At 32.9% G+C, this 72089-nt stretch overlaps 2 protein-coding genes and 1 pseudogene across 2 annotated transcripts; all 3 read left to right on the top strand.

The window, feature by feature from the left end:
• Positions 1-23663: 23663 nt before the first annotated feature.
• On the top strand, positions 23664-23978 carry LOC132718908 (uncharacterized). The gene has a single exon (XM_060702607.1). It carries the CDS (start codon positions 23664-23666, stop codon positions 23976-23978), a length of 315 nt encoding a protein of 104 aa, XP_060558590.1.
• A 3601-nt stretch (positions 23979-27579) lies between these two features.
• LOC132718907 (uncharacterized) lies at positions 27580-44229 on the top strand. Its single transcript, XM_060702606.1, has 5 exons — positions 27580-28007; positions 28438-28509; positions 29400-29871; positions 30274-30330; positions 41369-44229. The coding sequence occupies exons 1-5, from the start codon at positions 27603-27605 to the stop codon at positions 43987-43989; spliced, it is 3627 nt and encodes a 1208-aa protein (XP_060558589.1). The 5' UTR covers positions 27580-27602; the 3' UTR covers positions 43990-44229.
• A 6238-nt stretch (positions 44230-50467) lies between these two features.
• LOC132718906 (sodium/myo-inositol cotransporter-like) lies at positions 50468-62180 on the top strand (annotated as a pseudogene).
• The last annotated feature ends 9909 nt before the right edge of the window (positions 62181-72089 follow it).

Raw genomic sequence — 72089 nt, 5'->3', positions numbered from 1 at the left:
GCAACTTTAATATTATAATGATACATTTATTGCTTTCTGTGAAAATGTTTGATGACATGTTTGTCTATTTTATATTTCATCTTTCATGCAGCAAGCATAAAAACTTCACAGAAGTTAATGTGCAATCGTACCTATATCACATACAAATGTATGTAATATTTTTCTTATTTGATATATTGTCACGATTGTCGTAGATTAGCACTATCAAAGGACTAGTGTTTGATATATTGTCACGATTGTCGTTAATAAGCACTATCAAAGGACTTGAATCTTTATTTACGACAATATTGCTGATATTTCACTTTTGAGGCAAAAATCCATTTTTATCTTGCATTTCAGTCATAAAAATCTGGAAAAGGTGTGCTATTTCGGAGGCATTAATCACAATAAAATTACATGAAATTTGCAGACTAGGTTTGATTGAGTATGTACATGATAATTTATTTACCTGTATGCAAATGTCATCTTTTTTTCACCGAGGAATGTATGAATTGCATTGATTTGACCTAAAATATGTTTAATCTTGTTATTTATGTGAAAAGTCGCACACATGCAAACAACAACTGGATTTTACATACTTTTAAAATGTTTTATCCTCCACGAGTGGCACTAAGTTCTATGTGCCTGTATTTATAATTTATAATTTATAATTTAATATATTGACATTATATTACATAAATAACAAGATTAAACATATTTTAGGTCAAATCAATGAGACTATAGAGGCTTTGCTAAATATATGTTAAAGATATGCACACAAAAATAAATTCTTTTCAAATATCATCACATGATTTTTTTCATTAACATCAGTGCACTTCAGAAAAGGGAATTCGTGTGGATATGTATAGTATAATATAGTAATACTTATTACAGAGCCATTTGTGTTTTCCATTGGTTTCGTCCATGGACCCGATTTTGATCAATTACTATTTCATTTACTAGTATTGGATTCTAGATAACGAAAATATCCTCTAGATTTCCTTTACGTTATGTGACCAGAATGGTTTCCGGGGTTACTGATATTACGTACATATTATTTAGCTGAGAGATCGGAAGGCTAATCAAATGTAAATAAACGATTGGTTTGGTTTAAACATATGTATTTATTAAACTCGATTGCGAAACAAGTTCTTGCAACTTATATTAATCACTTTCGAGTCCGCTTCCTGGAACCAACCAGTACTGGTGTCATATGAAGAAACATGGTCGTGACCTTAACCGCTAGGCCACCACTCCCCTTAATAAACGATTCACCACATAATCATTTCCTTCATCATGTTGATTTTTTTCCCCATTTTGTTAGTAAGTGATGTAAATATTTATAGTTTGATTATCACAGATTTGAAAACAATATATCGGTTTCAGCTAATATTAGGTATAGAAAGAATGAAAGCGAAATTAATAGTCGGAATAATTTATAGAAGCATGAAGTATATAACATACAAGTGCATATAATGAAACGATTTGCACAATTCCTAATGCCAAATAAACTCTGTGCATACAAATATTTTAAGTAAAAAAGAATAATACGTATACATAAACATTTTTATAAGGAAGAGTCCATCTTAAGTTTTTGTAAAAGAATTTAAATACGCGCAATGCAGCTGTTTATTGTGAGTTGCCTTGTTATCCTTTATTTATAACTAGGTAGGTTTTGGCTTAAATTTTTGCAAACAGTCAATTTTATTCTTAAAGAAATGTATAATATATCTTATAACGCCTGTATAAATGGTAAGACAAATTTGCTTTCGGGTGTTAAAGATTTATTGCATTCGTGTGGTTTTATGTACGTATTGCAGAATCAAGAGGATTTATGTAGTAAATTGTTTTTTTAGACGAATATTGCATGTGTCTGCTCATCAACAATTACGTGGGTCCCGAAATGTATTTATTTTGCAAATTTTCTTTAAACAACAATCCCATTTTGACGTTACTTTACATAAAAGTCTTTTAAATACTAAATTTATCTTTCAGACACATGTCCATTTATTGTTATTTTTAAGCTGAACAATTTAGCTTTAATGGTTACGCCGCATTGTGCCCTGAACGGATATAACTTTACGTCATAATCATCTGAATATCTTCCATGATCATTAACATCAATCATCATTATCTCATCATCGTCATTATCATTATCAATGCATCATCAAATTCAGCCTCATCATCACTACAATAATAATCCGTTCATTTTTATCATTTTAGCATTCATCACCATAATCATCAGTTTAAATGCTTAATTTTATAATGTTTGTGTTGTCCTTTATGTACATTAGTATCGGTACATATTACTGATACAAATCATTCATATAGATGACTGTTTTCATTTGTACATTTTGTGCATCAAACAACCTGACTGTAAACTGTTTGCATGCTATGCCTTTACTGTGGAAGATATAAACGTTATAAGTACTGATATCAATTTTAACTCTTTTTAAAAATGACTTGCATTGTACTGTCATTTTAGAAAAGCAACATCATGACCAAGCATGATAAAGCCTTATTATTACGTGTATTATTTTTATTATTGAGATAGTTATTGAATACAAATGGTTTATTCATAATCAAATATGTGCTTTAGCTGAATAAATGATGTTATATATTAGTTGTCAAACTTCGTTTTCGTACATGGCTTTCCTGCCACCCCTGTGTAGTTTTAAAAATAAGATTTCCCATTCTCGATCATATTTGAATCGATACTATATAAAACAAGCCATTACGCGCCTATCATTCATTGGCTAACAGCACGCAGCTTATCAGTACATTGATGGCGATATATAAGACGATTATTTGTACCAGAAGTATGGTAAAATGAAAATGTAAATGGGTTAAATTGAATGACAAAAGACATTAATAATGTGTGTGATGATCATGTCAAAGAAATGTTTTGGTTTTTAATTAATACCCTAAATTTCATACAAACATTTTGGAGAATTTAACCAATGTAACAGGGTAGCTTTCATAACATAGGACATGGATTAAGTAAGAACTGGTTTAGGTAAGATATTTTTCTATTTGTTTATACATTTGTAAATCATAATAAAGTTAAATGCTTAATCCACTTTAAGAAACAACATCACAAACCTTTCCCGTATGGAAGGGAATATCCGCCAGTTTGTCTTCTGTGTTGTTTGATATTCTCAAATGCTATTTCTTATCCTGTAACGATAGTTTCTAGTGTAAGCGCCACTTAGGATAACTAGAAACTTGAACATGTTTGATAAATTGCAATTTTGAATTGTTTAAAATCATTTCTTTAGGCGAACTATTCTACAACATAGAATAAAATTTATGGTATTGTAGAGAAGAGTCATTATCTAAATCCTCCATATCAACACCCCAAACACACTCGAGGAAGGCAGTCAGGTCAAGGTCAAGTCAGCCTAAGAACCAAGGATGATTGGGTGACCTGTCGTGACTAAATGAGCAACGGGAGTGTTGTTTTAGAAAAAATGCATTGAATTAAGTTGTCGTCGCATCGTACTACAAGCAATGTAGGATGATATATTATAAAAAGGCAGTCAGTGAAGTTACCGCTGATGACTGTATAACAATATATATACGATTTATCTCGTTCGCACACAATAGTTACTCGTGCCAACGACTTAATTATCTCGTACGAGCGACTAAGTAATTCATTGCCACGACAAAGTATCTCGTACAACCACTTAATTATCTCATGCGCACGACTTAGTAGCTCGGGCGCAAGGCATTGTATCTCGAGCGCACGAGATAAATAAAAACGCACATATCATCTCTGTACCAGCGTAGGTTTTCTCTCATGCGCCAAATACTAAGGTGGCACAGAGGTGACATGTGTGTGTGTGTTTTATTTATCTCATGCGCACGAAATACTATGTCGTGCGCACGAGTTATTTATTCGTGCGCAGGAGACAATATACTATGTCTAGGCCACGAGTTACTAAGTCGTGCGCATGACATAGTAAAGTGGTGTGCACGAGATACTTTGTCGTGGCCACGATTTTGTAAGTTGTGCACACGAAACAGTTAAGTTGTTAAATCGTGCGCACAAGATACTATGTCGTTGCCACGAGTTACTAAGTCGTGCGCATGAGAAAGTTAATGTGTGCGCACGAGTTAGCCGTGCGCACGAGTTACTAAGTCGTCGCCACGAGCACGAGTTACTAAATCGTGCGCACGATATAATTAAGTCGAGGGCACGAGTTACTTTGTAGTGCAAACGAGGTAATTAAGTCGTGCTCACGAGATAATTTTCGTGAGCGTGCGTGTGTGCTTGTGTGTGCATCAGAAATATAAATATCTAAAGCAAATGAAAAAAGAGTTTATTTTCAGTTTAGTTTATGCATATGTGTAAAACATATTAAAGGAACAACGCGAAGTTCCATGTTTTTTGTTCTTTATAATTTCAATCTTTTTGAAGCAATGTCCAAGGTCATTGTCTAATATATAAAAATGACACGTTTTTTTTTTACAAAAATCTAGCATTGCAGGCAACAGAAGCCCTGTTTGATTTCCCTTATTTGATTTAAACAGCCACCGGAAAATCGGGAAAGTGGCAAACTTCACTACCATTTATACTTGCCCTAAACACTTAAAAAATCATTTCATCTGATAGATTTAAGGTTAATCATAAATAATTGACTTCATGTAATGCTATTTTAAATCTTTTTCTTATCAACAATTGTATTTTGAAGAACTTATTCGCGAAAATTAAAAAAAAATCCCATTTTGAAAGCTGGAAAAATCCAACTGGATTTTTACAGAAAATTTTTAATAAGTATAAAAACGATAATAATTAAAGGCAACTGATAGTTTTCGAAATAAATTAACATAATTATACATGCTAAATTACCAATTAGGTTTTTTGAAAAAAAAAAATGAAAATCCAATTGGATTTATTTCCAATTATTTTTGATGGAAACAAACCCCAACTGGATTTTTTTTCCAATAAAAAGTTATTGGAAAAAAATCCAATTGCATTTTACTCAATTGATTCATTTTCAAATGATTCGACAGTTATCTATTTGGTTTTCTTTTAATAACAGATTACGAATAATTTATAACTATGATGATAAAATATTAATAATTATAACGATAATAATAATAACAAAGTAATAATGATAGTAATAATAATAGTAATTATAATAATCATCGTCATCATCATCATTATCATCCCTGTCACAACACCATTACCACCATCATCAGTAATAATTATAATAATAATAATGATAATAATAATAATAATAATAATAATAATAATAATAATAATAATAATAAAAATAATAAATAAATAATAATGATAATAATTATAAGAAAGAAGAAAATTCCATGATGCGATTATAATTTATATAATCACTACTTGTATATATTATCATTGTTATCTTAATTATTATTATCATCTAGACTAAATCGAGAGGCGAAACTAAAATTTATTATTCTTTCACCTAAATGGAAACTGTTTCCATTTGGACAAAACGCATCACTGTGAGCTTTTGCATTATATTGCCATAAAACATCTGAATTTACTCAATCTATCCATTTGTTTACTTTTAAAAACTAGGAAAGAAGCTAGTTAGACGAAATTTAATTGTATTTATATCTTTCAAAGTTTTGCTTTTTTCTTTTGACGTGATATGGATATTGCTGTGTGCTGGCTACTTAATAACCACATTTTAATTTGGTTACATATGGGAACGGGGTGATATCTATACATAAATAAGAGACATGTTGTCGGATTGCTATTGACTAAGGCATACACGTCGTGTCACAGTATAAAACGAGTATATAAAACGACACACATGTACAATAAAAGCTTCAAAATAAAATGTGAAGCATAAACGTCAGTAGATTAAACCTCAATCAAAATATCGAGATATATTCATGTACCTAGAAGATAAAAATAGTTTGGGACCACATTTTGTACCCATTTGATTATAAAAGTCCATCGGCTACATGTTAAGTAAACCTATAAACATAGTTTAATAATATATGTAAGGCACCCTGTCTTAGAAGACCTTTTGCAGTCTAAAGAGTTAAAATATTCTTAAAACAAAATGCCATTTAAAAGTTTGAAACGGATTTCATTGTTTGATATCTTAAAAGTTTTCGTCTATGTAATTGTCTAAATGAACAGTTTTTGTGATAATATATACACACCATGCCTATACGTATCTATTTTAAAACCTCTTCTCTGAAATGATGCAGACATATGGTGTGCAATATTCGCAAAGTATAAAATAGTTACAAAGAATAGCTTCGTATGAAAAAATATCTGTGTCCTAAAATTCAATACAACATTGTCAATGTATGTATATTATCTCAATAATAATATGTACAAGTAACTTCTTTGTAAGTAACACAGAATAGTCCGTGTTTTTCTTAGAACAAGAAAGAACGTAAATATAAAAGCATCATCTGCCAAATTTACTTTTTTGTAAAAAAGAAGATCTGGAGACAGTGTCACAATTTATCACAATAAAATTACATGTATATTGCTCGGTTTCATTGAATCTATACATGAGTTAGTGTGGGTAATTCCTATTGTAGCCAACCAATAAGAAAACTGTGAATTATAAATAGCTTTTGGTTTACTTTGGTGATACATTTGCTAAGGATCTTGCCAAGTTGTTTATAAGTGGCTATATGTCCAGAGACTCCAGACTCATTGAGAAAAACTGGGCCAGGTACACGCAATTATTGCCCTGACAGCACATGAACCCAATGTTTTGCTGTTCTGTAGCTTTAAAGTTAACAGTAATGAAGATACTGCATGTTTATAATGTTTCAATGTCAATATTTGATCGGGTTTGCCCAGTTTTGATTTGATAACTACGTCAATGTCAGGTATAATGTGGTAAGCAGTCACCGAAGTAATCATTTCGCCCACACGTAAAAGTGATTACAAGGGTAGTGTAAACATAGCGCCGAACAATATGATGATATAAATAGAATCGATCATGGATTTTTGCATATCAGACAGGATTATCTCCTGTGAACATCAGTGCTTGAAAACCTTACACCTACGTTAAGACAAGTCGTCGTCCTAAGGAGGACGCCATCTTACCGTTATGAATGACGTTTGTAAGTTTAAACGCTTCTTTAGGCTAAATAATGAAAATATCAGTTTCCGTAATTTATATTCCAAAAAATCAGTATGCAAGAAAAAAGAATCAAACACCAGCAGTCGATTCATACCGGAACATCAAGCTCTTTGGTAACTGTTTAGCGGAAACTCGACAGAGCCTCGTTACCACCATAAACCGTTACACTCGAGCTAGATATTCAGTTCTGTACCGGCAGCCAGTGTAAGACTCTTATAAGGTTAAACAAAAAAAGATCTATACAACATTTTTTGTAATCAATGGCCTTTTGTCTGATACGCATAAAAATGCTATACGACAAAGGAATTTATTAACAAACTTGAGGGCAGATAGGGGGGGGGGGCTTCTGTAGAGCAGATTCTGGAGTATTTCATGTCCGTAAAAAAAAACGCTACGTATGTTACTTTTGCTGTCAGAAATTTCCTTTTAGACTAAGTCCTATAAAAGCTGACATGAAATGAATAATAATGATAAAAACAGCACAATATGTAAGTCTTGTGCTATTTGCTAGAGAGCCCTATACTAACGAACTATCATACGTCTTATCAATATGCGAGCAAAGTGATCGGCACTTTAGTAGCTGAAGTGTCTGCCTAAGGGGCATTCGGACCTTAATTTTCTATCTGGTACAAGAAAGCATATCTGCTAGATTGTATTGCTTGTCCGGCCCATGTTCAGCAGAAAGAATGGATATTGTGTTTTATACAAGCGAGAACTAATTGCCTCTGTAAGAACATTATTTATTCATCTTTAAAAGACTGCTTGACTTTTTATGCTCCCCGAAGGGTGAGCATATAGTCGCCGCTTTATCCGTCCGTCTGTCCGTCCGTCTGTACGTCAGTCCGCCCGTCCGCTATTCGTGTCCGGGACATAATTTTGAAAACACAAGAGGTATCAACGTAAAACTTTGTATGTAGATATATCTCATTGAGTAGGTGTGCATTGACAAGAACCGTTACTCTGCCTTGCCTAATTTTTGAATTATTGCCCTTTGTTTATTAATACACTATGAACTTTGTCCGGGACATAACTTTAAAACTATAAGAGGTATCAACATGAAACTTTGTAGATAGATAGATCTCTTAGAGAAAGTGTGAAGTGTAAACGACCCGTAACAATGCCTTGCCTAATTTTTGAATTATTGCCCTTTGTTCACTTTTTACACTTTCGACTTTGTCCGGAAAATAACTCTAAAATCATAAGAGGTATCAACATGAACCTTTGTAGGTAGATAGATCTCATTTAACAGCTGTGCAGTGCACAAGAACCGTAACTTTGCCGTGCCTATTTTTTGAATTATTGCCCTTTGTTCATTTTGACACATTGAACTTTGTTCGGAACAATACTCTAAAACTAATAGAGATATCAATATGAAACTTTTTAGGTAGATATATGTCATAGTGTTAAAGTGCTGTGCTAAAGAACCGTAATTTTACCTTGCCTATTTTTGGAGTTATTGCCCTTTGTTCATTTTTACACTTGAACAGTGTCTGGGACATTACTCTAAAACTATAAAAGATATCAACACGAAACTTTGTAGGTAGATAGGTCTCATTAAGTAGAAGTAAAGTGCTGAAAAACCATTACTCCGTTTTGACTTATTTTGGAATTATTGCCCTTTGTTCATTCTTACACTTTGAACTTTTTCGGGACATAACTCTAAAACTATAAAAGGTATCAACAAGAAACTATATAGGTATATAGATCTCATTAGTAAGATGTGAGGTGCTAAAGAACCATAATTCTGCCTTGCCTTATTTTGAAGCTATTGCCCTTTGTTTGCTTTTACTTTTTGACTTTTGTCCAGGACATAACTCTAAATTATAAGAGATATCAACATGAAACTTTGTATGTAGATAGATATCATTGGATAGAACTGCAATGTGTGCTCATTTTTACACTTTGAATTTTACCTGGGACATAACTCTGGAACTATAAGAGATATCATCACGGAGTTATTGCCTTTTATTCATTTGTTTTTTCTTTCCTGTGTCCAAAACCTTCTCGGGGAACATCAACCAGTTCAACCGGTTCTTGTTTAAAATGAACCAAGGCATTATTGTCAGAATGTTAGACGATACATGTGTAAATTGCTAAATGAGCATCCCAAAATTCAAGTGATAGAATGTTTTTGAAGAAAAAAAAAAAATTGTAAGTGATATTTGCATTAGGTATGGAGACCAAGATCCATAAAACCAATTGGTTTCCAAAACAGCTCCATAAACTAATGTACCGGATACATCTGTAAATAAATGAACTGCCTTAATTGTCACCCATTTTTGGTTCTTAAAAAGTTATATAAAGTGGTGCCAAGCTGAATTAACCCTGTAGTAAACTTTGACGATATGTCTCTTCCGATCAATTAATCGCCCGATAGAAATGTTCAACCAAGTAAAACTACTTAACAGCAGGATTTGAAGGGACCTCTGTAGAGATTGCAATTCCCGAAATCTTACTTCATGATTTGAAAAATACCAGTTATTCAATAGCTTCGTAAGGTTGCCTTCTGGGAACCGAGCTTCCATCTGAATTAAATCAATTTCTGCCAGAATCCTGAAAGCTACATTAAATAAATATGTAAAAGTATTTTTGCCGTCGGCCTAAAAACCAAGCATTCTACAGTTTCATTAGCTTTTTTGACAGTATCGTTGTAAATCTCATCAAATATTGTTCATAAATTAGAATTTTAAATGGAAAACCCCACGGTAACACTTAAGTTCGTATACAAATTTTAATATGCAAACGAAAACTATAATCAGCTCGTGTATGCGCTACGTCACGGTGTTATAGTTTATATCCGGAACACAGCAAATATAAGATTTTCTTGCGCATGCACACTTTAACCGTTTAAACTTCACGGTGCACTAGGCCTTGGGTTAAGAAAAATAATCATCTCTTAAAAAAGGTCACATTTGTGTGAAAATATCCGTTACAATGTGGAAATATACCGTTAAATTAGGACTGTTACTCATAGTCATGCTTGTTGATTAAATGTTGATGTACGGGTGATCTGAAGGCGGAGTTTCTTATGCAAAGAAACATTGTACTTCCGAATTTGCCACAATAAGGTTGCACATTTGTATGCTCATTAAACTCATTTTGGTTGTCTGGACACCGAAATAAGATCTGGAGTCGAAATGAAACCCAATTTATTAATGAAATGTCTCTGTTTCTTTTTTTATGAAATTTATTAAATGTAACTTAAAAGTCCATAATTAGGAAATTATGACGGATGTGTAAATTGTGTTTAATGGATAGTTTTCCTAGAAGAATTGTTTAACCATGTCCACCTCTTGGTCAAAAGTTGTTTAATTGACGTGGCTAAAATTGGATCTATAATATCAACAAGATTGATGACTGATAAAGTATCCTCGGAGGTCGCGTTTGAATCTGTTCTTACAGTGTTAACCATGGAAGGCTTTTTCGACTTCTTATGTGTTCATTGTCACAAGAACCAGAAGAAATGTTAATTACAAAGTCAACCACGCAGCCTAAAGCAATTATTTGGAATTTTGTAGATCTAGCTGCTCTCCGTTTTCCACATTAACATGAAAATGGAGTACATCTAAATGAATACATCGAAGTAAAATTGTTATGGCTGTAATCCAAGGTTAATAAAAAAATTTCCATAAAACCTCATATAAATGGGCAAACATAAGTGCGTAATAATTTTCAACGAGTGTTTACATAGTCGGTATTACCATAAATCAAGTAAACTATAAAATTATTTAGCTTTATTAAATTCAATAAATCAGTGATAGGGTTATAAAGGCCCTATTTAAGAACAGAATATTTCGATAGGTGCATAATATTATTTATCTTGGTTATTTTATTTATTGATTTGTTTTTATTTATTGTTTATTTTTTATTTATTTAGTTTTTAGTCCGTATGTCCGCGTGCGAGGTTAACCTAAAGCGGCAAAGTATATTTTTCTACCTGTACCAGTGGCTTCATAATTTACACACTTACTTATCAATATGAAGTACATGTATGGCTTCAATATTTTCAAAATTATTGCCCTTTCAGCACTTTGAAAATTGATATGGTTAATCTAAACCGGAAAGTTGGATATAACATCATCTCTATCTATACTAATGGCTTTATAATTTCCACACTTACCTATCAATTCAATGTTCATGATATTATTATGTTTTATTGATGTTTTTATGACCATGACGCTATTGTTTATGTACAGATGTCTTTTATATTTGGCAGGAATACAGAAAACTCTGCTAATAACGAACTCATTGGGACATTCAAAATCTGTTCCTTATATCCGGAGTTCCTTGTGAGCATATAGCATATAGTTCCTTGTATCAGAAGTTTGTATAGCGAACAGATTTACATATAACGAACTGATTGTTTACCATCGTCCTCTAATGTGTAGAACATTTGTTTAAGAAGAATAAGTCATTTATTTCTTTTTAGCCACAATACCCGAGAGCGTACTTTTTGGAATTTTAAAATCCTTCGCTTTTTCAGTTTTAGTTTTACTCCCTTTCTCGTTTTCTTATAAAATATCATATTTTTGTTTCTAAAGTCAGTGCCTTCAGTTTTCTTTCAATGATTAAGAAAAAACAAGATTTAAAAAAATATCTTCCTCTAATATATTGAATATCTTCTATTATATTTTAAGGGTAACTTTTACTTTTAAAAGATATAGAATTCTTTTCATTTCAATCAAGCGTTATTTGTAGTGTTCAATGGATTAACAAGGAATAGCATGCGTGATTATGTTGAAAACCGATTTTAAATGATTATAATTATTTTACTCGTGCAAAACTATTAAAGAAAAAAAATAAGAAAAGAAACTGTTATAACTATTTTATCTTGGTGACTACAACTCGTGCTAAAAAGATCTTAAATAGAAATCTACTACACACTGCTACACGAATTCATTTTCTCATTTGTATTTAAATACATACAACAATAAACAATATATTCTGCAGATTTTTAATCCGTGCCAATGAAAACAAAAGTTGAAAAAGCGGGATCTATTACGGATAGCCTATATTTTGGAGTTCGTCATAAAGGTGTAATTTTCTGTACTTTTAACTAAACTGGGACTTAGAAATAAGTTCATTATAAGCGATAATGTCTTTTAACCGTATTCGCTATAACAGTATATTTTCATATTAAATTAAGAAGAGCAAACTTCGGGTCAAAAAGAATTGTTCCTTATAGCCGGAAGTTCACTATAACCTTGATTACTATAAGTGAAATTTACTGCATATCGTGCATGCTCTACTTTCATTTGATTGAGTTAGGGTTCAGTGTGTCAAGGTCAAGGGTGCCAACATAAAGTTTTACACAGACAGATTATTAAAAGACTGGTGTTTTTCAAATTTGGAAGGAATAAACCTTGGATGGTCAAGTGCTGGAAATCACAAGGTCAATGTCAATTGTGCTAACAATATATTTTTCACACTTTTTTATACAGCCTTTGTATGTTTTAACAATGTATTTACAAGGAGCATTCATAGGGTTCATAGGGTGATCCTTTGGATGTCTTGGGGCGGCTGGGTTCAAATAAAGTCTTGCATCTGTAAATATTTGAACAAGGTTAATTTCTTTCAACTACATCACAAATCATAGCAATGACTTGTTATCTTATATGTTTCAAAACGCCATGACTCTGTCAAGTTATATAACTTTGTTTATTACGTTTCTGTCCAAAACTGAGTAAATAGCTTACGCCTGTTTGACTATTGTTAGTTACAAGAATCTGATCCGGGGTCATTTGCCTTAAATAAACACGTTCTTGTTTAGATTTCTATTACTTGTTACCGACATAGCACAAGGCATTTAAATGGGTGTGATTATACTTAATTCAATAAGAGATACCGATTGCCTATACAGAAAAGGGTACAAGCCGGGAAGTTGTGTACTTTTACTATAACGATAATTATTCTAAACTTTACCTATAGTCTTAAGATATTACAATTTCAGAATTGTATAACTGTAGGCAGAAAAATTTGAAGCAATGCATCTATTCGACAAGTGTATAGTTTCGGGTACTTGCCCGGATAATAGTAATTAGGTTTCTACCGGCGACTATATTTGTAACACTTTAATATTATATATATGGTAGGAGAAGGCCTTATAATCTAGAAATTAAAGCAAATCAATTATTGAACGATTTAAAACCACAATCATTTTTCATAATCTTAAAAATTCAAACATAAAATAACCTTGCTCAATGAAATGAAATATACTAATATTGACACATTGAAAAGCAACATTATAATTTTCATAAAATGAATTGATAATGTATCCATATGGACCAGTCATTGAAATTAGGGATACTTTACTCTTTTCTAAGTGTTCACGGGTTGTTATTATATGATAGATAAATCATGTATGATATTTGTAATGACACTTTTAAATTATTTGGTTGTTTATATTTTATGAGACCCATTATATTTCATTATTTTATCTAATTATAAAAAAATTCTCCCTGTTCTTTTGTAAGAATTAATGTTCTTTTTATAATATGCAAAGAAACGTTTAAAAGACATTTAGTCTAATACTAAATGAAAAGCGCGCCAAATAATAATACAACGTGACGTCATTTACGACGTCACGTCATTAAGTTGGTTTCCAGTACTGTGAACGCTTGTATTTCACTGAAACAACCTAAGGGGTTTAAATTCAAAACAGTGAAATTATCAAATTGTTATTTCATGCTTTCTAGTGTTTTATTGTAATATATCAGATGATTATATTCTGATAAACCACTAGTGAAATTTATAAAATATAATTTCACTGTAGCCGGACTATATCTGAATGCGGATGAAAAGAAAATCATAACTAAATGGAATAACAGACAGAAATAAATGCCGTCACACGTAAATTTTGCTTCTTTAGGAAAAGAAAGTCGATGTCATACGTCATGTTAAAATGTAACAAAATTAGAGAAATTTAACAGAACTATATTTCAAAATTGATATTGTGACGTCATGATGTGATGACGTCACAAATGAAAATGCGCGACGTTACGCGGCAAAATCAGTAAAAAATACTTAAAATCACTTTAAAAGCATGAAATAAAAAGAAAATTTATTTGTTTTACATATAAGATTGAAAAATATTTCATTCGTGAACACCAGCTATTATATTTTATAAAATATTGCATCTGGTGTTCACTCAGTGTAATTATATTTCAATCTTACATGCACAACAAGCAAATATCCTCTATATAATTATAATGTTTAAAACAGTGAAGTTATCAGTTTTTATTTCACCGATATATTTCTATAACATGTATAAACCACCGAAAAGCATGTAATAAAAGCATAGATCTATCACTCGCCTTACAGAATAAATTAAAATTATGAAATAAAAGATGCTAGAAAGAAAACACACGATTCATCAACTTATGTTTCATATAGTTAAAAGAAATAATAAAAATATTTTTATGAAACTACAAAAAGGTTCGAACTTTGGTTTTATTAATGTCACAAAGTGAAAGTACGTTTGTAAAATATTGCATTATATTTTCACGCCGAACCTCATTTTTACTCTATATTCATTGATGTGAGATTGCATCATCTTTTGTTCAATTTAGAGTTTTCGGGTGAAATTATTATTTAGAGTATTTTTATGGTTTGCATAAATTTCCATGTCTCAATTTAAACATCTTGCCGTTTATTTCACAAAAATCCTTTCAGTAATAAGAAAGTTACATTTTTGTTTTATGAACCAGATATATGTATTATGTCTGTATTTGAAGGACGGGCCTTTATTTTACATAACTATTTTTCCCGCCGTCCCAGCTTTATTTCGTGCAAATCGATTTTTCATGTTTTGCACGATCTGTTTTCCCGCTCAGTACTCAGTAGTTTGCTATATATTGACTAAATTTTAAGTGACATATTGCAATGCACTGGACGTTATACAGGTCACTATGACGGTGACAGACAAATTATATTTGTCATAAAATTACAGCTTGTACAAGGTAAATTTAATTTTCTAGTGATTTTGTTTCATAAATTTTTGCTATTTCGTTAAATACTATTTTCTATTAGAATTATAGTTTATTTGATTCAGGTTTAGTTATTTGGCAGTAATTTATTGTTTTCTGAATTTGCTAAATTTTTGCAGATTAAATTTTAAAAGCTCTTTTTATTCTAGTGTTTCGCTATTGCAAATTTATACCGAGACATGTTAATTGATGTATGTTAATTGAAGTTTTAATTATATTGTAATTGTATAGGAGCTATGAATATTTTATAGATATATATATATCTATTCATAAATAATTTATTATGGTTCTACCGTATTTGTGTAACTTTATGTAAAATGCTGCAGTATCGTAATGATTTGTTTCAATCAATTTAATTTACGTTATCATCTTATTTCATTTCATTTATCATCAGTTTTTGTTATAAGTAAATACAACGTATTAAAACTAACGTACGTATCAAAACTAACGTATCTCTAGAGAAGGATCTTCAGTGGCATGATTTTGGAAGACGTTTATTTATTGGTGGTTATTATGTGGCGTATATTTGAATATATTTGCAACGCAGTATTATGCGGATGTGATTGAATTTTTGTTCCACGGAATGTATGGTGTACTATAGTGGACATTTTGTTTGTTCAAAGAAGCACGTTATTTTATTGGAAACCGACAAAGGTCGAGTCTTTTCCAAGGGACTTTATTATACCCTTATGTTTGATTATCATGGAACTTACCATGTTTTATACTTTGTAGCTTCTTATTTGAGGACAAACCCGAAGATGACACGGGCCCTCCACACGTATGTCCATGGCTAAAGGGTGACGCATGCCCTTGTTCAGGATCCTATCAACTGTGCCAACACTGTAGGAAGTACAGTTACGCTTGATAAGATTTTATACCAGACGCCCGCCATTGTGACGAATTTTGTTCAACAACGCCACCACTTTATTGAAACATCATGACAGAAACTTTACGGGAGAAATAGACTGAGATACGTTGATAGTGTTTGTTTGCGCAGTGACTTTTCATATATAATCATTTTTCATTTATAAATATTCATTTCTTGTAAATAAATTTGTATTTATTTTTCTGTTCTGAGTTGTTGGTTGTTTTAGATAGCAATTGTGGTCGGCCTGGTATCCCAGCGTAGTCCCTATTGTGACAATTAACCTGTCAATTACATACTGATTACACGGTCGTTGCACACATTATATTAATATTCGGTTCATTTTCGGTAAGTTCCGTGAGATGTACGCTGTGCGGTGAAATGTAATTTAATTTGTATCTATAAACTAAGTGTACTCATCGTTATAGCAGAATAGGGAAAAGCACGAGATTATAATTTATGTGCCACACGTGTTTTAAGTTCGAGACCGTGTTGGTCTATGTTTTTTTTTTTTTTTTTTTTTGGTTAGTTTGTTTCTTTTCCTTATTAATACTTTCAACATTATTGAAGCTATATATGATTATCTTTTATGTTGTTCGTTTTGTTTTATAATGTTTTACTTAATTTTGTTAAGTCTATACTCTTTTTAAATAACATGTTTTAAGAATTCATGTTTAAAACTAAACGGATTAAAATAAATAAATGTCATTTGAATGCCGTTAAGCACACTTCAAATCTGTTCCGTTAAATACTGCAAAACTAAAGAAAGAGTACTAGTAGGCCTAAAAGAATGGCAACAGTAAGGATCGAACCACATAACTCTCAATAATCAGGCATTATCTTAACCGACTATGCTATCAATTGTGAATTGACGAAAACTTTCGCATTAAGCTGACGTAACTTTCAATCCATGACTAATATACTCCACATTAATTCTCGTAAACTACACGGACCAAACCGAAATGGGATCGAATATCTAAATGAGTGCTATAATGTATTCATAATTGACAGGTCAATAAAATCAGACTATACTAGGTCACAACTTCGTCACACTTACCAATATGCCATCGAGCAATATCAATTGATTTAATATCTAGATCTATACTATCAATAAAATCTTTAGTATAAATCGTAAAAATTAAGTTACGTAAACTAACGAAACACCTCCTGAAAATTAACGAGCCTCAGGTCAATATTGCCAAACAATATTTGCTTATTTAATAATCATATCAGTTCCTTGACAATATTTGCTTTCAATGTGCAGGTACTCAACATATTATTTCTCTTTTCAAACAATTAAAATGATATGTTATTGTATTTATGATACTACAATCATGTTTCTATCCGGCGACTTGATGCTTTAGCATCAAAACCTCTACTTGTTGTACTTTTGGTACTAATAAACATCATTCAATAAGTTTAGATAATGACTTTATTGTAAGACAGCTATGAGTGATAAACACCTATCGTATCTATAATCCTTCAAAGTAAATACCCCTGTTTTTAGCAACCGCTTTCCATCTTTTCGGAAGATCGGCAATTACCATTGCCAGGCAACCGCGTGTGATACGTTGAAGCTACTTGTCCACGGCCACTTTTACATTCTCAAAGTCATTAAATCTAACACCCCTGAGTGGCATTTAAGAAAAAATATAAAAAATGATCATGATTAAAGAGACTCATGTCTGGCGAATATGGAAATGAGGCAACACTTACCAGTTACATTTCTCGATTTTAGACGTTATTTTGTGGGATTTATGTGGAGTTGCTTTGTCATTGATTAACAGAACGCCTGACTTTAAGAGCGCTTGTTCTTTTTTCCCCTAAAAGCTGGTCTTAATTTCTCTATCGAAAATGTTTCATAATACTCTGCGTTAAATGTATGTCCAAGAGGAACACCATCATAGACTAAAATTGCGAACTGTTTCAGGTTTTTTTGTTTTCGTCGAAATTTGGCATGTCTTGGCGGCCCTGGAGTGTGCCGATCAGAGGGGTGTGACTTTAATTCATTGGGTTCATTGCTACGAAGCCATGTCTCATCTATTGCCACAATGCGGTAAAAATATTGTTCGCCTTCATTTTTTTATCTTTTAAAGAGCTTTTTGCATTAACCGGTCCACTATTAAGTCCCGCTTAAGGTGATGTGACAGAAACAAATGACGTGTCAGAATTGTATCAAATGACCCAACAGATACACCAAGACTTTCAGCTAAGTCTTCGCATATTACTGCAACTGCCGATCTTCATTAAATATGTCCATAACCTTTTCAACATGATACTTGTCTGTAACCTCAACTGTCCGCTACGGGGAACATCGAAAACATCAAACTGTACATCTGAAAATCGCTGAATCCAACTATAAACTGTATTTAATGAAACAGCAGATTTACCGCAAGCTTCACTTAACTGTTCGTTGATGTTTTGATAAATCTTTACGCTGTACATACAGGCTAACCGCGGTCATTACGCTTGAGCATTGTTCAAATGAAGTCTTATAATACTGCAAATTTGTAACGTCGCTTTTCATTGGATAATCGTGACGTTTGTATTATTAGTTATAAAGATTCTTGACAGGTTATATGGCCCTATATAATCGGTTGTTTGTATACATAATCCGAGCCGCAAGGCGAGGGTTATATTGCAAGCAAGCGTTTATATTCGGCTATATAACCTGTCAATGGTCTTTATAACGAATTTATAACACTGCAAACTTACTTTTTCAGAGACAAAAGAGAGATTTATTTATAAATTGACAGCAGCCGTGTATATAAAACTATATAAACGTCACAATTATCCAATGAAAAGTGACGTTACAAATGTGCAGTATTATAAAGTTTTATATACATGTCTTCAGTTGATTCATTACAAAATCTTACTTTTTTCTCTAAAAAACGATGCTTGCTGTATAATAAATTCGTTATAAAGATTGTCGCCTAGCGGCTCGGTTATATTTACAAATAGCCGTTTATAAAGGGCCATATAACATGTCAACAATCTTTATAACTAATTATATATGTGTAACGTCAAAAGTCGCATGGAAACGTTTTCTACGTCAATGAGAAGACAGCATTATCTGGAAGTTGCACTATTGTTTGAGTTATGTACCATTGCTGCCAACTTATTTCACAATTGTTATTAATGTAACCGTATATCTTAAAAATGTATCAGTAAAATCAGTACTGCAGTATATATATATATATAGCTTACAGTCTTCAGCGTTTCTGTTTCCATTATGTGGCAGGACAGGTAGTGCCGCAACAGATGGAAGTAAAGTGTGAAAAAGCGGCATATATAAATTTGGAAGCCAAAACTACTGTAGATACATGAACAAACAATAACTTATGCAGTAATATCGTACGTTTTGTTCTTTGTTGGAAAGAAAGTTCGCATGTGCGATCTTGTTAATCAGAATGAGGCATGGTGTATTTATGGATTACTGAAAACATTCTAAAAGGCCATATAGAATGGTGTCGTAGTAGAGAATTAGGAACAATTTTATCCATTAAAAATATGATTAAAGAATAGATGTTTTTAAAAGCATTGAAATCTGATCAACCTTCTATTTTTAAGTTAATATATACATATACTTTCTAGAAATGTTCTTTATGAATCCATTAAACATATAGCTTACATGTTTTCCATGTCGCATTGCCTAGCGGACCCGAGAAAATTTCATACAAGTTTTCATTTTGTAAATACAGACTGTTATAGGAAAATACATAAAAATAATCTGGAAAAGGGTAGATCGCTCGGAATCAATGCAAACAATAAAATTACATAAAATGGTTTGATTGAGTCTGTCCATGAGGGATACTGGAAAAGTGCATAATCCCTCAGCTCCTAGAATCGGCTTAAGTAGCGGTATTCAATCTTCAACGCTTAATCTGCTGGAATCAATTATCCCAAAGGATAAAATAATATAACAGCACTGAAGTAAATAACGAGCTACTATACGGTACTTGATACCTGCTGGAAATGAAAAAAAATCCCTCGGAAGCAATGAAAACTACAAATGACCAGAAAACTTTTGTTGATTGAGTATGTACATTTTTCTATGAATTTAGTCTGCAAGTCGTAGCACCTTGTTTTCTCTATAAAAGGTAAATAATCATGTCTTTGTGATTGCAAGTTACTTTGCCGCGGGGTCACTTTGTCTATTATAACTTCTTTACCTCAGATTCCCTTTCAGAATTCCATTTTATTCAGTTTCGCCCATTGTTTTTTGCTTAAGGCACACAATCGTTTGCTTGGGGACCATACGCCGTTTTTCATGAAATGCCACTATCGTGACACATTGAAGGTTCCATAATATGAACGCATCTTTTTGATACTTTAGGAAAATCATATGATAATTTGGTTTGATAAATAAATGAAATCCTTACGTTTTCCTAATTTGCATTTTCAATTTATTTTTTTTTCTAATTGAAATTATGAGAATACCTAGGACGTTTGTAAAAAGCAGGCAACATGTCCGAAGGGTGATTTCACATTATTCCAGTAAGAATATTAGAACCACCCAAATCGAAAAGGCCAAAGAGTTGAAACTAAAAATACCAAAACACAACAATAATGTCTTGTTGAATGATCTGTAAGGATCGAAAATATAATATCTCTGATTGAATGTACGGGGCGACATTTTACGCCGATGAGGCGATAAAATAAAGAAAAAGAATTCCTTAAGAAAGTCCAAGATGGCAAAAATTGAAAATGTTGCAGACTCGGTTCGTATTGTAAAAATCTATAATCATTATTTTTCACACACACACAAAAATCATTTATTAACCTCTTGTACATGTTATATTTTTATCTTTTTACATATACTTCTTTTATACTAGTCATCTGGCGAGCTCAAGCTCTTAACAACTTATGATCAAACAAAAGTGAAGAACACAAAATTAGCATTTTTACAACTTTCAGATACAGTATAAACCAAAATCATTCAGCCAACAAGAATAACTTCACAAACTCTAATCGGCATCTGAAGAGAGTAAAACGGAATCCCGAAAGAACGCCGAAAACGGCAAAACTGAAAATGTTGCAGGGCCGGTTTGATTAAGCCTGTTCATGGACGGTGCTGGGAAATACAAATTACCATTCGCGCCCCCTAGCTTCAGCTTAAGCAGAATTCAACAATTAAACATTAAAATCGTAAAATTTGAATTAAGAAGGAACTGAAAATTGTAAAGAAACGTTTATGCTATTCTATGACAAGCGGCGTATGGTCCCAAATTAAAAATAAATATACGTGTGCCCTAAACGAGAAAACAATGGGTGGAACTAAATAAAATGGAATTTTGAAAGGGGATCTGAGATTATGAAGGTTAACAATTTAAACTTAAACACCCAATATTTACAGATATCTCCAAACACAAAAACTCAACTATGATAATGTCGACAAGACAAAATCTTTCAATATAACTCAAACAGTTTTTGTAAAGAACTTATCTTCATTTAGTATCGCCTTCGCATCCCCAACTATCCATAGCTTATGTATCAAACTTTGTTACATAGTTGAGTCCCTGAAGTCAATACAAAAGCGGTTTCCATTATGTACAGATTTAATGAAATAGAGAGAAATAAGAACCCCTAAAGAAAGTCCAACACGGCAAAATTGAAAATGTTGCAGACTCGGTTTTATTGAGCCTGTTCATGGACGGTACTGTCAAGTGCTCCGTTAGTCTCTTCACCCCGTGTATCTACTACTTCTAACAGATTGTCATCATCAACCACCCAGGATCATTATTATTTTCGGCTTCTTGTGTCCTCTCTGAGTTTTTTGAGTGTGTCGGGGGCCGCGTCCTGTGAACGTTGCCTTTGCCTTGTTGATCTTTATTCTTGTTTTCTATGACAAATACACTCGCACAAACTGCTTCACTTACAACAAACGGATCTTTTTATTGTTACATTAATTTATTGTGTGTTGAAGGCAGGAACAATAAAATAGAGAAAATAAGAATCCCTTAAGAAAGCCCAACACAAAATTGAATATGTTGGTTATCATGGAACCTTCAATGTGACACGTAAGTAGCATTCCATGAAAAACGGCATATGTCCCCCAAGTTAAAAAATGCTTTTGCAGGGGTGATTCAACAGTATACAAGTGAGGAATACTGGAACCGCCCAACAAGAAACATGAGGGCCATGATGGCCCTGAATCGCTCACCAGAAACAACTGTTTTTCAGTGACTATTGAAATATTTTTTCAAATAAACTTGTAGAAAGACAAGTCCAGGTCAACTTCAACTTGCCTCTCTAGATATAAGGTTTTCCGACACTGATGGTTGTTTTTCTTTATAGTAAAAATGATAGGAACCAAGTTTGGTGATCATCCATCCATTAATTTGTGATAAAATTTGCCTACGACTGTTTTTCAAAATTGCGATCTTTCTTCTTTTTTTAATTATCAAAAAAAAATAGATAATTATATAATCTCATTATTTAGATATACATGTATACTGTTTGTCAGTATTTATTTAAGATAACATAGATTTACGAGTCAACTTGACCAGAAAGTTAACATGTCAGGTTAATTATCTTACTCTCTAATAGGAATGGAAAAAAATGTATCTTTAACTACATAGAGGAAAAAGGCAAAATGTTGTTTTGATGAAATGTATTCAGTGAATATGAAAACAACTTTACATTGTATGAAACAGTGCAAAATTAATTTCAACAAGTCATAACCAAGTTTGCAAAATGTGATTCTGAATAGAAATAATTGAAAGTGATACTAAAATGGCACAAAGAATAAACAAGAGCCACCGCCAGGTGGGGGCAACGCTCGACTATTTTCTTTTTCTTAAAGCAAACACAGAAATGTTTGAACAAATCCTAACGTTTCCTTTTTATAAATTTAATCGGTCTGTCTTGTCACATTAGTTTTGTCTATATACTTTGAATGTCTAAATATATTTTATATATATATATATTTACGCATTTATATATATATATATATATATATATATTATATATTATATATATATATATATATATATATATAAATGCGTATGGTGGTGGTGGTCCGCATGGTAGCGGTGATGGTCCGCATGGTGGCGGTGGTCCGTATGCTGGTGATGGTCCGCATGGTGGTGGTGGTCCACATGTTAGTGGTGGTCCGCATGTTGGCGGGGTCCACATGTTGCCGGTGATCAAGCATGTTGGTGAAGGTCTGCATGGCGTGGTGGTCCGCATTTTGATGGTAGTCCGAATGGTGGTGGTCCGCACGTTGGTGGTGGACCGCATGTAGGTGGTCGACTGCATGTTACTGGTCGACCGCATGGTGGTAATGGTCCGCATTGTGGTGGTGGTCTGCATGTTGGTTGCTGTCCGCACGGTGGTGGTGGTCCACATGGTGGTGGTGGGCAAACACGTTAGTGGTATGCATGGTGGTAATGGTCAGCATGGTGGTGGTCTGCATAGTGGTGGTCCGCACGGTCGATCGCATGTTGGTGGTCGACTGCATGTTGGTGGTCGACCGCATGAAGGTAATGTCCGCATGGTGGTGGTGGTCCGTATGTTGGTTGCGGTCCGCACGGTGGTGGTGGTTCACACGGTGGTGGTGTTCCGCATATTAGTGGTTTGCATGGTGGTAATGGTCTGCATGGTGGTGGTTGTCTGTACAGTGATGGTCCGCATGGTGGAGGTGATCGGCATGGTGGTGTTGGTCCGCATGGTGGTGGTCAGCATGGTGGTGGTGGTCCGCATGGTGGTTGTGGTCCACATGTTGGTGGTCGTATGCACGGTGGTGATGGTCCACAGGGTAGTGGTGGTCCACATGTTAGTGGTCTGCATGGTGGTAATGGTCCACAGGGTGGTGGTGGTCTGCACAGTGGTGGTCTGCATGGTGGTAATGGTCTGCATGGTGGTGGTGGTCTGCACAGTGGTGGTCTACATGGTGGAGCTGATCTGCATGGTGGTGGTGGTCCCCATGGTGGTGGTCCCCATGGTGGTGGTCCGCATGGTGGTGGTGGTCCACATGGTGGTGGTCCCCATGGTTGTGGTGCTCTAAATATTTGGACTTTTGACCGTGAAGGTCAAGGTCATTTATAGATGAAGGTCAAGGTAAGTGTGGTCTACTGAAAGGGCTTATCTTAAGGGTTGTTGTGGCCAAGTATGAAGACAATACACCAAGAACTTAAAAAGTTATGATCCAGGCACAAATTTGCGGACGGCAACGGCTACTGTAACGGCAAAGGCAACCCCGCCACAACTTTAACAATACCTCTTTTTTTAAAGTCGAGCTAAAATTGACAAAATTACATCAAGACAAGCAAAAAATACTTCTAAAACTTAAACTTAATTTTGTTTCTTCATAAACATCAGGTTCAAAAGTTAGTTACCAGAAACAAATGAAACATTTTTTAGGCCTTGAGGAAAAGTCTCTAGATTGACCTTCAAATGAACCTTCAAATGAACCTTCTGAATTCTAGGGCCCAAACAGAAAGATACAAAGCACATTGACCTCAGATCTCTGTAAAGCAAACGGGTCATGACATAAAGATATTCAATCTTTTTTTTATGCATAACATGTACATACATGTGAACTTTTTTCAAGAGGGAGAATTAACTTCAAAAAGCGGGAGATTTTTTAATTGACAGGAAATTTTAAAATGAAAAAGAAGGGAGATTTCTTATTTTTTTTTAAAACAACCCTTTTTCTAAGAAAAATATCTAAAAATTTGACAGAAGAAAGAAGGTGTCTCCCGCTCAAATTGGGAGAGTTCACAGAGAGTATGGAAACATTGCGACATGAGTTATTTTCCCTTCATTATTAAACTATAATTTGAAGAAATGCCATGGCCCAGGGCATTTTTGCTTTAGTTGCTCCTAATATTTTTAGTTAAGGGCCAATCAAATAAATATGAGCACACTTGATAAAAGACTACCTCAGAATGCTACAGACAAAGATTGGTTATCATCCATCAATTAGTTCTGTAGAAGAAGATATCTAAAGGTTTTTCTATTTTTAGCTTTTGAGACCCCTAAAAGGGGCTAAGCAAATAAATATGAGCAAATTTGATAAAAGACTACCAAAGAATGCTACAGACAAAATTATGTGATCATCCATCAATTATTTCTGAAGAAGCAGACGTTAAAAGATATTTATATTTTTACCTATAGCAGCCCCTAAAATGGGCAAATCAAATTAATATGAGCAAGCATGATAAAAGACTACTTAAGAATGCTGCAGACAAAGTTTAGTGATCATCCACCAATAAGTTCTGCAGAAGCAGACGTTAAAATGTATTTCTATTTTTAGCTATAGCAGCCCCTAAAAAGGGCCAATCAAATAAATCTGCGCAACTTGATAAAAGACTATCCAAGAATGCTACAGACCAAGTTTGGTGATCATCCATTAATTAGTTCTGTAGAAGTAGATGTTTAAAGGGTTTTCTATTTTTAGCCCTTGACACCCCTAAAAGGGGCCAATCAAATTAATATGAGCAAACTTGTTACAAGACTACCCAAGAATACTACAGACAAAGTTTGGTGATCATCCATCAATTAGTTCTGTAGTAGAAGATGTTTAAAGGTTTTCTATTTTTAGCTCTGTTGACCCCTAAAAGGGGCCAATTAAAATGACATGAGCAAATGTAAGTGCGACTGCCACAAGGATGCTACAGACCAAATTTGAGGTTAATCTGCCCAGCAGTTCAGAGAAGAAGACGATTGTTGAAGCATGACGACGGACGACGGTAGCCGGAGTATCCCCCCTTTGATAGTAATAGCTCACCCTGAGCCTTCGGATCTGGTGAGGTAAAAAGCCGAATAGAAAGAACTAATTAGCCCAAAACAGAAATGTCGTGCTGAAGGATCGTTAAGAATCGGAAATATAACATCTCTGATTAAATGTACGGGGCGACTTTTAACAGCCTCCTCACGGCACAAACAACACTGATGTGGCGATAAAATAGTGCAAATAAGAATCCCTAAAAAAAATCTAAAAGCAAAGTGATCCCTTGGAAGATAACAGCAAAATAACATGAAAATTGCAGACTCAGTTTTATTGAGTCTATTCATGAGGGATAATGAATAAGTGCAACACCCTCACGCTCCCTAGTACAGGCTTCTATTAATTAAACTGCGATAAAGACTGTGATAAAGAAATAACTGTGATCTTTGTTTTCTGATTTATTTCATTTTGTTATTTTAGGTAGAAAAATACGTACATATGACAAGCCCAACACAGCAAAATTAAAAATGTTGCAGGCTCGGTTTAATGAGCCTGTAAATGTACAAGTTACTGACGGATGCAAACTACCGTCCACGCCTGCTAGCACCGCCTTAAGAAGAATTCAACATTTGACATGAAGTGGTACAGTTTGGAATTTTGAAACATCCGCAGATGTGTTCATATGGCTGTTAAAACGTCGTCTCCTTCCTTAATACTTACATGGACCGTGTTTTCTTATCATACTGATGTTTGTACTCTTCTTGTGATTTGTTGAGATTCTCTCTAGCAACCTCGCACGTTTGTTCTAACCTTTGTCTCAAATCTAGGACGTACTTATCTCATACACTATAGCTGTTTCTGGTACATTTGTGTCTGACTATCTGTCCATTATTCTTTATATCATTGCGTCTAACAGTCCTGTAACATAATAACTCAAATTGTGAGAACCCTGTCCTTAACTGAGGGACTTATCTGTATGCAAAAAGAACCGCAGACTAATATCTGTCCCAATCTTAAGGTCTTTCTTGACAAATTTTCTTTAAATACCATTCATTTTCTTACAAAAAGCATTGCATTTTGGATTGTGAGGGGAGTGAAAAACTGTTTCCGGAATACAATAGAGAGAAATAAAGAATACCTAAAGAAAGTTCAAAACGACACAATTGTAAATGTTGCAGGCTCGGTTTGATGGAACCTGTTCATGGACGGTAATGGAATGTGCAAGTTACCGTCCCCGCCCCCTAGCACCAGCTTAAGCAAATTTCAACATTTAACTTGAACTTGTATTAAAAAACCGCAAGTCTCCAAACTTCTTCCATAAGTTGTGATGTGAACTGACTACCTGTATCACTAAGTAACCTACTCTTGCAAAAGTATCTTATGAGTGTCAATATGCATACATTGTTCGTAGTTATTCCCTATAGCAATTTCATTGGTAATTTTTAAGATAAATATGTAAACCCAGAAAGAAGGGGAGCATTATAAATGTCGTTCTGATTTTTATTTAAACACATAAACTGTCTGAGCGGTTTGAATCAACAATTCAATACCAGTTTGGAGTTTGGACCTCATCAAGACCGCATAGACCGATATTATTTCGAATTTCACGAGACAATATAACGGAGACCAATTCCGCTGCTGTTTTTTATTCCGCACCTTACAGTAGTAGAATAAATTAAAATAAAAGCTTGTATCATATATCTCTTGTAAATTATTATTTTAAAAAAACACCTTTAATATCAGGCTTGAATGTACAGACATGTTTACATCCTTACTAAATAAATTTATCTTGAAAACATAATAAGGACGAAAAGTATCAAAACATTTGTTTATAATTGTTGCCTTTGTTTACCCCTTTTCATCTGAGAAAAAGCAGTAAGTATTTTTTGGCAGTTGATCTATTCTTTGGGTAAAGTGACAAAATCACGAATAATTTTGATTTAATGATCATGAATGTATTTATGTAATTACAGAAATGATGATCTGATAATAAAAAGAAAATGGCAACCGCAAGTCAAGCAACGTTTTCAAGGACGCAGCAGAACAGTTGTCGTCTTTTTCGTCTGCAAATGCTGATTATAGACGGCGGACTACTACTACTTAGGAATATTTTCAATCAAAAGCTGCAAAATGTCCCTCTTGTCGCATTTTTGAAGAGTGAAAGACAAACAATTACAAACTTAAGATCACGTGGAATAATTACGCAGGTACAATATGATCTACTGTTTCCATCAGGTGGCACCGGTCCAACATCAACGGACCTAGACATCACATTAATCATATGTCTCCTTAGGAACATCAAATCATTCGGGCTGAACAAAAACTTTCAATGGAACTCAATTCCTGCACAAGGTGATACCTCAGTTGAGGCTGATATTTGCCGTCTGAAAATATACAGGAACGAGGTAAATGAGAAATGAGATAATTAGTTATGTTTTAATGGTTTGTGATATCTAGTTTAGAACAAAAATAATCTATATGACGTCAAGTTTAAATTATTAGGTATAAAAGTATTTTTTGCTGAAAAAGCTTTTCGAGTATAGAACCATAGATCCTGAGAAAGATGATAATGTTATTTTTATTCAGTATAACTTAATGATTCTACTAACTTAGTATTAGGTTAAGTTTCATGATGTCTAAAAGTAAGACACGTCTTTATTAAATACATTACATTAAACTTCGAAACATATCCATGCTATCAAAGACTGCTTTCATAATTTTAGATTTAGCCAATTGTCCTGCATGCAACTATCATATCTTATTTATTTTTTGTCTTCCCTTGCAACTTTTCATTTGATACAAATAGTCATATCTATCATTCTCTTACTTTTTTAGCTCAGTCACATATCTTCAACAAGTGGAATAACTCTGCCTATCTTTACAACAAAGTGGACGGAGATCGAACAGGTAAGGATGGAATTTTATTTTACTAATAAATTAATCTATTTTTTTCCTTTCAATTCTGTTTATAGTAGGTTATGTTTATGCAATATTCCTTGAGGCACATTATGCCTTAGAAATTCATTTTTTAGAAATGTCAAACGTATGTTTAAGAATATTTGAATAATGAATTAAGAACAAATTAAATGTTAACTTAAATATATACCATACTCATCTTTGGGTAAAATACTTTTACTTCAGAAATTCTTTAAAATCTGTCAAAGTCTGTCTGAATATGTATAATTTAAATAAGGAAATGTTTAAATTATGTTTGTAGAGCTGTATTTCCTGTAACTAGTCATTACTAGTGGTTACATGTAGCGTCAAGAGTTTTAAACATGACCTATTTCCTCTGTGTATATCAAAAGATGTTTATTCTACATTTCAAAAGAGACTGTATAATTATTATCAGTGTTATGGCATGAATTAACATAAAGGAACATAACAAGAATGAAACCACCACGCATGGCGGAGCTCAAAGCAAGTAAGCACATTTATAAAATAAAAAACATACCATAGAATATAATATCTAACGGTATATGCATTAGCAAGGGTGACAAGAAACATGATAGCTGTACAATACGTTCATAAACCAGTGTCTATTCTAGGTGGGGGGCGGGGGGATTCACTCATATTTTTGTGAATTCCCCCCTATTTTTCAGAGGCAGTGGGAAGTTTTTACATAGAGAAAGAGGAAAAAAATCAAGAAATGTAATACATTCGTTAAAAATCCTCCCCCCTGTTTCTCGAATCCTAGAATAGACATTGTAAATAGTGTATTGTGTGGTTGGGTTTAAAGAAGTATGTTTTAATGTGAGTTTTAACATGGAATCGTGACGCAATTCATGGTTTTATAGGTTCTTTTGAGGTTGAACACGGCGGCGTCACCCATACCAGACCTACAGAAGATGATTGATGACTTAAAAGTGAATCCACTTGATCCACAGGCGGAGAGAAGAGTTCAGAAGGCCATAATCAGTTGGCAAATGTTAGAAAAGGGGGTAGAAGCTGATTTAATACAGTTAAAAATGGAGGACGAGAAGATAAAATCTACTCTGAATGTGCAAGGTCAAATTGTGAGAAAGGCGGAGAGAAGGGTACAGAAGGCAATAGACAGTTGGCAAATGTTAGAAAAGGGGGTAGAAGCTGATTTAAAACTGATGAAAATGGAGGACGAAAAGATAAAATATACTCTGAATGTGCAAGGTCAAACTGTGAGAAAGCATGCACAGAGTATTGATGAATTAAACAAGAAGACGTCTGAACATGATAAACAAATACATGACCATACTAAACAAATACAGGAATTAAAGGAAGACACTAGAAGAGGTACGTCGCAGACGACTTTTGTTTACACTCACGGTATTTAAAAACAATGTATAATTATTATTTAGTCATACTAATTTTCTTATCTTAATCACTATAATTTAATATTCTCATTATTTATCATTATAATGCAATCATTCGACTTAATATTCATTTTTATCTTTATTAATCTTTTGATTTTGCTTATTCTTTGAAACGAAATTTGGTTTTTGTAATAAGTATTATGATTATTTTAATCTCACATCTTCGCTATTTTCAATTTAATTTTGTTTTGTTTTAAAGTAACCAAACCTGTCATGTCGTATATAAATAAATTTAAATACAGATAACGTAAATGCTTCTTTTTTAAGTTTAACTACTTATTTGTGTTATTTATATTCACTCTTTAACACTGTCATAATGCAGATGTCACAGCAGAGACAGAATCAATGCGACAGTCTCAATATGAAGAGTCGAAAAAAAGTAAGTGAATGCTATGTATGTTATAATAACATATTTAAAAGATGTGTGGTATGATCTATTATCAGTAAAATTCAAAACAATGTTTGTTTAGAACACTTGTTCATGCTGTGTATAAGTATATGATTTATGAATGTATTAAGTAGAGCTAAATGTAGAAGAACAAATACTTGAAAAGGTTCTTGTAATACCTACATATTTTGTCTGTATTGCAATTCATGAGTTTGTGTTTATATTTTGTTCACTTGACTTTTAAACCCCATCCTGCTAATATAAAATTATAAGAATGCATTAAAATGCATGAAACATATATGTTTATACTTATGAGACATGTCAGCCCTCTTTGTCTTTATTTATAGTTATAAGATCGTCATGCATGATGCATTCTAAAAAAAGTATTTTACATCCTATTTGCGAAAACACTTGACACTTACACAAATGTCATTTCACAGACGTTTTATATTATCAATACATGACTATAAAATACGGAACAACTATGCACGCACAATAAGTTTGTTTTTTAGGTTCCAATTTCTGTGCGAACTTGTCAATTGGTGTATTCAAATAATAAGAAATATCTCAAAATGCATCAGAATATTTCACTTTTATTTTATATTGATATGCCAAATTTTAACTTAGGTATGATTTACGTCACTTCCGGTTTGAGGTCACCTAACACTCTTACATATATGTGATACCAGACTTTAAATGCTATACTAAAGCATTTATCGACAAATTATTTAAAACTTTAGGACAATGACCTCATTAGAGTCTGTTCTACATTATCAAATATTCAAATTAGGGCTCAGAAATAAAGTAAAATAAATTTTAAGAAAACTGAATACAAGGAAGGGCGTAAATTGTGTTCTTAGAACATTTTTATTAGGTTTTAAGCGACCACTTGATACGCATACCTTAAGTCAACATGTTTTATGACTGATCTCGCGTATAAGACGCAGATAATGAAACATTGAATAGCAATAAAAGGGTTCTTGTTACAAATAAATTGAAATCATTTGGAAAAGCAATGTATTTGCTATGAAGCTTGACAAGATTAGGGGTCTAAATAAACTATGTTGTCAGCCTTTGTCTACTTTGTTTGAAAGGCTTGATAACTGGAACAAGAACATAAATCAAAATAAATATATACTAAGTATACTTATCGTGAACTTAAAATTCAACGCAATTTAGAATGGTATTCGGAAAAAAAGTGTAAATCAATGCTCTACTTGAAAGCTTAGTTGGCAGAATTAACTTGAGGGGAATTCCTAAAAATAGTGTTAACAAATGCTCTGCCGGAATGCATAGCCTGCAGAGCAATCAAATGGTGCATTCCTAAATATAGTGTAAAAATGCTGTAATGGAATGCTCAGCTGGCGTAGCAATCTAGCTGACATTCCTGTATAAAGTGTGTTTTTTTTATCTCACCTGTCACAAAGCGACATGGTGAGCTTTTGTGATCACTTTTTGTCCGGCGTCCGTCCGTCGACCGTCCGTCCGTCCGCTATTCTTGTCCGGGACATAACTTTGAAACCATAAGAGGTATCAACATGAAACTAGGTAGATAGATCTCATTGGGTAAGTGTGCAGTGCACAAGAACAGTAACTCTGCCTTGCCTAATTTTTGAATTAATGCCTTTTGTTTATTTTTACACTTTAAACATTGTCCGGGACATTAATCTAAAACTATAAGAGGTATTAACATGAATCTTTGCAGGCAGATAGATCTCATTGAGTAGGTGTGCAGTGCACAAGAACTGTGACTCTGCCTTGCCTTATTTTTGAATAATTGCCCTTTGTATATTTTTACACTTTGAATTTTGTCCGGGACATAACTCTAAAACTATAAGAGATATCAACATGAAACTTTATAGGTAAATATATCTCATTAGGTAGATGTGCAGTGCTAAAGAGCTATAACTCTGCCTTGTCTTATTTTGAAGTTATTGCCCTTTGTTTGTTTTAACTTGTTGACTTTTGTCCGGGGACACAACTCTAAAACTATAAGAGATATCATAGATAGATAGATAGATAGATAGATAGATAGATAGATAGATGGATAGATGGATAGATGGATAGATAGATAGATAGAAAGATAGAAAGATAGATAGATAGATAGATAGATAGATAGATAGATAGATAGATAGATAGATAGATAGATAGATAGATAGATAGATAGATAGATAGATAGATAGATAGATCTCACAGGATATAACTGCAATGCTCAAGAACCTCATCGCAGCCTTGTCTTATTTTGGAGTAATTGCCGTTTGTTCATTTTTACACTTTGAATTTTATCTGGGACATAACTCTGAAAGTATAAGAGATATCATCATGAAACTGTATAGGTAGATAGGTTCAGATCCTTTTATATTTTCTATTGCTCGGTTTACTTACGGTTTCTATGACGACAATAACTATGTTTAAGCTATGAATGTGACGTCATCATTTCATATCTAATATTATGATTTTATTCAACTTATCTCTTATGAAACAATTATGCTTTGTGTAAGATGTAAAAACGAAAAGATCTTCCTGTCAGATCTTGAATCTTAAGACGAGAAATATTTTTTTTCAGGTTTTTGTTAACAACATTTACATTTTTATTATCTTTGAAGAAACAATCATAGATAATTGTATTGATTCTAACTAGTTCAATTTTCGCAATAATTTCAATAATGCATAGTTTTCATTTTGAAAAATTCCTTTATTGAATGTTATTCGACGGTCCGATTGCAATGGAAACAAGAAAGAGCTGTCGGTAGGACAGCAACGCTCGACTATTCTTAGTGCTTGATAGTAAAAAAACTTTGATTAAAAGGTGATTTTTTTTCAGTAGAGAAAAGGGCATTTTTTATTCTTTAAATCCATATTACAGTTTATAGGCCTTGGAGAGAGTTCTATTATGCTCTCAAAGAAGAGTATAAAATTCCAAAGCCTTATGTCAATGGACTTTGAAAATATTTGAACTATTACAAAAACTTTAACGTAAATTCTAAGTCGAAAAAGGGGCATAATTATGTCAAAATGCTTGATAGAGTTACCTCCTCCTGTCTACAGGTTGGGGTCATGATGGTGAACAAGTGTGCAAAGTTTCAAAGCCATATGTCAATGAATTTTGAAAATATTTGAACTATTACAAAAACTTTAACATAAATTTTAAGTCAAAAAAGGGGCATAATTCTGTCAAAATGCTTGATAGAATTACCTCCTCCTGTCTACAGGTTGGGGTCATAATGGTGAAAAAGTGTGCACAGTTTTCAAGCCATATGTCAATGGACTTTGAAAATATTTGAACTATTACAAAAACTTTAACATAAGTGGTTACGCCAACGCCGACGCAGACGCCGACGCCGACGCTCGGGTGACTACAATAGCTCTACTTATTCTTATCGAATAGTCGAGCTAAAAACACACAATAAGCATTGCATGCTCCGTTCTTTTTCAAACTTGCGACAAACAAACAACGCTGTCGTATGCATGGGATACAACACATTTAAAAAGAACTGGATTCGAACTTGTGTCCGATTCAATGTGGAAAACGTATTGACGGATACATAGAAATCAGGAAATATTAAATTAATATAGTCCAGGTATTCCGATTGCCTTTGGAATTATTTGCCTGCTTTATGTTTAAGTGGTTATACAAGAGGTGTACAGAATACTTTCAAATTTCATGGATGTCAAAATAAACTGAGCCAGTGCGGAATATCTACATAACACAGACATAATACATTTCCCAATATTTTAACGGACATTGTAAATAATCAAGAAATTAAATTAATATCTTTAAAACATATATATTATCAGTAAGATAACATTTTAAGGTTGAAAGGTCTGCATGTTGTTTTATTTTAATCTATTCTATATCGTTTAATTAAAAAGGCACCACCTAACACTTAAGTTCAAGAACTTAAGAACATAACTGTTTTCCTTAAATGTTTTCTAAAACTATCGGAAAAAAGTGTTGATATTACTAGTGGTATATATTTTCATCATTTAACAACTGTAAAATAGCTGCTGCATTTAAGTCATCTATATTGTAAGACATAAATATAGGTGTTTTTCCTGAAATCTCTCCATTTAGAGCACAGTATATTTAATATATAATAAAATATTTTTCAAAAAATGATGAGTCTTAGTGTTAACACCTCTTTTTAGGTTTTCGCACTAGGCTTACATATAATGTCGATGGTACACTTGGAATTTAGTAAATAAAAAGATTCTAAATACTGTGACTTTTATAATTGGCTATTTGAAAATGCGTTACAGAAAAGTTCTATCAAAAATTGTTTTAAGAGCTTTGCCCCATACCCATGTCGCTTTTGCGACCCTGTATTTTGACATGACGTCATTTGTGTTATACAATTAGTTATTAAGATTTTTGACATGTTATATGGCCCTTTATAAACAGCTTTTTGGAATTATAACCCGAGCCGCTACAAGCGTGCAGTATTATAAAAATGTATTATAGCATAAAGATGCACAGAAAGTTAGCGTTATACTACAAGCGCGTCAATAAAAAAAGCGATTCGTTCTACCGTTAATAGCTCGTATTTTGAATATGTTATAAATAAAACATTATTATTAAGTAGCTTCTTTACTAAATTTATTGAACTTGTTGAATAAAATAACATTATGCTAGCCAGAGACTCGCATAATATAATTGTATTCAAGTCGTTAAATGAATTTAGTATTGAATCTGCACTCATTCAATATCCTCTATAAAAAAATATATTTTACAACAGTCTTGATAAACTGTAATTAACCAGGGTTTCAACGAAATCGGGTTATTGTAATGCCAAAGTCGGTGGGCGGGCGGGCAGGTGGGCGGGCGTCAACTTTTGGTTTCAGCTCAATAACTTGAGTTTGCTTTGGCCCATTGACACCAAACTTTGTGTATGTATAGCTTATATCAAGAGGTAGCTTGGGATTGCTACCCAGGTGTCTGTGATTAAGGTCAAGTTCACTGTTACTAAAAATAGAAATCCAGTTTTCGCTCAATAACTTGTGTTTGCTTTGGCCTATTGACGCCTTATTTGGTGTGAAGGTAGCTTGTATCAAGGGGCAGCGTTGGATTGCTACTTAGGTGTCTGTGATCAAGGTCAAGGTAACTGTTACTGAAATAGAAAATCAGTTTCAGCTCAATAACTTGAGTTTGCTTTGACCTATTGTCATCAAACTTGAGTGTATGGATAGCTTATATCAAGAGGCAGTGTTGGATGGCTACCCAGGCGTCTGTCATCAAGGTCAAGGTCACTGTTACTAAAAGAGAAATTCAGTTTCAGGTCAAGAACTTCAGTTTGTTTTGGCCTATTGACACCAAACTTTGTGTATGGGTAGGTTATATCAAGAGCAGCTTGGGATTATACCCAGGTGTCAGTGGTCAAGGTCAAAGTTACTGATACTAAAAATAGAAATTCAGTTTCTGCTCAATAACTTGAGTTTGCTTTTGACCTATTGACACCGAACTTGGTGGAATGGGTAGCTTATATCAAGATGCAGCTTTGGATTGCCACCCAGGTGTCTGTGATAAAGGTTAATGTAGTCTATTTTCACGTAATAACTTGAGTTTGCTTTGACCTTTTGACACCCAACTTGCTGTGTGACAGCTTTGGATTGTCACTTATATATCTTGGAGCAAGGTCAAGGTCATTTGCTTACAATAGAAATTTTTCAGCTTCTACTTTATTATTTCCGTTTGATTGCTGTCACATCAAAACTTGGTCGTAGAAAACCTGGTTTTCGTCGCATTGCGGCGCTTCTTGTTCTACATTTAATTTATATTTTATTTATCAAAAAATAAAAGTGGAGTGCGACAGCCAGTATCTTGTGATTCATTTAAAATAATTATATTTTACAGCGATTCATAATTTTATTTGACAATAATGGTGGCTGATTTTTGTGCTTTGTCGTATGAGCATATTTTCAAGGCGAAAATCTGAAAACAAAAATGTCGGAATAATAATATATTTATTTTAAATGGTCGAATTGGAGACGATCAAAATGGCGCTTTCACTTTTAAACACAAGCCTGTCAATCATTACGTTATTTCAGCGGCTTATTGATTTGAATATACAGAATATATTAATGTATGTAATGGAATAGGACCCTTTACTGTCAGACGGACACAGTTTATTAAATATAGGTGCTTCCGTCCCACCTGAACCGATTCAACAAACCGAACGTGAAACACAAAATATACATTGGCAAAATGATAAACTTACACAATACCGTAATAACATAGACTTGAAACGCTTACAGTGGAAAAATTGAGAAATTATTAAGAGTAGATAGATTTCGTAAGCATGACGTCTATTAGAAAGTTTCATGCATAAAGTAATATTCTAAATGAACAAAAAAGTTTTACTCTTTTCTAGTAACTGTAGCACAAAAGCGCTGAAAATTGTTTCCTTGAACGGCTTTCAGCGTTATTCATTCTTGCCGATGAATGGCTGTCGATGTTATCATTAAAAAGAGGCTAATGGCTGATGACGTTACTAACATTTTGATGACACTCCAACTTAAATACCATATAACTTTAACAGAAAAGCATTTTTGAAGATATGGTTTGGAATATTTAATGACGAAATGTTGACGTTTATGAATCGTATGATAAAAGGATTTTCGTGACTTAAAAATAAAAATGCCGCTTCTCATTGGATAGTGTGGTTATTTTCAGTCAAAATTCACGTGAAGTAAAGCTAGCACTGGGCCAGAAATTTGTTAGTATGCTCCTTTGGATGTTGACTATGAATCCATAACATTGATTTACTCAACACAGTTGGGAAATGTTAAAAAAAGATGAATACTTACCGTCCGTCAATTGTGTTTCGTGCGCCGACATGTATATACTGGTACAGCTGTCAACGTTTGAACTGTTGTCCGCCCATTTGATTGTACGGTGTGATATTTTTACCCCTCATTCTATAATCATAAGAAAAAAAATTGTTTTGCGCATTTATACATTTTTCTGCTGAATCTGATAAAATAAATGGGACTAGTCTTTGGCTAAAGTTGTTAAATTCTACCATCAATGGTAAAGTTCTAAAAGTCATTCAAAATAATAATGTATAGTAACATTAAATCTTGTGTTTCCCTTAATGGTGATTATTCCCCCTTTTTTGCATGCATGAATGGAGTCTGTCAAGGTGAGAATCTGTCACCTCTTTTGTCCGCTCTTTTTCTTAACGATTTACTACGGAATACCGTTAGGGCCATCGTGGTTATACGTTAAAATACAGAGGGCGACAATGCGATAGTACGACAGTGTGATGACGAGAATGCGACGGTTCGATGACGAGAATGCGACAGTGCGATGACGAGAATGCGACAGGGCGATGGCGACAATGCGATAACGCGATTGTACGATGACGACAGAGCGATAGTGTTATCGCACTGTCGCCATCGCACTGTCGCATTGTCGTTATCGCACTGTCGTACTGTCGTCATCGCATTGTCGCACTGTCGCCATCGGTATAGAATATGGGATAATTTTACTTTTGTCAATATTTTTTTTTCTTCTTGTTTTTCCTTTCTCTTTTTATAATTTATTTGTTTGTTTTTTCTGTATACTAATAATGTTTAAATGAAATCATAAATTAATAATAATATATACTGAAAGAGTTATACATAGACGGGAAATGTAATAAATTGTGTGAAACTTTAATATACAATGTAATAGAAATATTTCAGATGAAAATGATCTTATGTTGACATTTAAAAGATGCAAAAAAATTAAAAATCATTGTTTATTACTTGTATAAAAAAGACAAACAACATATATTCATAGATCGTCATCAGTGGTTTTATTGTTTTGTAAGATGTATAATTTATTATATTACTAACATTGTAAATAAAGATACATGTAATTAGAAATTTACGCCAACACATACTTTTTTCTATATATCAAACATAAGTGGTCAACAATTTTCACTTTAAGATTAACTTAACAGCACATCCTACTACAATGTATAAGTTAATCTGGTCAGCATATTGTACTAGAGCCAACTGATTCCGCTGGTGGACATAGTGAGACAATGTGTTTCAATGTTGAAAAACACATCTATCCATTATATTTAATCCGAAAAAATTCATACTGTTATTTTTGTTGTATTTTGTTGTTGTTTTTTAAAGGAAACATGCAAAATTCGAATTTCCAACTACCTGCCGGTAGCTAGTGGGGGATTAAGAATAACCAGCTACCAGCTAGTAGGTAGTAGGTTATTCGAATATCCAACCAAATTGACGATTCTTTAGATTTGTATCAATATTATATCTAAGATCGAGCCATTTTGGTGCTTGGTGAACATAGCGCTTTTATATTTCTTAGAGATAGTAGACCTAAATGAATATGATTAAATAAAAAAAAGAAATATAAAAGATATACTAGATTTCTGTGTCCACTTTTTTACATATAGTCAAAGTGAGTTTAGCTCAACCTTGAGAAACTGCTTATGTACAGAGGAAAATGATATTTACAGTGAAGTTTTAATTTATTTTGCAATGTTAGTAAACATTGGTTTATGCCATATTTTCTTCTTATACTATATGGTCAGCAGACTTAACGTACGGTTCTTTAGATACCCTTGTATATTAGAATCTGCTGACCAGTTAACCCATTCCCGCATAAGTGTTTTAAAAAATTGCTGTTTTCATTGACCCCCCCCCCCTGTTACACAAGTTCAAATTGCAATGAAACTATAATGTCGGTAGTTCTACTCAGGTGCCCGTTTGTGCCTAAAATAATGCACGGAAGGGCATTTGAGGTCTTCCTCCACCAGTAAAGCTGGATCGCCGCCATATGAGATATACTGGGTAGGTGTGACGTAAAACCCAATCAATCAATCAATCAACTATGAAACTAGAAAAAAATGCTTTAATACTGATCAAACTTGGAACAAATGTTTACTGAGCCATAGCTGGTAGTCGGTTATTCTTAATCGCCAACTACCTACCGGCAGGTCAAATTCGAAATTTGCATGTTTCCCTTAAAAAAAACAAAAAACAAAAAAAAACAAAAAAAACAAAAATAATCAGTGAGATTTGTTCCGAATTAAATATAATGGGTATATGTGTTTTTCAACATTGAAACACATTGTCTCACTATGTCCACCAGCGGAATCAGTTGGCTATAGTACAATATACTGACCAATTAAACTTATAGTAGGATCTGCTGTTAAGTAAATCTTAAAGTGAAAATTGTTGACCACTTGTGTTAGGTATATAGAAAAAAATATGTGTTGACATAAATTTCTAATTACATGTATCTTTATTTTCAATGTTAGTAATATAATAAAAATTAATTATAAATAAATTATACATCCTACACAACAATAAAACCACTGATGACGAATTCAATGGAATTATCAATATTATTTGTTTGTCTTTTTTATACAAGTAATAAACAATTATTTTTATTTATTTTTTTCATTTTTTTAATGTCAACATAAGATCATTTTCATCTGAAATATTTCAATAGATTGTAGATTAAAGTTTCACACAATTTATTACATTTTCCGTCTATGTATAACTCTTTCAGTATTTATATATAAAATGTTTCTTATTATTAATTTATAATTTTAATTTAACATTATTAGTATTCAGAAAAGAAAGAAACAAAAGAAAAGGAAAAGAAAAAAACATGAAGAAAAAGATTTATTGACAAAAGTAAATTTATCCCATTGTCTATACCGTCAGCTTATTCGCCAGCAGTTTAGAACCGTCCAGCAGAAGGCGAGAGTCGACAATGCGATAACGCGATGACGACAGTGCAACAGTGCGATGACTACAGTACGACAATGCGACAGTGCGATGACGACAATGCGACAGTGCGATGGCGACAGTGCGATAACACTATCGCTCTGTCGTCATCGTACTATCGCGTTATCGCATTGTCGCCATCGCACTGTCGCATTCTCTTCATCGCCCTGTCGCATTGTCGTCATCGCACTATCGCATTGTCGCCCTCTGTATTTTAACGTATAACCACGATGGCCCTAACGGTATTCCGTAATTTACAGACATGTTTACGGTGTCACAAAGGTGATATGTGTGTGTTTATATTTATCTCGTGGCCACGAGATACTATGTCGTGGCCACGAGATAACTAAGTCGTGGCAACGAGATAACTAAGTCGTGGCCACGAGATACTATGTCGTGGCCACGAGTTACTATATCGTGGCCACGAGTTACTAAATAATCAATCAGACAACACCATTTATATGAATTTCCCTAATTAACTAGATTTGTGTTTAGTACATGGATGTACCTACTTCACCAGTCTGTTAAAGTGCCATTTATACAACTTATTGACTGGTCAATAATTTTCCATTTATCGTCACTATGTGACCCTGATGTTTGACCCAATGACCTCAAAATTATAAGATGTCATCTACTGATCAGGTGCAATGATCTTCCTGGATTAGTTTGTTCACGTTTACACACTTTTCCCCTGAAAACATGTTCATGACATTGCATATATCAGCCACCGTAGATGGTAGAAAAGGACAGTTTTTAAACGTTAGCTTTTTCTATTTATAGTTTAATGTAAATTACATTTTATCCAGTGCGAAAATAATTCTTGAGAAGATGCAGATAAAGTCAAGTGCAAAGCTACCAAAATAATTTTAATTTGTAAAAGATTTAAAAGATAAAAACATCAGCAAATAAGATTCTCAATGAAGTGATATTTTTTAAGACATTTTAATTGAAATTAAGCTAAATATTTATCTATGATGTGTTCGTCTGCTATGAAAAACTAACAGACCAATAAGATTTGTAGCGTCTTTTGTTTGTCTATTTCCAAGTATTTTGGGGAATTATCAGAAAATGATTTTTTTTTAAATTTTATTTTATTCCTGAATGACTTCGTTTTCACTTTTCTTTTTGTTAAACATGACAAAATTCTTTCACATGTTGCAATAAAGAAGCATTGCTGCCTGCTTGTCGAGTGTCTTTTCTTGTATTTTCATTGAAACCCCAAAATTTGAATATGTATAGGTTACTATAAGCTATAATATGTCAATTATTTTTATTTCAGAACTAAAGGATGAACTCATTACATGGTACAACACCAATCACAGTACAGTTCCTCTTTCACCACTCACAGATGATCCCCATACCCCTCTAGCTGGGTTCTACATTATGCCAGAAATTGACATACAGACGAATCTACCAGGTGGTAGGAAAGAAAGAACTAGAGTCAAGTCGTTACAGGACCTGTTTACATCTGGTAGAAAAGTTCCCCAGGAAATATATTTATCAGCGGTCGCTGGATTTGGGAAAACAGCATTTTCAAAATATCTCGCTATAACATGGTGTCAAGGTCATAAAATGGATGAAAATTATAACCATTTTAAAAAAGAAGAATTGGAGGCGATATCTGGCTTTGAGTTTTTATTTCTAGTGCTATTGAGAGACTCAGATACAGAATGTGATGTTGACAACATGATTGAACAACAAATCATAAATAATCTTCGTTGTAAATCTGAAATACCAAAAACTCTTTTAAATGACATTTTACGCAATGAAAAATGTCTTGTTATACTAGATGGACTTGATGAATGGTTTCATCCTGACAACGAATGTACAAGACTTCCTAAAAGTATTCCACATCGATATGCACGTGAAAAGTGTGTAATCTTGACAACGACCCGGCCATGGAAGCTTGGAGTCTCAAACTTAAATACAAGTCAAATGGACAAAACAGTAGAGCTAGTTGAACTAAATGCAGCTGATACATGGCAGTTTAAGCTTAACACAATGAAAATATTGATAGGCAACATTGAAGATGATAAACTGACAAATGATGTGTGTAGATTTGAAGAAGAAATCAGTAATCATGACCTTGACGAAATGGAATCCACCCCTCTTCTGTTACTCTATCTTATATGCTTATGGGTTGAAAAAATTCCAATAGGAAATTCAACAGTAGAATTATATACAGGCATTATTCAGCTCCTTCTATCTAGAACAGAAAAGTTACATGGAAAATTTCATTCATCATGTAATACATATCCGAGTAATGTTCCCGCATGTTTTAGAAGACATCAACATTTCTATTGTTACTACACGTTTCTGGTGACCATTGGGAAACTAGCTTTTAATACATTATTCAGTAAGAAAAAAGAGCACACATTAGTTTTTGATGAAAATGTTGCAGAAAAATATCTTGACCAAGAAGATTTGAAATCAAGCTGTCTATCAGGAATATTATCAGAAAGTAAAGTAAAAACATTAATAAATATAAGTTCTAAAATCTCATTTTCACATAAAACAGTGCAGGAATACTTTTCAGCAATATTTATAAGTTTTCAAAATACAAGTGAAGTTCAAAAAATCATTTTTGAAGAGTGCAACTGTTTACAAAATATTCTAGACATGTCAAAAGTGTTTGTCTTTATTAGTAACATGAACCCTAAATTAATGTCTACAATATCAAGTGATTTGATGCCTGTGATAAACAATGATGAAAAAACAAGCAAATACAGAACTTTGACAGGTTATGATTACATGTACATTGATCCATTACAAGACACACAAGACATGTACATTTCTTGTGCCAAAGAAAGCCAGGAAAACAAAGACCTCAAATTGTGTTTACAAGATTTCTTCATTAATGAAAAATGTAAACAAGAAAACTACTTCAAACAATTACAACATCTGTGTCAACAAAATAAAGAAAACATAAAATCAATAATGATAGAAAATGAAGGTATTTGTAGTCTACAAGAAATTATCAATTTGTTTACACTCTCTGACCTTCCACATATAGAGAAATTATACTATCAAGGTGAAATTGTAGAAGAGGAAATAATGAGCTTGTTATTGAAGCCTTTAAAATGTTTAACTGTGATGTCAAATAAATGGGAAAATCATCAATTTGTAGGAAAACGTTGCCTGCTGTCTGCAGAGATAAATGGACGACTGGTAAAATTACAACACCTGGAGTGTTTATATGTAGAAAGTTTCACTATGACCCACGAGGTAATGAAGACATTGTTAAATTTCCTCACAAAAAAATCAATGAAAGAAATATCATTGTGCAATTTAGAATGCAGTGATCATGATACTTCATGTAGGGGTTTCAACCTTGACCTGTCTCTACATTCACAACTAAGATGTTTAGGATTGAGCCTGATACCTGTGTCACAATTAAACATGGATGTATCGTTGTTAGAGGAATGTGAGGTAGGTGAATTATATAAACCTGGTGTTGTGTCATCTTATCTCAGTCAACTACCAGCAGCCAGTAAACTACAATCATTTAGGTGTAGTTGTCTAGAATCTTCCAGTGACATAGAAACAATGTTACAAACATTATCATTGTTATATCATGTGAAAGATGTTAGGTTGTATAGAATCAATCTAGGTGAAAGATCATTAACACTGTCACCTCAAATGATCAATATTGAACGTGTTGACTTGTGGTATATAACAATGTCTTGTTCAGTGTTATATGATCTCATTACTGTTATAAACAAACTACCACATACAGTGACAGTATATATGGAAGGTTGTGATATAAAACCAGAAACAGAATTTGAAAACTTTAAAACATTTATAAAACAATCAGACAATTTTGTGGTCACCAGTGATGGCACCTTGAAGTCTGGAGTGTACGTGTTTCAGTTTAAAACAACAACAACAAGTACTGAGTAACTTTAAATGTACTTGGGAGAAACAATTTATAAATAGATTATGAGACAAGTGACAAGTGAAATAGACATCATGTTTTTAATTTTAAGTCTGACATTTAATCAATACTTTGCTGTAGATAGATTTAACAGTTTCAAAATGTGAATATGAATGCCTTATTGACACTTATAACCAAACTTTAAAGTATCATCACTCTATATGCTTCTTTATTCATAGCTAGTTGTTTTTACCATGCAACAAGAAAACTGACTTAAAGTTTTACACCTTAACTTGCGTTCAATCCTAGTGGCAGAACCTAATAGAACTTAGTTAGAACAATCTTTGAGAGGACCATATGAAATTAGTTAACATTATATTAAATATATTTAAACTTTCAATCGATTTTTATATTAAGCCGTACGTTTTACCACAAAAAAGAATATGTAATATAAATTGTTCTGTAATAATTTTCCTTAAACTGTGTAATAATTAATAAAATTTTTGGAAGACATATTGTTTTTGCCTTCGCCGTGTGTCTGTCCGTCCGTCCGCATAATCTTGTCCGCCCTTCACAGGTCAGACGCCTTGTGGGATTTCAACCAAACTTGACAGGAGTGATAAGTACTATCCCTTGTTATACACATCAACGGCACATTCGCTTCGCTGCACAAAATGGTTGCCAGAGCTAAAAAAAGAAAATTCTTGTCCGGCCTTCACCTGTCAAATTACTTGTGGAATTTCGAACAAACTTTACAGGAGTGATCAGTACCATCCGTAGTTGTGCACATTACTGGTAGGTTGCGCCTCGCTGCACTAAATGGCCATCAGAGCTTTGAATAGAAAAACCTTGTCCGGCTTTCACAAGTCAATCTACTATTGGGATTTCAATGAAACTTCACATGAGTGACCATACATAGTTTTGGGTGACATATGTTTTTGTGACAAAACCCTTCTAGTTTTAATTAAACTCATTAGGAATAATTATTGGGGATCGTACACAAAATAATTAGAATCAAAACAAGATGGCTGCATTAGCTAAATAATGATAAGAACAACCTCCAGCTGACAGAGCTTGTTTTACCACTTGGCAGTTTAATGAAGCTTAATAGGAAATATTATTGGAGATTTGTTTACAACAAATAGCTAGAATATGATAAAGAAGATCAACAAGGGAAGGCGGCGTTCAATGAACGCAGCCCCAATATGAACCAGTGGCAAGGAGCCCAGGCGGCCTCATTTTGTTCTGCTAAATGAAAGATCCTGCAAACTGAAACTATCGTTTTAACAACATCTGGTAATTAACAATTGGACAGACTTTGATATAACTTAACAAGAATACTTTTCTTTTGTTCTTTTAACATACATAAATGGTTTGAAAAGGATCATGTTGTCTACCAGACCTTAAAGTACAACATTGTTTTCCAAATGATTGAAATCACTAAGAAGTTTTCGTTGAGACTGGAAACAAAAATGATTCTTGGAAAGTATTGTACAAAAAAGGTTATTATTTGTACTGTTCATAACAGTTAACAATTGTACTGTACAAAAACAGTTAACAAGTGTACTGTCTGCTGAGCGAAGGTAATTTCCTCTTTAGTTGTTGACTCGGGTTGGAAATTAATTATTGAACAATTGTTGCTGGAATAAAAAAAAATGATTATGTTTTTCCTGGACATAATATATCCAAGAGTTACAGTATTTCATTATAATCATAATTATTATTATTATGTATAAAAACATATGATTTTATATGCTTGCATAATGATTGTTTTAAGATATTATCTATAATAAATCAGTGTTGACACAATGTTATTTGCTTTTATAATTCCACTGTTTTAACCTACATGTATTTTTCATATATTTATATCCAAATGGCAGTTGTGTGCCTTAATTATTACCAGAACTATTTTCCTGTTCAGCCCATTGAAAAGGTAATGTTTGGCTATTGGTTATGTACTACATCATTTCTTTAAAAGTACAAGATCTTGGCATATAACAAAATTGTGTCCCTCTTATTTCCGTTTTAGCACTTTGAGAATAGGATAGCAATTTGGAAATATCTTAAGTGCAACTGGTACCATTGACTTAAAATGATACACACTTATTACCTACTGTATTGTACATGCTGATGACAGGCCGTCCGGTAAGCTCAGTAGGTAGAGCGTTTGACTGTGAACCGGGCGACCCGGGTTCGATTCCCGGTCGGTACAAGATATTTTCGTTGTGCTTGATCATGAAATCCTTTCTACGGTCATTCGCACTGTACCTCTGCTCTTGCATGTATTGAAGTAATCAGTTCCTTGGATTATGAAGACAATATGTATTGGTAAACTGAATGACAATCTGCCCAGAAACGATGCGGCCGCTGAATTTTGGTCTTGTAAATTCAATGTGGTTACTGCCAGGATCCGGAGTGAAAACTATCACCATGCTTATAACATATCTTTTATCTGGTTATTTCCTTCTTTAGCATTGCTTATCTATTCCGATCAGTTGGATATAAGTTTTGTAAGTACTGATAATTGCGCATTAATATATAATTAAAAGTATAACATCTCGGCAAACAACAAATCTGTTGCACAAACTTTTACAAATAATTCTTAACTATGGAATATAATAATCTTTTAAAAGTTGTTTTACCTCAATCATTTCTCCATAATGTATTCTTTACATAAGCAAGACTGACATTAAGGCCAAAAATTTGTGTTTGTACAAATGGTGTATTACAAGTGTACGCGGGAGAAGGACTTTCTCTGTTCGTATCACATGATCGTTTGTGTAACTTACTAAAAGAAATTAAAAAAAAATAGATTTCCAAGATCTAAAAAAAACAAGTATGCAAATGTTAGACTAGATTCTATGTATATGTTAGTGTTCATCCGTGATGTTCTACAGAAATTAGAAACTTCGACTAGCGACAGGAAAATGTTTCTAATTTCTGTATAACAGCACGGATGAACACTAACATATTTAGTGTCAAGCTTTATTTGGCCTCATTATCAGTCACTTTATTACGTCACTATGCGGTTTTATGAAGTACTATGAAAAATAGAAGTCGACTATGGGCGAATTCGATATAGTATCGACTTTTGTTCTTCTATGAAAATTAACGCACAAAAATACAGCGTTTTCATTGGATGACAAATAAAGTTTGACACTAATATTAGTTTAATTGTACATGTATTAAATATTTACAGTGAGCCATTAAATTTGCATAGTTTACTGTACAGAACATATATATAAAATGAATGAAGTGGGGAAAAAAGATTGGTAAACTTCCGAGAAATAAAAGCAACGGCTTACCGCAATGATTTTCAGAGCGCTTCTGATCGTTTAATGGCATTTATGACGTCAGAACTTCACATGTTTATGTCTTCCTAAAAGTTTGACGTCATGAAATGACGTCATCAACATATCAATAAACAAACACTTGCAAAGTATTGGTTATGTACGTATTTACAAAATTGAATTTAATTTTTGTAAAGACCAATTTAATTTCGTAAATACGTACTAATAAATTGGTTAGGTGCGGCGCGGCCGCGCGACTCCATATAGGTTAAAGTTTATTAGTACGTAGATCTATTAACACAATTCAAATAATAGGTCGGCGCGGTTCGGCAGTGCGATGGTTGTTTTTTCCCCGGATCACGGCAGTAAGCCACAATTAAATTTAACAGAACATAGTTCAGCCACCGCATCATTCCTAGGGCGGATTGTCATGCAGTTTACCGGTACTAGCTGCATGCCTTTACATTCACCAGAAATTGAAACATCTGTACAGGGCAGAGGTACAGTGCGAAAGACCGTAGTTCTAAGGATTGAATAATCAATCCTATCGAAAAGGACTTGCATCGCCTGGGAATAGAACCGGATAGTTAGGCCTTGCCTTATAATAAGCAGACTTCATCGTTATTCAGCAGTGCAATATTTTAACACTTTTGCTTTGTTTTTTACGCCTCAAATGTTTAATCTGTGTTTAGGGAAAAGTTATTTTGGTAATGATTAAATATTTTTCATTTATGTTTTCATCTTCCACGTGTACGTACATGACTTCACAATAAAAAAAAACGATCGCTATTGAACTGGTGAAAATTCTCCAACAGAGCCGTGTTGGCGGGGAACGCTTTAAAGATATAATGTATAGATATAATGTATCTCTTTCTTTACATTTTTTTAAAAACAATATTCTCTTCAAAAACGAATAAGGAACGAAAAAGCATGAGAACAAAGATCAACAAGGCGACATTCATATAAAACTGCCCCCGACACAACAAGCCACACTCGCAGTTTATTCAGAAGGCACCGAACCAAAACATGGAACGGAAACCCGTTTGAGCAAATTTGTTACTGACAAAAATTTAAACCCCTTTTAAATAAAAATTAGTTAAGTAAAAAAAACAAAGGCTATAACCCTTAAAATTAAAATATTCAGCGTTCAAAGAAATAAATAAAAATTTTAAAAATTTTAAATCCCTGATTTTTTTAAAACTTAATCTCTTTTGGGACGGGGGGAGAAAACCCGATGCAAAAAGAAACACTTTTTTTAATAAAAAATGGTTATTTTAATGTTGGAAATTTCCCTTTTTTTGTTATTCGCTGATAGAAAAAAAAAATATTTATAATAAGTTTTTATAGAGGTTTTTAAAATTTAAAATTTTAAATTAGCACTTTCATTAATAAAATTATATGATATTTTGAAATTCATAACATTTTTTCCCAAAAAGATAGAAAATCCCGTATGTAAACAAACGTGCTTAAAGTTTTAAAAAATAAATGTAAAAGTTTTTTGAGCGGGGAATGATTTTAAAGAATAATTATGAATTTTGTTTTGAAATATGTAATTTACTTATACAAATATTTGACGGGGCAGGTTTCATAGGACAAAAAAGGAAATGATCCTGTATGATACAAAGATATATTTTAAGCTACATGAAAGTAAGTTTTATATCTTCACTGGACATTAAATGTAAAGATACATTCAAGGTGAATTGTTCTCTTCCGTCTAGAATAAAGATAAGATAAAACAGACAAAACCAAGCACTGTTGCTTAATTGAGAACTTATTATAATAAAATAACAAAATATAGTAAATGAATGGTTCGTTTTATTTTAAAAAAACGCATTTGTAACGTATTGTTTGAATGCTACAGCGACAATTTAGGGATACATAAGTTCTGATAACATACATATATACTACTCGTGGAATAGGTTCGTCAAAGTTAATGAAGGAAATAAAACATAAAGAATAAAATTAAACACAATTACAATAGAAATTGATTCAAATACATAAAATACAACAGTACAGAAATTAAGCGATACAAATAGTTATTATTTTGAGTAAATGACTAAAATGAAAAGAATCTTAACACAGCGTCTCAATTCATAATGAAAATAACTTAATGATAAGTTATATATTTCTAATTAAAATTTTGTAAACATAACGAGTTCCATTTAACTAAAATATATGTAGCTACACTTGTGTGGGAAGGATAATAAAGACCAATTTAAGTAGCGGGGAAAAGGAAGGAAGGATATATCAAAAGTCAATACAATACGACTAGACACACAATAAACAGTTCACAGACGTATCCGTGAATTTCCGCTAAAAAGCGTACGTTACGATACACGTACAATACAATGTAACACGATAACAGACGACAAAATAAAAAAAATCAAAGCACAGAAGGCGTTGAATTTGTTTTGGTTTCAGAATATCACAAAGGTGAAGGTTGTGTGATTATAAACCAATTTGTTTTTGTATAGTACCACCATTGCTTTTCAGTGTTTTAACTGTAGTAAATTGGCTAAAAGACTAATTGCAACACTGATATTCAATTCAATGTTTATTTGACTTAAAAAATTTAAAAAAGAATGAGTTGACCTTAACTGGGATTTGAACTCCAGACCTCTCGACTACTATGCCAGCGTGCAAACCCCTCGGCCACGGTGTAGTTATATGTAAACGGCCTGAAGAAAACCATATTATTCTAAATTAGGGTTTGTAACTCTTATTATTTCGACGCTAAATATGTTGTTTAACACAGATGTAAATACTCATGGAGCTTACTATAAGCATGAATATCTATATATATATAAAGAATAAAACAATATTAAAAATTGCCTTTCGGGAACTTTTTTTTAAAAAATTTAAGGGCCCCCCTTCAATTGACAATTTTACCCCTTTTTGTTTCCCCTTAAATTTTTTTGGGCTTTAGTGTGTACAAAAAAGGGAATAAACCCCCCAAAAAAGGGGACATTGGCTTTTCCCAAGTAAAGCTCAAGTTAAAATTTGGGCTCCCATATTTGTTTGGGTTGACACCCAAAAAATTTAAAAAAAAATAAAAAAAACAAAAAAACAAAAAAAAAAAATTGACGCGGGGCGAACTTAAAGGGTGGGTTTTTCAGGGGGTTATTTTTTTGGCCGTCTTTTTATTTTTGCCTATGATACAAAAGAAAAAAGAATATCAGAACACTCTCGTCAATCTGAATAATACTCGGGAGCTATGTCCCCGTGTACTAATCAGATTTCTATTAAATATCCCGACAGACAGTGTGGAAAATGGAGTGCGGGTAACTAATACCTGCACTCCACAACAGAAAGGTCCCCAAACTATGATACAAATAAAGCACGTTCGTTGATTGGCAACATTTTTTCTGTGGTTTACTTATTGTGACGAAAGGGAAAGAGATAACGATAGAAAAGTCATATACAGATGTTCGTAGACTGATTACTTTTTTTTTCTTGGGTTTCATATTGTGACTACAAGGAAAGTGTTTTCATTTTTGCCTATGATACAAAGGAGAAAAAAACACCAAAACACGCCCCTTATACAAAATCAGATATGCTCTTTCTATTACTTATACACAGACACGTAAAAACAAATTTACTCAATTTCATTAAATATACAAGTCATACATTCGAAAACCGTTACAAATTACATGTATTATAAAAGCGCATGCAATTGTCGAAAGAACGCACAAAACCATTTAAAATGCACTTAAATTCATACATTTGTAAATGTTTATAATGCGGATATATTTTTTTTTAATTTAAAGGAAAGAAAGTAGAAATTTGATTCGAGTCCAATGTATTAATATTTGAATTTATATTTTGCCAAGGTCTTTCAAATAGAAATACCCTGATTTTACGTATCTGGGCGTGGTGGCCGGATACTTTGTTATCATCATTGCCATAGGTGTTGTGGTAAGTTGTAAAAAAATAAAATTGTAACAATTTTACATGTTTCATGGTAAAACTTTCTTATAAAAGAAAGAAACAGTTTGAATATTAAAAGAAAAATAATGTGTGGTTTAGTGTGGTTAATGCAAAGTTGTGGTTCTTTTCGTGTAATACAAAAAATACTTTCTATATAGTGCCATTTTTAATAAGTATAATCTAGTTTTAAGGGGTTTCCGATCAAATTTATTTTTGCCTTCCCGATTAGGAATTGCCGTCTGTTTAATTTTGTTTGTAGTATTTCCTTATTAAATGACATTAATTGAAACAAATTAAAGTGCATAACAAGGGGAAAGAAAAAATAACATGTCTGCATATAAAGTGCAAAAACTGCATGGAGACAGTAGTTTGTCATACTTACATAAATATAAATATTACAAGGTTTATGTTGAACGTGATTTGAATAAAGAAATGATATTTTAATTTACATAAGTGAAAGGAGATAAAGTTGAGCTTCGGGTGAAGTAAATAAAGCGACCATTATGAACGTTGAGATAATTAGAAAGTAGAGGATACGGGTTGGGGCGCGTTTTCGTTGCTTTTCAATTCAAGGTTGAATATTTTGATAATTGTGCGTTTCCCATGTTTAGGTTTAATATTGTAATTATAATAATGACTGATATTGCAGACGACACGCATTCCCACACAGCTTTCCGCATGTTACATTATTTGTTCTTTTAGTTCCGTTTGCCAATAGTCCATTTGGGTATTGTGAAAAACGTAGAGAGGCTCTCCACGAAGAAACCTTTTTATTCATTTTTTTTTAAAAAAAATGCCCTTTTCCATAAAAATTTTATTCCCCCCCTTTTTTTTCTATACCCAACCCTTCGGTAAATTTTCACGACAGTCTTTCAAAAAAAAAAATTTTAACAAAAAAAACCCAAAACAAAAAGGAAAACTGCATTTCAAAACAATGTAAAAGTTTTCATTTTTATTATAACATTTTTTAATTTCGGGAATGTGCGGGGTTTTTAATAGAAGAAAGTTTTTGGGTTTTTTTCTCGCGGGAAGAAAAAATTGTTTTTTTCCCTGAAAGTATTTTCTTTGATGTTGATATATATTCAAATTTAATTAATAAAATAAAATTTTAAAAAATTATTTAAAAATAGGACTGTGTAGGTAAAAAAAAATTAGAGTGAAATGCTTTTTAAAGTTTTGTTTTCTTAAAAATTTACATCTGAAGTATGAAACACGTGAATACGTCAAACCTGAAACATTTACGAGTGTTTATTGCCATAATGGGTTTTGTTATTATAACTATTTATATTTGTTAAATGTTTAATATCTAATGTTTTAGACGTCTTTTGTATGACACATATTATGATATATCTCACAAGTATACTATACTCAGGACACATATTATGATATATATCACAAGTAAACAATAAACTCAGGACTATATTATGATATGTATCACAAGTAAACCATGATTAGGATTCATATTATGATATAGATATCACAAGTAAACCATGCTTTGGCTACATATTATGATAAAGATAGCACAAGTAAACCATGCATATGACATATATTATGTTACATATAACAATTTAACCATGCTTTTGACACACATATAATAAATAGTACAAGAAGACCATGGTTTGAACATATATGATATATATCACAAGTAAACCATGCATAGGCATATATTATGATACATGTAACAAGTAAACCATGCTTACGACACATATTATGATATATATCTCAAGTAAACCATGGTTTAGACACATAAGCATACTTAAATATTGACAGGATAATGAACCTCTGATGTATTTATTATATTAGTTTTTGGCTTATTTCAGATTGGTGCTTCACTGTTTGTCAGTAACATCGGAACTGAACATTTTATAGGTCTTTCCGGTTCGGGTGCTGCACAGGGTATTGGTGTTGGAGCATGGAAATTTAATGTAAGTAATCAGTACAATGTTTGAGAGAAATTGATACTTATGTATAGAATATATTATCAAATAGAAATCCCTGGAATACCAAACCGCCGAAATAGGGAGCGACTAGCAGTAAAGTGTATATGTTTGCTGATGACATAACTGATCAATTAACAACCATGAAGTCTTGCAAATTAACATCTTTGTGATAATAACACCTAATTCTGAAGTATATTATTGAACAAGGAGGGCACGTACAAAATATAAGGACATAGGCATATAACACTTATTTTAATGCACTATTGTACATAATAAATGAAAAATTCCAATTTATTTTAGCTTATAATTCCATTACAATAGTTTATTTTACCTTTCAATCGAAGGTATCTCGGGTTCGACCTGTATTTAGCTTAAGCAGAATTTTGTTAACAGTATATTTTATTGAAAGAAGGTAATGCGTCTAATTTGCGCCATGTTATAATGATGCCAGAATTCAAATGATTATCAAATATGATAACAATTGTAATGTAATGACATGTTATTTAAATGAAACGTGTTATTTAATTTCAGGCAATCCTACTCTTACAGTTACTCGGCTGGATATTTATCCCCGTGTACATCGCATGTGGGGTAAGTTTCTTTTAAATTTGTAGTTTTGTTTGGTGCCGACGAAAACTTGAATTCGATTATAAGCTTTGTCGAGAAAGTTATTCAATCTGAAAAAAAAAATTATGTTGATATTATCTTGAAATTATTTTACTTTGAAAAGAGAAAAAGTAGAACATTATGTTTGATATATTTACATAGGTTTTATATTTCAATGTTTGAATATTTTAATGGTTTTAACTTTTCTCAAGTGTGCCATCGCCGTTGACATCAACTTCCATCATTTAAACCTAGATTTAATCATGATAATGAAAAATCTGATTTTATCTTGACTATTTTAGCATACGCTGTCTCTCCATGGCAACATAATTCATGTAATGTAAACATAGCACCTCATTAACATGTTTGGTCGGACCAAATTGACAGATGTAATATGTAAATAGTTCATCATTATAAAAATATATCATCACTGGCCGATAATAATGAGAGTTCGTTTTGCAGATATTTCATGAGTTATAATTGAGCCCCGTCACGACAAAACCAACATAATGGGTTTACGACCAGCATGGATCCAGACCAGCCTGTGCATCCGCGCAGTCTGATCAGGATCCATGCTGTTTGCTATGAGTTTCTCTACTTATAATAGGGTTGGTTGGCGCAGGCTAGTCTGGATCCATGCTGGTCGCAAGCACACTATGTTTGTTTTGTCGTGACGCGACTTATATATTATTATTGTCAAATTCGTTAATTAGACAAAAAAGTTAATTATAATCTGAATTTCAGACGTACACGATGCCTGAATACCTCACAAAGCGGTTTGGTGGTGAAAGACTGCGGGTTTACTTTGCATTACTGTCTTTAATTCTATACATTTCACCAATTTGGTTCTGTAAGTAAAAATTTGAATGCAATTAAGCCCATTTTCACACCTGTAAAAGTATATATTTATAATTTTGAATTTATTTGACATTTGTTGAGTGGCATTTTCCGGGAAATTCTGTAAGAAATGTACACAGGATGTGTACCTTTATAATACGAGGCGTAAGACATTAAATATGTCTTGTTGATTTTGTGTCAAACAGGGACTAGTTGTTCTCCGTCATTGGTAAACATGGTGAATTACTTTAATAAACGTCAAACGATTGAATTTGTTTTTTTTACAAACGTTTATTCATAAAATTTGAGAAGGAAATTATTAAAAATTGATTGAGCTAATGAAGTCGGTGAGATAGTGTTTAGATTGTCATCACTCAGATTAACTTGCAGTTTTTGTTAAATCAGACGTTTTAAGCAAATAAAACCAGCTATATCTCGCCATACTTTTACTTTATATGGTAATATATCAAAAGTAATATTCCCGTGGGCAGGGAAACTGGTAAAGGGGAGTGGGGGCAGCACGGCAAAGGGGTACGTAACATGGGTGGAAGTTGATGTAGCGATTATTAATTGCACTATAAACTCTTTACCTATTTAATTTAGACTTCTTTGGCTGGAATTGTCACTTTTGTATGATTGTCACTGCTGTTCAGTGTAATTTAAATTCATTCATACCTACACAGTAAAAGAATTATAGTAATATAATTATACCTGGCATTTTTCATATTTCAGGGCGATCTTTTCACTGGGGCATTGTTCATACAGCAGTCACTAAAATGGGATTTATATTTATGTATATTTATCCTAGTCACTGTTACAGGAATTATGACCATGACAGGTACGTTCCTAACATGTTTATTTATTTGTATTTTTTCGACCATGTGCTGTTTGTATTCGCCAAGACTTCCGGTAAATGTATGGGCTTTTCGCTATCCCTTTTCCGTTATTTTCCGCACTGGCAGTCCGTGTGTTACGATATCGTTTTAGCTTTGCTATAGATATTCATTATGAGGCCACGTATACAATAAATCTACCAAGTAATATACAGGCTAACCATATGATGAACGATTACTTCCCTAATGACTAACGATTATAAAATCTGCCATATATAATTCAGAATAATTGGAAAAGTGATCTGCCTACTTATAATATGAATTTTTTATTAGACTGATTTAGCATTTAAACCAAACCGAACTATCGTCCCTGTTCTCTAATTAAAGTATTTATCGTACACCATCTTATTGTTCAAAACATACCATTATGATATTAATTAATTTGACATGCGCATGTTAACTTTTTCATCTTGTAGTACTCTGATATTTGAAGAATAGATAAATTTATTTATAAAAAGAATGATTCTGTATCAATTTTACTAAAACAAATTGTATAATTTATCACAACGATATTTTCGTATTAACGTGTTACAGGTGGTTTGACTGCCGTTATTTATACAGACACCATGCAGGCCATACTGATGGTTGGTGGCGGACTTACGTTGATGGCAATGAGTACGTATCTATTGTATATCAATATTTTATATTATGTATTTTTTTTTCTACATGTATATGTTTTTGGGTGTTTTATTTTTTTTAATTGTTTCTTGTTTTGTTTGGTTTTAGTTGTTGTTGTTTTTGTTGCAGTTGTTTTTGGGAGCGGGGTGACTGGGAATATTTGTACATTATATAGATGTTATATAGTTACAGCAAACTTTGTTTTTGATGTTTTGTCAATTTTAATAACCCATGCTGGCAATTGTTAATTCGTATAAACAATTATATTATACATGTACTGATCAATGTAAATCAAATTAAAAAAATATCTAAAATTTTTTTTTATTTTACATTTTGTAACACAAAATTTTCGTGCACAAAGATTTCCATGAAAAAACACTAACATGATTTATTTAACATAAATAAGTTATTTAAAATTAATAGATGCCAAGAAAAAAAATGAAGTGTTTAAAAAAATAACAATTACATTTAAACATAATTATTCATCAATATCTTGAAATTTAAGGGTTCTCAAAGATTCGGTGGTTATGAGGCCTTTGCCCGAAATACCCGAATGCAACTAACCCAAGATGTGTATAGAATGCCAAAACCACGTGTACGGAGGCCCGGGAATTTCGTTTCCCGGATGTTTAGTGAGCAGACATGACTAATGCCGTGGTTAGGGTTTTGTTAGGAAAACCCCGGGGTCTATTTGGTATGGTGGCCGATCAGGTATTCTAACGGAAAAGCTTTATTTCTTGGACAATCTCGTAATACTAGTATTAGTATAAGTCTATAATTACCACCTATCATTCAATTAAGTTTATTCCGCAAATTTGACATTCATTACAAATAATCTGTAAAATAAAAATAAATTGTGCAGATTTCTAGTTCGTTTGACAAATCAGCATAATTATGTTCCGTTTCTTTTACAATTTAGAAAAAAGCACTGTCCGGAAATGGTGCTTGGAAAATCCATTTGTAATGTAGGATTCAAACATCAAGATTATGAGCAAAAAAGAACTTTCTCTTACATTTTCTTTGAAGGGGTACAGGGGAACTGGTAAAACAATGTTGTCTTTACAACACATTACAATTGTCCAAGGTTTGAAATAAATTCAATCCCATCTCCTGGCAAGGACCTTCTTCATCCTGCTATATAGGGAGGTGGTAACAAACATATAACTTTGTTTAAACCATCAATACATTTCTGTAAAGCGGTTGATCTCTACTTTTTACATCATTAATTTTTATGTATTTTTTTGTCAGGTGATTGTACAGCGCCTCCTAGCGCCAAGGTTTGTCTCATGCTCAAGGAGAGCCACACTGATGGCCGGCTTTATAAAAAGTTTTACCATTATTTATGATGGTGATGCGGGGATGATCAGCAGAGTTCTCTACGCTGGTAATAAAATGTTACCTTTAAACGTTAAAATACCATCGGGGGCCATGCAGATTGGGTTGGGCAGGATGCAAGTTAGAGCTTGAACAATATTAAATCATACAACACATGCAAATCATATATGTTGCTTTTTTAGTTTGTTGTAACTTTCCCTCTCTGAAATATGAATAAGCATAATTCTGCGGCAGAATATGTTAGCAATACTCAAGGACGCAAGATCATTAAGAACTCATTATCTGAATAGTCACCCCATGTGCACAAAAAGGCCTTCGGCTTTACACGGTCAACATTTTATACTGTGCCTTTTACATACTTTATACGTGATATTTCACTGATACTGACTAAAGTCCATTCTACTAGGTTATTTCTTGCATGTAGCGTTAATTATGAGCTGATTTTAATTGCGTACTGTTTATTAGGAGTTTATTCGAATGAGTAGCATTAAATATTTTAAATGAGATAGGACTTAATGATATTCCTATTCATAAGTACTTTCATTGACTTTCTTCAATAAATTTCAAAGAAAACTCAGAAATAAAATTTAAAGGTTTTAGGTTCAATTCGTTTGTTGTTGTGAAATGGATCACTGCTTATCCTTTTTTGAAAATTTTGAAAGGTTAACCTAAGAAATATATGAAAAAAACCCGACTTAGCTGGCCAACTTGTTGTTATTAATAATTCTTTTTATTCTTTTTGTTATTACAGACAAAGTTGCATGTGTTTGACCCACCCAAATATGTAACTAGTTTTGTCAAAGGAGCTGGATGTAGCAGTAAACTTATCCGAGAGTTGTCCTCGGTATCATGCCAGAAGGTGGGTTTACAGAAACAAGATGTGGTTTCAGACTTTAGAATGAAATTTTACTTCGTAAGCGTTTATTTTAGTTTTTTTTTCCCTTTTCCTTTTCCGTTATTTTTTAAATGCCCACTGATTATTTGCCAAAATTTTTTTTTCGTTTAAATTTTTATATGTTTTTCGGTGTGGTTACAAATTTGGCAAAATTTTTGAATAACCCAAAGAAAAAATATTTACTTATTGAACTACTGAAAACTAATTGAAACTTATTATTTTGTTGTGCAATTTTTTAAATGACAAAAAGGTCATAGATTATTTTGCTCTAAAATACCAAATCGTTTTAATTACATCTTTACAGTAAAATATATCCGTTTAATTTGCAAAAATAGTTATATTTTCGTTTAAAATAAACTTAAAAATTGTATATATTACTATTATTGTTATTGTTTGACACATCTTTTTGCTTCATGGTAACAATTTTTGACATAAAGGTAGCAAATTAATTTCCTTAAGACCTTTTGCCACATTATTTCTCAATTTTATTTCGATATGTGCTGAATGTAAAAATAACGATAAACACAGTTTGTTGTGTAAACGAACATGTTTATTTAAGTTTACTGGTAATATATTCAGGTTTACGTGATCTTATATTCAGGTTTACCTGATCTTATATTCAGATTTATTCGATCTTATATTCAGGTTTACGTGGTCTTATATTCAGGTTTACGTGATCTTATATTCAGGTTTACGTGGTCTTATGATGGCGGTGATGATAGCGGCTCTTATGAGTGACCTTGACTCGATCTTTAACAGCGCCAGTACCCTGTTCACTGTTGATGTTTATACTAAAAATTAGAAAGAACTGTTCTCAAAGAGAACAAATGCTTGTAGGCAGGTATGATTTAAATAACAACTACTCCTACATTTTATCATTATATAAAACTATCCTTGTCGGGGAAGTATTTTAAGGAAAGAAATGTGATGAACAAAATCTGCGACTGTTTCTAAATTCATAATTTCATGATTTTCATGTTTTAATGTTGAATTCTGCTTAAGCCGTTGCTAAGGGCCCGCACTGTACTTCGCACTTGACAGTACCGTCCATGGACAGGCTCAATCAAACCGAACCTGCAACATTTTCAATTTTGCCGTGTTGCACTTCTTTTAGGGATTCCTATTTTTCCATTTTTTGAAATACGTTCCGCGTCACGTGTGATTTTTTCCGTGCCCGGTGTGTGTACCCTATGCTTTCTGGATTGATATTTGTTAAAAATAATAATAAAAACCTCCTTTTTCCAATCAAGACCATATGGCACGTTTTTGTTTTATGGAATATAGATAAGGTTTTACAGACTTCATTTTTATTTCAGATTTTCATACTCATTCATGGTGGGCGTGTCCAATAGCGTGGGTACAAGTGCTGAAGGAGACACAAGGGGTCAAGTTTTCATTTATATACAAGAAATTACAAATTATGGCTCCACCTTTTTGCAGCCATATTTTCTGCTGGCGAGTTACTAGTTTCCGATGGTTAATGAACAGGTTATATGCTTATTTAATTGACTGTATTACTTATAAGCATCACTATACTTCACTCATGATTTGACCATTATGAAAATGTTAATTTTAATCAAATTTCTTTATATTAAAGGCACGTTCATTTTTCAACTCTTTAGAAATGTCAAACATATCGTTGGGTTAATTCTACAACCCCGTAACTCTATTTTTGGCAAAATTGAGATGTTTATGTCATTTTTTTCGTCTCAGTGAGCTCTTCACAGTAAACATACTTATGAAGTTGTAGAACTAACATAAACATCTTTATTTCCAATTCCACAAACCCGTAACTCGCTATTTACATCAAACTTTAATTCTAGACTCCAGTAACTTCTCGTCCAATCAAACATTCTGATTTTGTACCACGTGATACATGACACATCTGTAATGGCTGCCTAATTTATCACAACCAAATATTTGAAAAACCTTTAGTGATTTATTTAAAGATAATTATAGTATATTACCTGACTGTAATATACATATATTGATGATTTAGTTTTTATTGATCTAACATCATTATGAATTATATAGTAAATGTCTTGAATAGATAAATATGAAAATACAAGATTTATTCCGATGATTATCATTTCGGACAGCCTCGATGAGTACTATAATTTGTTTGTTTCCCGAAAGCTTCTTATTTTCAGTCTTTTACACTTTTTGAAAGGGTACTCATTGGCTATAGCTGAACCCTTTTTCCCATTTGCATTTTGATCATCCATGAAGTTATAATTAAGATATTCTTGAATGGAAGACAAAATACCACTTTGTTTAAATCTAGATGCTATCAGGACAAATTGTTTCAGATTCAACACTCTTTTCTAAAGCACGAGAAGCATCTACTTGATGTACACTCTAAATCAAAAATTGAAACATTATAGCTACATAGGTATGTGACAGAAACGCATCGCAGGATACCCACGGTTGATTAACATGTAACATAACAAGTGCATACTTTTGAAAAATTGATGTAAATATCATTTGATATTAGCATTGATTTTCAAACAGACGTGTAATATTTTAAACAGTAGGAGAAGTTAATGATATTTTCTACTTGAATTGTTGCTATGTTTCTAGCCGAAAATTATTACACTTAGTCAATTTTGCTTCAAATGTTTCACTTAAAACCCCGTATGTCGCTTTAATGGTGTAGAAATGACCTGAATGTTTTGCCAACAACCCAGTATCTCCCGAATGGGGTTTTTAGAATTCAGAATATGTATGTGTTTTTCTTATTTATATGAAAAATTGAAATTAATTATTTGAGATTTTAGCTTTAAAATTGTATGCACAGAAATAAAATTTGGTATATATGTATAACACACAGATTCCTAAATTCACTGAAAATTATATCTTTATACGGTTTATCATTAAAAAATTATTACAGTTCAAACTTTCAAATGTGATTTTCTAAAAATGACAAAAAATGACATACGGGTTTGTAGTATTAAGCCAACGATATGTTTAGTTTATGTTTAAATAATGGATTTAAGAAGAAAGTTGCGCTGAATGTGCAGTTATGTGTCATGAAGCGTGGCAAAATGTAAAAAAGTAGCATTTTAACTTCCATCCAAAATGCTTATACACTATGATTTTACCCCAATGTCAACAGGGCAAAAGAAGTAAAACATAGTTCATCTATGTGCCAAATGAGTATTTTTTGAAAACTGTAACGAGATACCAAAAATAGAAAGTTTTTGACAAATTGAAATGATAGCATTGCTGAGGTACATTTGGCCTTTAAAGCTTGTGGAATTTTCAAACATTCAATTTTTGTGTTTATGTCCGGGACAACTGGAACAATGTGTCTAAATGTCATTTTAAATCCATTATTTTGCCTTTTATTAATTGACCATGAGTTTATGGGTATCAATCTATGAAACAGACTGTAAAGTATAGTATGTTCTAAATTTTACAGGGAACATTCTGGGCGTTGATGTTGGCTTTTTATTAATAGACCATGAGTTTATGGGGATCAATCTATGAAACAGGCTGTAAAGTATAGTATGTTCTAAATTTTACAGGGAGCATTCTGGGCGTTGATGTTGTAAAAGACTGTAAAGTATAGTTTGTTCTAAATTTTACAGGGAGCATTTTGGGCGTTGATGTTGTAAAAAACTGTAAAGTATAGTTTGTTCTAAATTTTACAGGGAGCATTCTGGGCGTTGATGTTGTTAAAGACTGTAAAGTATAGTTTTTCTAAATTTTAAAGGGAGCATTCTGGGCGTTGATGTTGTAAAAGACTGTAAAGTATAGTTTGTTCTAATTTTACAGGGAGCATTCTGGGCGTTGATGTTGGCTTTTCTGACTGGTGTAATACGGATGATCTTGGCATTTGTCTACTACATAGTGGAGGCTGTCGTTAAAGATTGACAACGTTTCCGCCATTTTGAAGAATTTTATTAATTGGTATTTTTCTCGTTTATTTAATAACTGTTGACTGGTGTGACAGCTTTGTCATCCAGTTATTTTTACCGCAACCTCAGGGGAAAAATATGCTAAGTAGGGTTAACTGGATGGTTTTCAAAATTTAAATGTTAGAACTTGTTTAGTTTTTACTATTTATAAAGTAGGGGTTAGCGCCGGTCGTTTTTCCAACTTAAAATAAAAGATTGTAAGAAGTTATTGTTAATATATTATTTTCAATGTTATTACTTTTTAGAAATATATTACAAGATTTTTCATTTTGGGTAAAACCTCTAGAAAAAATCCTACTGTAAATTTATAATGGCATACTTTTAAATTGATGTTAATATGTTATCAGGAAACCATAGTTTGGGAATCCCCAAAAAAATTAGTAAAGAAAAAAATCCTTAAACTTTGAAAATCTTTGTGATAAAACTCCCCTTAGAAATTTAAAATTTTTTTTAAATTTTTTTTTTAAAAACCCCAAAAACTTGAAACGACACGAAAAAAAACTAAATTTATTGGCAAAAACCTTTCCCATTTAAATTTTTATGGGCCAAAAAAATTTAAAATTTTGCCCTCATTTTGCTGAATAAAATTTTAAGGTGTGGCAAAATTTATAAAAAAAGTTTTTCTATAAAAACCCCATTTAAAAAATCTAAATTTTTGTGGAATTTTAAATTTAAAGGGGTTAATGGTTTTTTGTGTTCTGTTTGTTTTGCTCGAATTGTCAAGATTTTTCTTTTCATAATATAAATACTTTCTACACCTGAATAAATTTCTTAATCACAATTTCCTGTTTAATATATCTTTAGATTCAATCAATATTATAAATACGCATTAATTTGATAAAAACATTGTTGTTTGTTAAATACTAACAAAGGTTTCAAAATTTATTGGCTATCGACATGTAAAAACGTCTTGGGCCATTAACGTAAAGTTTGTATAAATGTTGTATTTATAAACTTAAAGATACACAACTTTAAAAAAAAACAAAAAACTTTTTTGTCAAGTTGACACGTACGACATTTTGGACGAGGAAATCAGCTCCGTACGTAGAAGAGACTGAACTTGGCAAACTAGGTAAAGATAAGGAGAATGGGTGTCACAAATCTTGCAGCAACAGGTGATAACAATATGCACGTGTTCTCCGTGGAGGAAAAAACATCACTACAGGGACCCGAAACTTGATGAACCAGAAGAAGATAAAGGTTCGACACCTATATTATATCTAAATTTCTAGAGGCAGACAAATTAAAATTAGAACTTGAATTTCAGTTTAATCAGTATTCAGTATCAATCATTAACTAGCACTTTTCGAGTTTCTTACTTCTGAAAATATCTCTTTTATTTTATTTGAGGAGCAAAGCTTTTTATTTTAAACAGAAACAGTCAGTCTTTCAATGTATATTAACGATTTACTATTGGATTTTCTTATCCTTTTAAATAGCATTATTAATAGTTTAATTCTTGCTTTGCAGAGATGCATTTGCGCGGGAAGGCGCTGAAATTATGTTTGCGGAATCACAAACGAAGTTGACGAAGAAAAGGAACGACAACTGCGGTTACACATGGAGAAAGTTGCGTGCCTTGAACAAAACAAATACGCCCAAAATAGGCCTTAATATTGGTTTAGTGATAATTTTAACCCTGGGTGTTTTCTTGTATATATTTTGGGTCCTTTTGGAAATTATTGAACCTGAACCATTGCTTTGGTGTGTTTAAGGGTTAAATTTGACACAAAAATAAAAACTCAATGGTAATCAGAACTAGCCTAAGTGGAGTTATAGAGAACTATTTACATTCTATTATTTGAAATATGCAAAATTGTAGAATTGGTTTAATGTTAATATCTTCAAAAACAGTTTCCGTCAACAAAAACTATCAGGACATTAACTAGCACATTATGTCTAAAAACGTATTAATATTTGATATTTCATTGATTGATATAAAATGATTTGCAGAATTTACAAGTGTGACAATAGAAACCTATTCAAAAAACTGCAATCACTTTTTTTGGAGTCTCCAAATTTATACATGATTGCGTTGTTTTTCCCTCAAAAAATTAACTTACGTGCCGCTCATTGTGAATTGGTTATGGTCTTCATCCATTGGTAAAAAAGTTGCAAAATCAACTACAAAATCATTTTTAAAATGATAAAACAAGGGCAAAATTTAGTTTAAATTTCCCCACGTTTGAAGAACTAATTTTCAACACCCCCAAAATTTTCAGAGGGGGCTGTATGTTTCTTTTATGTATTAGCTCTCAGGCCATGTTGCTTAAAGGGGGAAGTTTTTTTTTACATACAAAATCAAATGTAAATATATATATTCTTTTTAAAATAAGGTCGAAAATTTTGATTTATGTTTTTCTTTTTTTATTCTTTTTTAAAAAACCCTGCATGAATTTTTACCAAATTAAGTTTGTAAAATGAAAAATGTAAGTTTAAAAAAACAAATTTTTTTCAAGGAAACCCTTTACTTACTGACCCTGCTGTTGATTCAAATATTTTAAAAACAAAAAAGTTTTCAAAAGGGCCCTACCTGCCTAAAATTTGAAGATCGGGATCAAAATAAACAAGAGCTGTTGGTAGGATAGCGTTCTGAACTATTCCAAGAGCTTGATAGTAAAGCAAGAGCCTGGATAATGTAGAATTTTCTTAGTTCAGAAAGTCCTGGTCAAGATTTGTTCTTAGAGAAGAAGACTAAGAACAGAAACTTCCCAATTACCTACATTCTGTAAAACTTACAAATTTATTACATGTTGGGAAATAGTCGTTCATGAGGTTTATGGAGACACTGTAAATTTTTTCTCTATATGCACTATAGGTAAGTTAAAACATCGGTTACGGGAAATTCAAGGCTTACTTGAACAAGATATTAGCAATTTTATACCTCCCCTAGTCTTAGCGAACAAATCTGCATCTTCCGCTACATCAGGAGCTGAAACTAACTTCTTACTACTAAGATTCTGATACAGTTCTCTATTGCATATGTCTAGAAACTGATCTCGTAATATAAAGTTTAACAACTTTTCATAAGATTTCTCAACCTTACTCAGTCTAAGCCAACCTTCTAAGTATCTAGTAATTCTCGCTAGAAACATAACAAATGTCTCATTTCTATGGGGTTTTTCAGTCCTAAACTTTTCCGAGGTTGTAAATTAGTTAGACTATCGGATAGATATAGGGAATTATAAGTTTAAAACTTTTCATGCAAATATGCTAAAGCAGTATGTTGAGAGAACCAATGAACCAAACAGAGGTGCATTAGCAAAGGTAAGTGCTGCTATTGTTGAAGAAGAGAATGGATATGATAGATTAGAGACAGATGATGATAGTTTAGAAACTAGTGGTAGAGATGATAGTGACATTATGTTATGTCCGTTGAAGAAAGGTTCAGACACTTATAAAAATTGTAGAGGTCAATCCTAATTTACAAACAGATTGTAAGACTCAGATTGAAACCTTGTTAAATACATTCTCAGATGTTTTGACAGATTTAAGAATAATGAGATGGTCGTTGCTTTTGCAACCGTATAGAATGAGAATCAGAGCGATTTCAGGTAGAGAAAATGTAGTAGCTGATTATTAAAGTAGAGTTTAATGTTTCAACCGGAGGTAGTGTAGATAAGACAGAGTAATTTTTAGCAGTAGTGTGGGTGTAATATAAAAGGTGGTTATATGTATGGTGTACAGTGTTGTATAACAAATGTCAGTTTCATTAGATTATTTTCTTATTTAAAGGGGGGGGGGGCATATTGTCACAAAGTAAACCATTTCGTAAATGCCCAGAAGTGCTTTCAGAACTTCGATTTTTACATAATTCGTAAATGCTTAGAAGTGCTTTCAGTACTTTGATTTTTGTAGTAGCCGAACCTCAGTTTTATACTAAATCCAATGTAAATTATTGTATCATCTTTTGGTAAAATTCAGAGTTATCGAGTGAAATTACTTATTTCAGTATTTTTATTTATTGCTTAAATTTCTTGGTATCATTTCAAGCATTTTGACATATTTTTCATAAAATTCGATCCGGTAATAAGGAAGTAAGATTTTTGTGATAAAGTGCAAATTTATTTATGTTCAATAAATTTGATATTACGGGCCTGTATATTTTGTTAAACATGTGTTCTGGAATGCAAGAAAATCGTGAAAGTTATGTTTCACGCTTTCCACTCAGGGTAACTATGCCTATATATTGAACGAATTTAAATCTTCTTTGGGACTCGCATTTAGATGTGTAAAGATGCACAAGGTCATTATGACAGACAGATTTATTCTTGTTGTGTAAATTTTTAAGCTTGCGCAAGTTTTTTTGTGCCCCCACGTTAGTGGCGGGCATTTAGATTTACCCTTGTCCGTCCGTCTGTGCGTCCGTCCGTCCTTCCGTCCGTCCGTCCGTTCACTTTTGTGTCGCACGTAACTCAAAAAGTATTTGACCTAGAGTCATGAAACTTAACAGGAATGTTGATCAGCATGTGAAGTTGTGCACCTGGGTATTTTCGTCTGGATATGTTTAGTATTTTCAGAGTTATTGCCCTTGACTTAGTAAAATTTTGCAATTTTCAACTTGTGTCGCATGAAACTCAAAAAGTATTTGACCTAGAGTCATGAAACTTAACAGGAATGTTGATCAGCATGTGTTGTTGTGCACCTGGGTATTTTCGTCTGGATATTTTTTTAGTATTTTCAGAGTTATTGCCCTTGACTTAGTAAAATTTTGCAATTTTCAACTTGTGTCGCACGTAACTCAAAAAGTATTTGACCTAGAGTCATGAAACTTTACAGGAATATTGATCAGCATGTGCAGTTGTGCACTAGGTATTTTTGTCTGGATTTATTTAGTATTTTTAGAGTTATTGCCCTTCACTTAGAATTTTTTTGCAATTTTCAACTTGTGTCGCAAGTTACTCAAAAAGGATTTGACATAGTCATTAAACCTTATGGGCAGGTTGCTAAGCATATTTAGATTTGCACCTGGGGTTTCGCTTGTGGATTTATCCAGTATTTGTAAAATTATTTCCCTTGACTTAGTAAAAAGATTGACAGAACAGTGGCGCGGTGGGGGCACCCGTGTCCTATGGACACATTTATAGTTTTTCAGTAAATTTTTGTTATTTCAGAATATCGTATTTCAGTTAAATTTTTTAGTACAAATTCGTTTTATAAAAAAGTTATTTTGCATTTGGACAGTAATTTTTCGTTCTCTAATTTTTCGTCTTCTGTAGATTTATGACTCTAGTGTTTCATTCATTACTTGAATATTGGTAATCTGTTTATGATCATTGATAGTTGTTGTTATATATGGAAGGTCGTAAACGCCTTGAGTGCATGTTATTTTATCATGCATATGTATCATTTATATTTACTAAAATAAGTTCATGTTCTTGTTTAATACAGTAAAAGTCATTTGTAGTTAAGCCTGCTGCAGATGTTCTTTTTTTTATATTATTCTTATTTCTTTAAGTAATTTTCATATCACTTCATCATCATTATTTTTTGTACGAAATAATATGCATTCGATTCAAGGAAGGATTTCGTCGATATTTAGGTGACATCCGGTCTGGTTTAATGTTTTATATCTTACAACGTGCTACAATATATAACCACCGTTGAATTTATGATACCAGTGTGTTTGGCGTTCCATAAGGGACATTATACTTATACCCTTATATTTGTGTACCATGGATATTTATTGTGTTTTATATTTTGTAGCTTCTACTCGGAGGATTCACCCTCAATTTTAATCACGCATGTGTTCAACATAGCGACGATAGTGGAGATTGCGACGTAGCGCTACACTCTGTAGACAGTACAGAATTGATCTTTCTGCTTTGGATGGGTCAAATCTCGAGCATCAGTGAATATTTGTAGTGAGTTACGCCACCGGGGAAAAAGTGCTTTTTGACAGTCCATTAGAAACGCGACACGTAACTTTTATTTATTTTTTTCATTCATTTATATCATTTACTTTCATTATGAATAATCATTTATTTTTGTAAATAAAATGTTAAATAGTTTGTACAGAGTTGTGCTTTGTTTTGTATGGTAGTTGTGATCAGCCTGTGCTCCATCGTAGTCCATGTTGTGACAATTATCATAATTCGTTTTTTTGATGATTAATATACACCTTTGATAGACATTGTTTTACGGGCGGAAATCATTTACGAAATCATTTTAAGGTCAAAGCCAAATTGAGGAACTTATATTGAACATTAAACACTTACTTTTACTAAACCCTCTAAGTTATAGCTCAAAAATCTAAACACCTTGTGACTTTGATCTGAGTTGAAACTTGGGAAGCTTATTTTTTTAGGCTGTGCAGAGACATTGCCCCATGTGTAAAGAATTTCCAGTTCAGAACACTTATTGACGTAATATATGTATCAACTTCAATCGTCAAAATTTTGCTTTTACTATGTTTTATATTTATGCAAAGGTGACGGAGAACTGTAATCAGTTAGGACAGTATGAGCCCGTGGCCGTGTTTGACAACCACTCTCACCTTATCAGCAGTCAGCCGGTATATTGCTGGCCTGTAATCAACATTCTATCCATGTAAGCTTTTAGCTATGAAATTACCGCATTAACATATATAGTAATTGTCGTAGTAACTTTATAATTAATTAAATGCCTTATCATCACTATTAATATCTACAGCTAAAACATCTAGCAAAGATATTGAAGAGTTTGTGATTTTAAAAGATCGATCCGCACATTTAAAAATACATTTCTTTTTTAAAACTACAAGAAATTTGAATGTTTGAATAGTTTTATTAGAACCGAATGATGAAATATTTTGACAACCGTTATAACTAGAAATGTGTCATCATGCCACGGATGCCCCCGCATGCAGCCAAAATTTCAGATGTTATAATATTTAGTTCCAAATTTTGTTTGCACAAATTATTGTTTTCATTTTAAGTTCAAAGCCCTTTAAACTTTTCAGTGTTAACACAAACCATTTTCATACAAATATTCAAGGCACTGAAATTATTCAGTCTTAACCTTTTGAAAATAGCATATTTCATATTTGTTGCCAAAAATAATGGCTATACATACATTTCCACAAAAAGTATGAGTGCTGAAACAAAAAGTTCAAAAATTTTCCAATATTCAAGAAAGATAAGGTTGTCCAAAATCATTAAACCATGACCAAATTCAAACTTAAAACTGCTTATTCCTAAGACGTATCTATATTATTTTCAAAGTGAAAGGGACATAACTTCTGCCAAAAAATCATCGAACCATGACCAAATTCCAACTTGACCTGTCCATTCCTTTGACATATCCATATGTCAAATTTGAGTTTGAATATGTAAACACTGTTGGGTAGATAATGAACAGAAACTGCAAATTTCATATTATTTTCAAAGTGAAAGGGGCATTACTCTGCCAAAAATCATTGAACCATGACCAATTCGAAAATTGGCCTGGGCATCCAGAAACATATCCATATGTCAAATTTGAGTTGAATGTGTTGTACTGTTGGGGAGATAATGAACGGAAACTGAAAATTTCATATTATTTACAAAGTAAAAGGGGGCATAACTCTGCCAATAATCATCGAACCATGACCAAATTCGAACTTGACCTGTATTTTCTCATGACATATCCATATGTCAAGTTTGAGTTGAATGTGTTGTACCTTTGGGGAGATAATGAACGGAAACTGAAAATTTCATATTATTTTCAAAGTAAAAGGGGCATAACTCTGCCAAAAGTCATCGAACCATAACCAAATTCGAACTTGACCTGTATTTTCTCATGACATATCCATATGTCAAGTTTGAGTTGAATGTGTTGTTACCGGTTGGGGAGATAATGAAACGGAAACTGAAATTTTCATATTATTTTCAAAGTAAAAGGGGCATAACTCTGCCAAAAATCATCGAACCATTGGCCAAATTCGAACTTGACCTGTATTTTCTCATGACATAATCCATATGGTCAAATTTGAGTTGAATGTGTGCAACCGTTCTTAAGATAATGAACGGAAACTGATGATGACGGAATGACAGAATGACGGAAGGACGGAAGGATGGAAGGACGGAAGGACGGAATGACGGAACAGGGTAACACTATATGCCCCGGCCAGTACATGGCGGGGGCATAAAAAAACACTAGCTCTTATGGTCCGGGTGGAGACTATTTCATAAAAATCTCCACATTTCTTTTTGAAAAATTGAATTGTTATTTGATAGGCGTACTATGTATATCATTTAATACTGATTTGGAAATCTTTAATCAAATTATTCAAGTATTTTGTTCTGCTCGCATCAGAATATGAATTATATAATCTTTTTATAGTACTGCGAGTTCACTTATATTCGTGGGGATGAAATTTCGTGGTTTTATCAAAACGGGCATTTTCGTGGGTTCTTAAATTCGTGGATTTTCATTTTCTTGTAAAATTTTTTTAGTAACTTAATGCAAAGTAATCTTTAACTTAATCGCCGAACATTTTCACTTGCAGCATGTACATATCTTTACGTGTCACACAGCGCTTGTCAATAAATTTAATCATTGCTTCTAGGCATAACTCTAATATAGCACAGATACTGCCGATAACTGGCCGCAATTAACACATTTATGTGACATGATATGCACCTCTATTTATAGACACACTGCCCCTGCAATTCGCCGATGTAAACATCGCATAATTTATACGACACCTGACACGTTTTAACCAGCGAGTTTAAAAAGTTTACACCCTGAATTGGTCTGACCATATTTGACAGAAACTACACGCAACGTCACAGCGACTGTGTAAATTTACATGCAAGTAAATAATACGAGATTGTGTGGATCTAAAAAAAGTCGGCGGCGGCTTTGATGTTTATAAGTAACGTAATAGCATTCGCACGAATACAGATTAAAATTCCTTTAAACTGGATCATTTAAAAACGACAAAAAATAGTAGTATTTGAATGTTGAAATATAGATATTGTTTGAGCATGTTTATACATTATGACTGAACTAGAATAGTAAAGAATTAGAAAGGATCAACTTAAACAAACAACAATAAATTTGTTACATTATCGGCTTATTAACTGTACTATAACAAACGAAAGGACACATCATCGTGACAAACATCTGTTTCCGCACAATGATGAATAACTGTTCAATTCCGACGATAAACAATATCTTTATGATACTGAGGAAAAAGATCCCGCCAGTATAACTTGTTAATTCTCGACTTTTCGCTTGGCGGGGTTGCAGTACAAAAACACACTAATTAGTGGTGTTTAATTTATTAAAGTTTGTCCCGCAGCCGCGCTAACTAGCATGTTTTCGCTCCGCGTTCCGCCATTTTATTTCTTAAATCTCGCCCTCGCCACCGAAGGGCGAAGATTTTATACTTTATTCCCCGCACCCCGCTAATTGGCGACTTTTCACTCCGCGCCCCCGCCATTTTATCTAGCTAATTCTCGACTTTTCGCTTGGTAAGGTCGCGTGGCGAAAACAAAAATGGCACAAATCAGCCACCAAACAAATGCGCTGAAGTTGTTTCCGAAAGTGGAGAAATTATCTGAAACGGATATTTACTATTTGGTGGTGATTTTTTAAAATAAAAAACTGTTTTTTGCTCTGATTCAAAAATTGTGTATCTGTAAAATAGATATAGTTATCCCAGTACATAAAACTGAACACCATATTTCCTCATATGATATGGCAGCTGACTTGTGAGTGGTCAATATAAGATTCAAGCTTTCTTCACACTTATGTTTAACATAATACATGTGTAAACAAAGTCTTTTAATGGGCATGGAAATCAAATTAAACATTCTGGCAGGGAACATCAGTGTCAAATGTTAGACGTAAAAATGTATCCAGCCTTATAAACCATGTTGCTGGGTCGTGTGGGGGTTGC

The sequence above is a fragment of the Ruditapes philippinarum genome, unplaced genomic scaffold, assembly GCF_026571515.1.
Source record: "Ruditapes philippinarum isolate M1 unplaced genomic scaffold, ASM2657151v2 ctg2293_1_1_1_1, whole genome shotgun sequence".
Classification (NCBI taxonomy): domain Eukaryota; kingdom Metazoa; phylum Mollusca; class Bivalvia; order Venerida; family Veneridae; genus Ruditapes; species Ruditapes philippinarum.
The sequence above is the reverse complement of the archived record's forward strand: the minus strand, read 5'-3'. Positions and strand labels throughout refer to the sequence as shown.

What these genes read in the sequence shown, in the direction of transcription:
- LOC132718908 (XM_060702607.1), top strand. Translation starts at nt 23,664, where the DNA reads ATGCACGGTGGTGATGGTCCACAGGGTAGTGGTGGTCCACATGTTAGT.
- LOC132718907 (XM_060702606.1), top strand. Translation starts at nt 27,603, where the DNA reads ATGGCAACCGCAAGTCAAGCAACGTTTTCAAGGACGCAGCAGAACAGT. An exon ending in AAAGGAAGACACTAGAAGAG is followed by an intron (nt 29,872 to 30,273) that starts GTACGTCGCAGA and finishes GTCATAATGCAG; the next exon opens with ATGTCACAGCAGAGACAGAA. An exon ending in ATATGAAGAGTCGAAAAAAA is followed by an intron (nt 30,331 to 41,368) that starts GTAAGTGAATGC and finishes TTTTTATTTCAG; the next exon opens with AACTAAAGGATGAACTCATT.